The sequence below is a fragment of the Mesoplodon mirus genome, assembly GCF_964341445.2.
Source record: "Mesoplodon mirus genome assembly, chromosome: 9".
In the NCBI taxonomy this organism is placed as follows: Eukaryota; Metazoa; Chordata; class Mammalia; order Artiodactyla; family Ziphiidae; genus Mesoplodon; species Mesoplodon mirus.
In genome coordinates, this window is record NC_138985.1 from 65,399,599 (window position 1) to 65,471,687 (window position 72,089).

Genomic DNA, 72,089 nt, shown 5'->3' on the forward strand with positions numbered 1-72,089 from the left:
ACTTTCCAAACTCCTTGCAACTTCTAAAGACCCATGTTTCGTTAATCATCACCACCCAAGGATCTCTGCCTGTTCATCCGTTTCTACATTCTCATTGGTCTAAGGCAATGTCTGTCACATCAGACAGAACCCCACCCCTTCCCGTGAGTCTCAAGCTGTGTTCAGGCCCCTGTATCTGACAGGGAGGGAAGCAGGAATAGCAGCAGAAACACATTTCTATAAAACCAGATTCTCCATGTGAACAAGTTTTCCACTGGGACACAACCACCATGCCCTCTGTAGGCAGCGGTTGCCCATTCAAAATTTTTAAGTGTAAAGCTTGTCATTAGCACCCCAAACTTTATTTTTTGGTACCTTTGCTTCAAACCCACATGTCGAAGAACCCAGTACCATCTTGCTTCCCCGTATGATAACCTACTCCTAGAAAATCTAGCATCAGGCATATATAACTTAATATAGACTTAGCTGGTATGTTTCCTCTCCCAGGGGAAAGTAGATTCAGAAACCCATATTTACCTAAGAATGAAGATGTTTTCCTGCTAATCATGTTTCAGCCATCAGTGCTCAGATGACAGAAGTAATACTTTAGGTAATAAGACATATTCCTGGTCACCAAAATCACCAGATAAGTGGCTTGCTGCTCCACTGGAGCAAGTAAGGCCTCTCCTAGAAACCTAACATGTCTGTTTAAACCCAAAGCTTCAAACCTGTGTTAAATGATAACACTCCTCGCCTGCCTCTCTTTACTCAAAACCAATATCCTTAGCTGAGTACCTGTCAAATACAAATAAATAACATTTATTCCCACTATTGACTACAGTGCAGAACGACAATGGCCAGAAGCAGACTAACGGCGCAGTCAGGGAAGCCTAAGCCTCAAGGCCTTTCCAAGATCTAGGGAGAGGACCTGGCAATTTTATATTCATAATTTTATATATTTTTAGAGAATGCCACAAAATTATATAAGCTTCAGGTCCCACAAAACCTAGATCTACTCTGTCATGAATTGAACTGTATTCCCTCAAAATGTATATTTTGAAGCCCTTGCCTCCAATGTGACTGTATTTGGACATACAGCCTTTAAAGAGGTAATTAAGGTAAAATGAGACCTTAAAAGTGGGACCCCAATTCAATATAACTATTGCCCTTATAAAAAAAAATAGAGAGACACCAAAGACGCACTCACACAGAGAAAAGGTCATGTGAGGACACAGTGAGAAGACGGCCATCTGCAAGTTGAGGGAGAGAGGCCTCAGGAGAAACCAAGCCTGCCAACACCTTGATCTTGGACTTCTAGCTGCTAGAACTGGGAGAAAATAAATTTCTGTTGGTTAAGCCACCTACATTGTGGTATTTTAGTACGGCAGCCCTAGAAGACTAATAAACTCCCTTAGAAATTAGGAGCCATGTTTTAACTTTTCACTAGCAACTTTTGTTAATGACAACATTCAGTGCTCAGTGACGTGCAATAAAACAGGTAATCTCATCCATAATCAAAACTACGCTGCTGACAGCACATGATTCACCACAACTGTTTGGAAAGCAAGTCTGAAACAAGTATAAGAGGCATAAAAATGGTCATTCTCATTGCCCCAGTTAATTCCTCTTCTGGGAATCTATCTCAACCAAATAACTCAGAATAGTCTTTAAAACATATACACAAAGAAGCTCATTAAAGTATTATTTACAACACTTGCCCATGACTACAAGCTATTCCCTCACCCACCATGAGTCACAAGTTGTATGGCCCTTGGATTTCTGGGAGAATCTCCCAGAGATATTTGCAGATTCCCAAATTTAACCATACATCTATATATGAAATTGTGTTAGTTTATTTACAAAGAATAATTGTTTCCATTCCAGTATGCATGCCCCTTGGCAATGTGATATTGCTTCTCCAACCTTCAAGAGGTAAAATCTATTTATCCATCCTTTGATCTGGGCTTGGCCATATCGCTTGCTTTGGCCTATGGAACATTGGCAAATATGATGGAAGCACATTGAAAAATGACAGAAATACTTGCACGTGAATTTTGCTTTCTCTTTCTGCACTTGAAACCATGAGACCACCATGAAACCAATCTAGCCTGCTGGAAAGGTCCTATGCTGGAAAACTGAGGCACACTGGCCAACAGCCTGCCAACCCCAGTTATGTGCTTGAGCCCCTCCAAGGCCATCCAGCCCCAGCCACGTCATCCCACACCAGAATTCTCCTGGCCATCTCAGCTAACCACAGAACCATGAGCTAAACAATAAATGTTTATTATTTTAAACTTCTAAGTTTTTGGTCATTTGTTATGCAGCAAAAACTAATACAATAATTTCCTCCATAAAACTCAAATGGGACAAATAAAGAATAGACAAACTATGTTAATATCCTGATATTGGGCAATCAGTTCATAGACTGGCTGGCTAGCTCCTGGACTCCAACCTTATGATTCGAATGCCGCCCAGTTCTTCACTGAAATTACTAATTATCACATGCCCTGGGCCTTTGGAATTGCTTAAGCTGAAATCTCAAATGACAAATCTGCAGATGCACATGGTCTGGTTTACTATAAAATCGGAAACCAGGTGAATGCACTACATTACATGGTCTCCCTCAAGTAGGACACTTAAAATTACAGCTATGGGGCTCCCCTGGTGGCTCAGTGGTTGAGAGTCCGCCTGCCGATGCAGGGGACACGGGTTCGTGCCCCGGTCCGGGAAGATCCCACATGCTGTGGAGCGGCTGGGCCCGTGAGCCATGGCCGCTGAGCCTGCACGTCCGGAGCCTGTGCTCCGCAATGGGAGAGGCCACAACAGTGAGAGGCCCGCGTACCGCAAAAAACAAACAAACAAAAAACAAAAATTACAGCTATGAAGAAAATATGGAAACATGAGAAACGTTTTGATGGAACATTAAATGAAAAGCATAAGAATCAAATTTGTCCTTAACTTATGATGACAAATATGTGAAGAAAAATACATAAATAGTTACACTGAGGGAAAAGACAATAAAGAATTTTACCAAAGTACATGAGTAGATGCTTTAGGATGTTGGATTATGAGTAATTTTTTTTCTTTTATATATTTTCTGTAAGATAATTATATTACCTTCGTAAGTTAAAAAATTAATATATAAGGTTTTTTAAGTTGTAATCTGATTAGGGGTAGAACCCATCTGTTTGCTTTATAATTTTTAACCTTGCTAGCCTACAAACTCTCTCTGTTAGTTTGAAACCATAATATCCCAGAAGATGAAAAGGACTATAGTTTTCTGATTTATTTGGATCTTGCTAATATTGCAGTGGAGCTTTGCAATATCAGTTTAAACCTAATTTAAACCACCTTTTGAGACCAGGGCAAGTCTAACCTCACTAAATTATAAATTGTTGAAGCCTCCTTGCTGAGGTCCAGTTTGATTCAGATCTAAGCTGAGTGCAGGGGCAAAAATCATGCTGCCATGTTTTTAGGCCATAGCTGCCTTGAGAGATGGCTCCAAATCCAGTTATCTAGGTTGGAATGAGTAGACCTTAGCTATTTTCTGAGAAAATACAGGCCTGAAGCTTCTGCTAACTAGTGCACAATTACACCCACAGTCAGGAAAGCACTGCAAAAGAAAAAGATAATACAATAAGGCTCAAGTGTTTTTCTGTGGCCCCGCCCCTGCCTTGGGCAATCTCTTCACAGAGCAATTCCTTTGACTTTTGACTTCAGCAAGTTCCTATTTTGAGCCAGTCTTCCCTCATCTCACATCCAATCATTGCAGAATGTGTCCAAATGAGTGAAAACATGTATTTCATCTCCAAGAAATTTTCTTGTGAAACTTAAGCAGAAAAGACTCTGGTCAGTTTGTGCTCCAGCCTCTCTCAAACTATCACCATGGATTTCCCACATCACTCAGTCAGTTTAACATAAATTCTTACTAGAACTGTGTCAGTCTCTATTAATAAACATGGTTCCAACATACAAATTCAATCACTTTATGAAATCTAATATGTCAAATGGCAAAACCATAACATAGAAAGTTTATGTAATTAGAATATTAAACAACTGTCACTCAGTTGTAATACGTTCAATTCCACAGCAGCAAATGGCCCCATTAATATGGAAAGGAGCAAGATTCCATCAGCTTTATTGCTCTGTCCATCAGCCACCCTGGGGTCGTTCTAAGAGCTAAACTTGATTCCAGGGAAAGGTCCGCCCTGAGGAAAAAAAAGCGGGAGGGGGGAGAGCAACCAAGTTTATAAAATTTCAAGCCAGAATTTTAACCATTTGCATGCTGCCAGTTGGCCTTTTTTACTTGCCAGACACTGTACCTCCACCCAGCCGAGTGTCAGGACTGCAAGACTGCAGAGTTGGACTGGAATTTTCCAGAAAACGGTAAGCTTGCACATCAATGTTTATAGCAGCATTATTCCCAATAGCCAAAAGGTGGACACAACCCAAGTACCCATCAACAGATGAATGATAAACAAAATGTGGTAGATACATACAAGGGAATGTTTTTTAACTGTAAAAATAAGTGAAATTCTGATGCATACAACAACATGGATGAAACTTGAAAAGGGTATGCCAAGAGAAATAAGCAGACGCAATAGGACAAATATCGTATGATTTCACTCATGTAAAACACCTAGAGTAGGCAAATTCATAGAGACAGAAGGTTGAACAGAGGTTACCAGAGGCTGAGGGTAGGGGGGAACGTGGAGTTTTTGTTTAATGAGTAGAGTTTCTGTTTGGGATGATGAAAGAGTTCTGGAAGTGGATGGCGGTGATGGCGGCACAACAATATGCAGGTACTTAATGCCACTGAATTCTACACTTAGAAATTATTAAAATGACCAATTTTTTGTATATCTTCTATCACAATAAAAACATTAGAAAACAAAGGCTTGAAAGACCATGTATTTGGATAAAAAGAAAATGAATGCAAATTAGACAATACTGTAGTGCACATTTCCATCCCTCTGCAACACTTTCCCCATCTTTTCAGTCTTCATTAGCAGAATTTCTTCAAGACCCCATGTAGTATCTCTTATCTTGAAGGTGAGAAGACTAAGGAATAACAAATTGTCCCAAGTTAACCCCAAGCGGGGTAGTCAAATGACGGCACCCTCATTTCCATCCTATCTTTTAGCCCAATGGCCTGCATCTCATAACTTCAAGGTTATGGGACACCTCATGCTGCAGAGAAAGAATGTGTCCCTAATTTTTTTTTTTTTTTTTTTTTTTTTTTTGCGGTACGCGGGCCTCTCACTGTTGTGGCCTCTCCCGTTGTGGAGCACAGGCTCCGGACACGCAGGCTCAGTAGCCATGGCTCACGGGCCTAGCCGCTCCGCGGCATGTGGGATCCTCCCGGACCAGGACACGAACCCGTATCCCCTGCATCAGCAGACAGACTCTCAACCACTGCGCCACCAGGGAAGCCCTGTGTCCCTAATTTAAATTTTGTTTCTCTGCTTTCCATATAGCCAAAGCCCACAGAATGACGATAGCCAGCCATGTACATATCACATGCTCAGTAAGCAATTTTTCATCATTAAAAGCAATTTATTATTCACATATCAGATACCAAACTAGCTGCTACGATTAGTGGGTTAAACAGTTCAGTTCTGACTAATGTTGGAATCTGAGAAAAACAAAACTCATACAGAAAGAGACGTAAAACAACCAGGTAGAGATGCTTGATTTTATTATTTGAAGAAATACAAATGAGAATTCCTTAGCAACAGATTATTTAAGGAAAGAAAATGATGGTTGGGGAAGGGGGTGGTTTCTAAAGAGATTACTGATGATCCATCAGGATCAGAAGCCATGAGAACTTAAGGATTATTTTCCAAATCTGTTTTTTACAGCTCTTCAGGGCTGAAGATGTGTTAGCTAATAAAGAGGCATTGGACTTGCTGACATGGGAAGGTTTTAATGTCTGGTTCCCACTCATTGAAACTGAGTTTCAGAACTCTATATACTCCATTCACTCAGACTTTCAAAGGAATGTTTTTTCTAAGGTCAGTTCTAACACCTCAAGATGAATCAGAGAAGCATTTCCCAAAGTGTTCTCTGGGAAATTTGAGATGTACCTCAAGCAAAGGGTTCTGTGGTCAATTGATTTGGGAAATTCTGCTTAAAAACATCTCCTACTTGAAGATTTACTATGCACTTGGGCATTTAAACATCCCCTTCTCTGTAAGAGCATGATCCACTCCTCGCCTTTGCTGTGCTTGCCAGTGGGCAGAATCTACTTCCTGTCCCCCCCTGGGAGCCATGTGACTTGCCTTTGCCAGTGGAATATGAGCAAATATTATGTACACCATATCTAAGCAGAAGCTTTTAACGTGCTTGAATAATTTGGGTCAGCCTCTTTGTTCCTGCCCTCTGCTGTGAGAAGAATGTGTCCCAAATAAGGACTGTTCCTTCAACCTAGATCTTGGAATCAAAAGAAACATGGAACTCAAGCCAAGTCAAGCCAGAGCTGACCTACAGATCCAGAAGCAAAGAGTAATGTTAGGGGAAGATTTCAGGTCTGAAGACAAAAGAGAAATTCCCATAAAGAGCAGTCCAACACTAACTGCCAAAATATTAAACAGTGGTCAGGCAGCTGGTAGTTCAGGGAACCTGCTACTGGAAGGGATTTGAAAGTGAGGAGGAGAGAGGTGGCAGCCTTGAAGAATCATTCTTTCTGGGGGAGAATTAGAAAAATACATAAGGAGCCGTGTGCCTAGGAGATGTAGCAATGGAGGACAGGAAAGATGTAAGAAAGTAAAAAATAAGAAACCTGTAGAAACAAAAAGAAATACAACATCTCAGCCACTTCCAGTCTACCCCACCACCAGCACCACCAATATTATCCATTAAGGATACCGAACTTTACTGCAGAAAATGGTGCAGAATGGTTTTTTGTGGACAGAAAACTTGTCCACAGAATGCCTAGGAATAGGAAAAAATCCAACGAACTGTAAGCAATACCACTGTAAAAAGAAAACAAAACTGCAAAAGATATTTCAGTTAATTAAAACTCTCCCAGAAAAATCCAACCATGAAGCAGAGCTATGTATGACACAGTACTACAGATTGAATTATTTTCAAATAAACACATAAATACATATCTTCAAAAACTAAGACTAAAAATGGACAAGAAAGAGGAAGAAATATAATGAGAGTTCATTTTACTAAGGAAAGAAACAGAAAAGACAAAACCATCTCAGTAACTACAGGATGCCCAAGGGAGAATAGATTCAAATGGAAATTAAACACTCTGTAGAACTGATCAAATGAGTAAATGGGTTGGTGATGTTGATGGTCAGGGTTCTAACTATAAAGAAAAGACATACAACAATGGAATGGGGAACACAAGAAACTGTGGGGTTGAACTGGAATTGGCAGCATCAATATCAACTCATGATATTATTAATAACGTTTTAAATTTTTTAAATTCTAAAATCAGTTACACTCCAGTTAGCTGTGAGCACATCTGGCACCGCAGTCTTGGTCTCTAAATATCATTCCCAACTAAAAGGAACCAGGGCTCACTGAAGAAATGGCTGATTCCAGGGCTGGGGCAGGTAATGTAAAGATGAATCTGGAATTGTTTTTACACAGAAAAGAAGAAAGTACTCACAAAAATGACAGAGATATGTCAAAAAGAAGAACACAGGAGCCAGACTGAAAGAGTTCCTTCCCACTGGCCAAATCTGGGGTGATTTGAGCATCAAAACAAATGGTTTATAATCCATTTAATAAAATAGGAATCTGTGAGTAATGGATAAAAAAAGAGAAAAGGAGGAGAAGGGAAGGCCCTTTCATAAAGCAGAAATGTGAAAGGAGTGAGGATGCCTCCACTCACTCCCTTTATCCAGGCAACTGTGTTCAGGTCACAATCTGCACACCTGTATGCAGGTGGCCCCGGGGAGCAGAAAGAAGCACCTCATTGACCAGAAGTGTCTGAAAGACAGACTTCTCCAGAGAATTCATTACAGTCAGAGGAGCCAAAAAAAATAAATCTGGAAAAGGGGGAAAGAAGTGAAGTAATCAGAAGTAACAGATTACGAGGTGCTGATAAGACCCAGTGACAGGAGTGTGGAGTCTCAGCCCTGCTGACAACAGAAAAGAGAGCTGATAAAGAAACAAAAGACTACTTTGCAACTCAAAAGCCCTTGCAACCACAGAGCAAGGATAAGAATTATGTAGCATGAGCTACATAACTTCCCCTCTTGAATCATCACAGACATCAATCATGCCTCATGGAGCTTTTTCCTACTCCTCCTAGATGCATCCTCAGAATCTTTCTCAACACAACAACCCACTGGTTTTTCATCCAAGGCAAAGGACATCTTTTCTATTCGTGTGAGAGTTTACGAAGCTGGTGGTAGAAAGTGGAAGAAAACAGGAAGGGGAGCCTCTAGTGCTGAGTTTCAATTCAGTGCCCATGTAGGTGACAGACCTAAACTGGGAACTTTCATAGTAAGAGTATAGTACATTTTAGAGAGCTTACAACCCAAACAACTACTAAAATTTTAACATTATAGCAATCTGGTGCTTTAAAGGTCAATCCCTTTCCAGCTATAAAGAAGAATTCTTTCTCTAAGCAGTCCAGAAAAAGTTTGAATTTAAATATAGAATGCCAGAACAAGCATGCCTAACTTTAACTAAATCTACCTGTGGCACTGGGAATTCTTATAGTCATCTAAACCAAATGCCAATCAAAATCTTGTGTTGAACTTTTACATCTCCATTTAAGAAATCAGGAGTTTAAGACTCACAGACATAGAGAACAGACTTGTGGTTGCCAAGGGGGAGGATGGTGGGGGAGGGATGGATTGGGAGCTTGGGATTAGCAGATGCAAACTATGATATATAGGATGAATAAACAACAAGGTCCTACTGAATAGAATAGGGAGCTATATTCAATATCCTGTGATCAACCATAATGGAAAAGAATATGTAAAAGAATGTGCATATACATATAACTGAATCACTTTGCTGTACAGCAGAAATGAACACAACATTGTAAATCAACCGTACTTTGATAAAATAAGTTTTTAAATAAATAAATAGGAAATCAGCAGATTAGACCATGGGGGCTCCAAGGGGCATAAGATTCCACCAGTTGTCCCATGTTCCCTAAACTCATGGGAGGATGGACCTGTTAGCTACAAGCACTAGTATCTTAGGGCAATAGTATCAGAATAATGCAAAAAATTTTTAAAGTTTCCATAATAAGACCAGACTGTAGCCCCATTTCTCTCAAGCCCAGCCTTCTAGTCCTCAAAGCCCATAATTAATCACACGGCTTCTCTAAGATTACAGAACCTCAGTTCAGTGACTTAGTATGAAAATTGTCATTGGGTCTCATATGTTAGAGCAGGAGTCGGCAAACTTTTTCCATAAAGGGCTAGATAGGAAATATTTTCAGCTTTGTAGGTCACACAGTCACTGCCTCAAGTAATCAACTCTGTCCTTATAGAGCAAAAGCAGCCCTAAACAAGATGTAAACAAATGGGCATGACTGTGTTCCAGTAAAACTTTATTAACTGGCATTGGGCTAGATTTGGCCAAAGCCCAGTTTGCTGAGCCCTCATGACTGTTTGCTAAGCCCTCATGACTAAGTGAGGGCTAAGTGTCGAGTCCAGGTGAATGGCTGCCAACTTCCACCCCCGCCCCTGGAATGCGAACTTTCCTTGTGGTGGTTCCTAGCACACCTTTGTTTAATCTCCAAGGGGATGTTCACGTGCTATTGGATACATTACTGCTTCCTGAGCTCTCTTTCACAAAACGTTACGGGAACCACTGAATGTGAGCTTATCAGCAACCTGTCCGCACAAGCAGGACCTGGAGGCTCCATAGAAAACACTCCTAATACACAGTTAAAATGTCATCACTGGAGATGCATTTTTGCACTCAACCTTCCAGCTTGAGTTTGCTGGAAAAGTTCACATTTGCCTTTTCATTCCTCACCCTGTGTGTTATGGTGGCTTTGGGTCTTTAGCAGGGACCATATTTAAATTGTCAGGAGATGTCAACAAGTTGTGAGGGACAGCCTCACACTGGCAGCAATTACTAGAGGGCAGTGATCAATGGGGGTCTTTTGTTAGCATTGCGGGATCACCATTGACTCAGGAAGTAAGTGTCCTGGCAGTTTAGGCGAAAGCTGAAATGGACAAGTAGTTTCACCCTGGCTGCTTGTAAGCCACAAACCTACACTTATGCCATTAATTATTCCTGCCCAAATAACTGGGGTGGGGGGGGCAGTTGTTACCCTCTACCGTCTGCAGTCTACAGAGAAGAGCGGGGGGCCAGTCTCACAGAGGTTCTATTTACGGCGCCAGGAAATGCATCCTTCTTGCTTTCCGGGAAAGGGTGATTGCCTTACTCTGCTGAGATTCCTTCTGTAAACAGGTCAAGACCACGTGGCAGCTATTTGGAAATGAAGGACTTTGAAAGCTTGGTCATGTTTTTCAACTCCAGAGATTATAGTTAACTAGGACGATGACCTGACAAATTACTCCAATGTGAAGAGACGCACTTTATGATCCATAACGCCCATGTTGACTTGTTCTTTTTTCTTGCTTTTTTAATTTTTTCCCACTTTCTTGCTTTAAAGTCACATGGCTTAAGCAAAAGCACCTAAAGTTGGAAGTTGAAAGAACGGTCCATTCTGATCATCGTCCAACCCTAATTTCCATAAAGAATATAAGTGCCTAGAATGATGTTTCCAGGGAACAAAAAGTCAAAGTCTCATTCCCACTTTATTTCATCTTTTCTGGATCTGCCCACAGTATTGACCTAGTTCAGTGCCACCTCCTCCAAGAAGTCTTGCCCGATCTAAAAGCTAGAAACAATCTCTCTTGCCTCTGAGCTTCCGTAAGAATTCTTCTGCATCTCCCCAATACACCTTGTGCAGGCTCACCTTATGCTTCAGTGTGCACGTGCCCATCCTACCCACTGCATCTGTATCCTCCGGAGCAGGATCCAGGTCCCATCCACCTTTGCAGTCTCCGCAGCACCCAGAACAGTGCCTCAAATGAAGTCGGGTCTGAACAAATGTGTCATTAATGAACAAAGCAGCTCCTGCCTCTGTCTCTGGAACTCAGGGGACCAGCATCAGCACAAATATTTGGCCTTATAAGTCATGATGTTGTTGCATAGGGCTTCCCCTCCAATTAAATTTAGAAGAATACAAAAGACCTCTACTTCCTTGATAACAAGAAAATTGCAGACAAAATCAACATCAGACTGTTCTACAGGGCTAATGAAGAGCTGTGGGAACAAGGAAGGCTTGATAAACCAAATTCCAGAGAGTAAAGGTGTCATTGCAAATAGAAAAGCAGAATGTCATTTGCAAAATGATCCTGAATTAGCATCTTGCTGGTACACAATCGGGTCCTGCGTTCAGACAACACTGAAGATACGGGGGAAGCAGAGTGAGTTGGGTAAAGAGGGATTCCTCTGGTCTCCTCCTTGGCAGCTCTACCAGAAACCCCTCTGCCCATGGGGTCAGTTTCTCACCCCCCAGAACGGCCATCTCAGAGAATTCCCACCAAATTCCACAGGATGGAAAGCTGGTGTGCTGCCTCCAGATGAGAAGAGATAATGATGAATGAGGGCCATTTCCAGCGAGGCTTTCATTGAGGAAGTGTGCTTCTGAGCACTGACACCGTCTCCCCGGATCACTGAGTAGCGCTGTCCCACAGGGGCCCCAAGAAATGGAAAGAACATCCAGCCAGAGGAATGTTTCCCATTTAGAAATTGGCTTTGTGGAGCTAATCATGTCCTAAGGTAAATTTTAAGTATAAGAAAGGACAACCATTTCTATACATGAAATTTCGCCATTTAACTTTATAACCATATCTTTCCTCAAGCAGTTAATTTTTAGATGAAGGGCTTAACCGTCTATTTTTACTATGTGGAATTTGGTATTCTGTAACTTTCACAGCTATTGGTCTTCATTTGCACATGGAAAATCATGGAGATGATCAGGAATGTAGTTTCAACCATTCAGCCATATCTACAGGGTCTGCAGATTTATGACGGGAGGAAGACACTTCCTCCCCAAAAGAGTTTGCGGTCAATAGATTCCTGGGGCCACTGGACTGTAGGAAGTCCCCTTTGTGATGTTTTTCTTGGCATATGGGTTTGACATAACCTGAATTGAAAATAACTATTTCTGACTTAGTACCTATAGAGAAACTGTGCCCACCTCTGGCTCAGCTTGCAAATCTGTAAAGTAGAAATAGCAACACTTACTTATGTCACAAGAAAAGCTGAAGCTTAGTGTTGAAATTTGTATTTTATAATTATAAAATGAAGCTAAATGATGAAAAGGTATTATTATTATTGTTGTAATAGGCAAGACACCAAAAGAATGCAAGATGTGGGAAAACAGGCTTTGTTTATGTACAAGACAAATGACTATGCCCTGTGGACTTTATTCGGAGAAAAACCGTGGGGAGATTAAGAAAAAAATTATTTTAACTAGCGGAAGGTGGAAGAAAAACAGCAGTGACATAAAACTTTGCCTGAGTCTTCCTGCTTTGGGGGGATCATAGGAATTTCCCCAGATTGGTCAACCTGACAAATCACACATCTTCGTCTTCCATTTCCAACAAAGTGAGTTTGACTCTGTTAAAGATTTATTCTCAGTGGCTCTAGCAAAGACAGTGGTTCTTGACCTGTTTGGTCCAAAGCTCCCTCTGAAAATCTGATAAAAATCTATGGCACTTACATCCATTTAAAATTCACATAGGTACACCCTAATAACCACAATAATTATAATTATAGCATCTAATATTTAGAGAACACTTTGGGGCTGGGCATAGTATTAAGTGCTTTACATGCACTTTCCCATTTAATCTTCACACTAACCCAGTGAGGTGGGTATTATTTTCCCCCATCTTATGGGTGACTTTAGAAGCTTGGAGAGGTTGAGTAACTTAGCACCCCAGCAAAAAATTTGCTTATGATTATAGAGATTCCCAGACTTTACTAAAGCCCAACCATGGACGACTGAGCAGGCCCCCAGGTTAGGAACCTGTTTTTAGAACAGGTGCACACAAGGGCTCTTCAAGATGTGACAGAGGATGTCCTAAATTCAGAGCTCATTCTAAAACATCAAAAAACAACACCATAGATATGTCTATATACAAGCACACATATATGTTTACCTCTATGTATTTATGTATGAATTACCATGTCTAGGACTCACCCAGTTTTTACTTTTGATGCAGCTCTCTAAAGCTGATTAAAACTGATGGACTGTTTCACTTCTATCCAGCTCTGTTACCTGGTAAGATACTAATATCAAGTGTTTACCATGCCCCCGCCACTACACACACACACACACACACACACACACACACACACACACACTCTCTCTCTCTCTCATCAAACAAAAACTACATTCCAGCCTCCAGAAGCTTCTGCACTGACCCTGGGGAGGTGTCAGATAAAGGGCCCCCAACCAACAGACAGATTCACAGCTCCTCCACCAACATTGATAATGAATAAAATATTACCCTGGGCCTTGAAGTCCCTCTCAGACCCATTACTGATGACCCTCCCTGTCACTGGGCTGCTCTCGGAGCTGGCATTTAATCATAGGCGTGCAATGACATCAGGGGACTAGCGCTGGGCTTTCCAGAAGGTTCTGGGGGAGGGGTGGTTAATGTTAAGTGCCACTCAGGAATCCAGTGAGCCGTTGCCAAGGGACCCGACAGCCCGCATCTTTCAGCAGCCAGCCTCCAGGTGAGCTGGCACCTATCGAGAGGCTGGCCCCGAGCCCCATGTCCACACAGGCTTGCTGAAGAGTCCTCCAGCCTCCCATCAGTCTTCCAAAGGGAGGTGTAACCTGAAAGTCAGCATTACCTGCAGGTTTCCAGGGCATCTGCTCAATGGCAAAGCAGCTTTAGGAAGAGGGTGCTGGCTATTGGGGTGTATTTTTCCCTCTTCCTTCCCAAACAAGAGACTTTGAAGTTTAGGTAGTATGCCAAGGATCCTCTCCGATTATCAGGAGTTGTCAAAAGAAGTTATCGAGTCCTCCTATTGTGGGGATCAGTAACAAGCTGGCTGCCACCCTAAAGGGTGAATTTTCTACTTAACACAGAGTTGAATTCTGTGTCATACCCACGTGCTGATCCCCTACCCAAATTTGGTGGCCTGACTGACCTCTGGCCAAGGGAAAAAAGTGAATGTTTAAAAATCTCAATTAGGAAATATCAGACAGATGGAGCATCATGGAGTTTCTTTAAACTACAGTGAATGAAAAGTGTTTTGGTGCCATTTCATGAAAAAGAAAATATCGACGTAAAGCCAAGATACTTTTCTAAAACACCATCCGGAGTTATTTACCACCCTCCAACTTTCTAAACAAATCAGTTGTTGATTTGTTTATTCATTACAGTACCAGACACATCTGGCTGCTGAAAGCCATCAGATGGTGGTGGGGTGAAAAGAGAATTCAAAAATAAATCGAGCTAAAGAGCAAAACATACTGCAAAAAAGCTCAGGACTCAGACGCACCTTCCAAGCCATGTTATTCTATGCTATTCATACCACTTTCCTTATTTATGTAAAACAATTTTTGTTTTCTTTTCCAGAAAGAATGCTGCCAATCGCCAGAGGCAGACATGTTTATCAAGCTGTGCATCTCGCAGTCTGACATAAAATCTGTGGCCTTTGGTACAGCTGAAAAACACTCTGTCAACACCATGGAGAGAGCAAGCCCGTGGCTCTGGCCTCGACCCAAGGAGTGCAGGGGAAATGGACAAAAACTTGACTCACAGCCAAAAATTACAAGATGAGGGAAAGGCAAACTTGAGGCGAACAAACCTTTTCCATCGAGTCTGTTTAATATCTCGTGTAAGCATCCAAACCACAAATCGGTCAGTGCTTAGGTGAAAAGACAAGTTTTTCTCCCTTTTGGAAAGCTATTTTGCTTAAGCTTCTATGCATACATCAATTATATTAGCCCTGAAAGTGTCTGTCAGTGCGATGTTAAAAGGTCCACTATTTTACAGACTGCCCACTTCAGAAACAAAATACCCTTCAAACTCCTTGCCCTGAATTGCTTGGGCCAAAAAGAGCTCTGGAGGAAAAAAGTGTAAACTCAGCCAGACTGAGAGAGAAAAGAGCCACTGGTTTTAAGTAAACTTGTATTAATATTTGCCAACTTAATAAAATCCCCACAGCTCTTGTGTGCCTTCAGATTCTCCAACAAGTCAGGAAAAAGCTCTTTTGTGACGGAAGGTGTGAGGCCAAAGAGAACGTTGTCAAAAATCTCCTGCCCCCTCCAGCCCAACTGTGCTTGGAAGTTTGGGGAGCTGAGCTTAGCAAGAGAATAGACCGGCCACAGAAATAGGGTCCTGAGCTTTCCTTCAGGGCAAGTCTCTGGATTCCCAGAGAAGACGTCTACAATATCCGGACACCACACTGAACCAGGATTGTGTCAAGAGAAGCAAATGATGGTTGGAGTCAGTCCACAGGCCTTTGCATATAGATAGAAAAGATATATATGATGACAGCTCATAACTGTGCAGCTTCCAATGGACTTTATTATTACCGGGTGATCATCAGCCAATTGCAATCACCCTTGGCTAAACTTCCAGAAGTGGAGCAATCTCAGAGCTGTCCTTTTCATACGTCATGTGTTCTTTCCAGAGCCTGTCTACCCCTGCCTCTTCCAGCCATATCTGTCCCCGATCTCCACCACCCTCTGTTGCTTTCGTTGGCCAACCTGCCTGAAATGGGAGAGTTTGAATCCTTCATGCTATGTGCATAGCCAACATTCCACAAGATTTATGTCATGAAAGGCTGCGAAAATGACAAATGGTGGGAAAGAGGGCCAAAAGGGGAAGCAAAAATAAATCCAACTATGATTTAACCAAAGGTGGCCCAGTACCTATACCCAGTGGGTACTGTGAGATCTTAGGGGGCATGGATTCAACAAGAAAGAAAGAAAATGCTTTATGAGTATCTTCATAATGTTCTTGTTTTCCATTCAAAATCTCTTTGGAAAAATTTACTTTTCACCCTTAAGTCATAATAACTTTTTTGCCATAAAGTTAGTACTTTGTGGCAAAGTACTAACCACACACCTAGATCGATTGGGTGGATGACTGGGCACGAGAAGGGGCAATTCTTTTCTACGATATTTACATCTATTCTCTAAAAACTGATCAGCAGAAGTGGTTGCCTGGGGTGACTACAGTCACGGAAGGCAAGTTCCCCACATGAGGGATGAGGATGCCCACACTTAGGGCAACTACTTTTCCATAAAGTAGTCTATTTGTCCTGGTCACCATTTAATAAGCATACTGTAACACTTACCTTACCAAAAGTCGCCAACTTTAGTAAACAATGGCCACCCAAATGATGGAATACCATCCCAACACTAAAAATTATTCTTACAAAGAGCTTTTAACACCATAGAAAAATGCTCTGAAACAACATTAAAAGAATTAAAAGCAAGATAGACAAGTGCATTTGCAGTATAATCGCAATTATGGGGACAATCTGCCTATATGGACAGCAATACCCCAAACTTTGAATGGTGGTCATCTATGGGTGCTGAGCTTAATGATTTTTATTATTTTCTATACTTTGTGTCATCTAGGTGTTCTATAACAAGTAGGGATTCATTTTATAATTAAAAATAAATATTTTAAAATAAGATAAAATCCCTAAAAAACATCATCTACTTCTTTCAAAAGAAGTGTCCCTTCATTGTTCTCTTGACACAATCCTGGTTCAGCATGGTGTCCCCTCCAGATTTTTCCTTGATTCATGGCTTGGGGCCTAGGATTCTCCTTTTCAAATCTTTTTAAAATGACACTGTTAAAAAGGTATTTCTGTTTTAGAACCTATTTTCTTCAGCCTTTTCCTGATACTTGAAAGTTCTGTTGACCCTAACAGACATGTGGGAGGAAATCTGCTGTTGCAGATCTGCTGTTGCATCTAGACATTCTAGAGCTGGAACTCTCTAGAACTGCACTGTCCAATACAGTAGCCACTAGCCACATGTGGCTCCTGACCTCCTGAAATGTGAATTGAGATGTGCTGTGAGTGTAAAGTACCCACCAGCTATTTGAAGATGTGGGGAGAAAAAGAGAGAGAGAATGTAAAACATCCCAGCCATAACTTTATATGGATTACACATTGAAAGGATATTTTGGAGATATTGAGTTAAATTAAATATATTGAAATAATTTCATCTGTTTCTTTTTAACTTTTTAAAATGTGGCCTCTAGGAAATGAAAAATTACTTATGTAGCTCACATGATATTTCTATTAGACTTAAATGATCTAAAAAGGAAAATTCTGCCGAAGTGTGATTCAATTCTCCATCTACCATCTTTCTCAGATACAGGATGCACATATGCATAGATTGCTTGCCCAAGCCACATCTACAGCCCCCATAACATTTGTATTCCCCTGCCCCTGGTTTAAGTTCTGTTACACTTTCAGTGGTCAGATAACTAGTTATTTCCAAGGGTGGATGAATTGAGGCCAATTCGAGGACAACTGCACTCACCTGCTGCACCTAAAGGAAATCTTGCCTTTCTTCAGACTGACACATATCTCAGAATTCTCTAACTCCCCAACATCTGCACCGACAGCCTCCGTTCCCATGGTTTCGATCACACATCTGTGTAACACTTCCTTCAAAGGGTGCAGTCGCCATTTGGGACGACCTCAAATATTGCCAGGTCCCAAAAAGCCGAGCCAAAGGGACTTCCTCCATGGGGTCCGAGGCCATCTCCCAAAGTGCCCCTGGTGTGAGGAGACTGAAAGTGACTGCTCCTCAAAAGGGCAGGGAAAATATGAAAGGAAGGATTATATCTGCCTGAACTGCCAAACCAAACTCTGAGAAGCAGGTCCTCCAGAGAGTGATTCAAACCCACATCATGTTATACAAGGACGATGTTTTCACGGAGGGGGAGGTGTGTATTCGGCTCTCTGGCCAAAGGCTACCCCAACTTCAACCGCCAGCCCACCTCACAGCAAACGTGGACTTAGGGGGCCTTGTTCTCGCTGCTCAGAGCTGCATACTCTCTCTGCAGCGGTCATTAGAATAAATAAAACCCTGATCGTCAACACGAGGCGCAGAGGACACACTATCTTTGCAATGCTGGGCGGCAGGGGGATGAAGAAAAGGAAAAAGAAACAAAAAGCATGGCCTGTCGGTACAGTCCCCCTCACCCAGAAGCAATGAGTTCTATTCTTCCACAGGGAGGCGTTCTCAGAAAAGGCAAACCTGTGATCCCGTCCCCTCCAGGACAGAAGGAAAGCACATACACGGGTGCACACAAACACATAACTGAATTTTCCACTTGTGAGAGCCTTCTCCCATTAGCTTCTATTGCTGTTTAAAAGAAAAACAAACGGAGAGGAAGAAAGGAGAGACTGGCTTTTGGATGGGGGTGGACCTCAGCTGTTAGTGAGGCGGGACACCCCGGAATCCGCAGACTGCAGTCACTCTACCCAGGCTCATGAGGCTGAACTGAGTTAATGACTCCTGATTATTCCTTCAAAGATGACTAACACGCAGCCCTCGTCTACAGTGTTCATATTTTAAAATAATTTTCCATGGAGTTCTCTTTAATCAACCTCAGCAGACTCAACGTCTTCATAAAACTAAAGTCCCTTTCTTTACAGAGGAAGAGCTTCAACTCAAATTTTCCTCCAGAGATGAGAATCCAAAATTCTAACTCCATCTGCGCCATATTACTGAGCTGTCTTCATTTTTCTCCCTGAAATTTTTTGGCATGGCTTACAAATTAAAACGTTAAAGGAAATAAAACTATAAACATGAAAAGAACAATAAAGATCATGATTTGTTTGATATTTTTACATTCTTATTATTAAGGCATAATTTAGGAAGCCAAAACTACATTTAATTGCTTTAAAATATACCTCCAAAATCACTACATTAAAGGGTGTTATAAAGGGTGACACTGTAAGAACGTTTAATTGACATGATTGGGGGAGAGGGGGCTGGCGGCACACAAGGAAGAATCGAATTTGAAAGAGAATTTGTTAATTTTTAAATGTCATCCAAGTAATTACAGTCATTATACCTCCCCATGTGCAGCAAAGAAGTAAAAATACCAAGCTCTCCCGCCAATTTTCCAATATATATACATACACTGTTAAAACATACACGCGTGCACACAAACACATACAGTGAAACCAGATTTTAGGCTTTAGCTCTGGCTTGCCAAGTTTCACCCTAGAGCAAATATTTACTGCCGAGTTACAAAGTTTCCCTAAAGGAGGACCAAAATGGAAGCGATTACATACGCCGAGAATATTTTATATGTGTAGGGGCCACAAGAAAGATACAGTTTAATAAAAACATTTATGGACTTTGAAAGCAAACACAATCCAAGAGGCTTGCACATGTGGGGAAAGATGCTATTCCAGCCTAACACGTTTTCTCTTGAAGATCCTTTGGCTGTTTGCAGTGAACAAGTCCCAGTTTGCTCTGAGGCCCCGGTAATCCGTATTGTAATACAGTCGCAGCAAACAAATGAAAGAACTATCCGACAGGGCAGTCGCAGACAGGGGCAAGGATGTGGCTCTTCCCTTTTGTACTCAGACAGAAACTTTCCAGAATTTACGAACGTCGCTGCACTGGGTCTCTCTAACCTAAGCAATCCCCACCTCCTCCCCCAGCCTGAGAAGGTCTCTCTCTCAATTGCTTCCTTCTGCATTCTCCCACCCCATCAGCCTACCCCCTACTCAGGATCCCAAAATGAACCCAATGTTTGCAAAAAAAAAAGTTAGGAAAATATCCACTACTGTGTGTCCTCGCTTTTTCAATGCCTTTTGGCCTTTGCCTCCATCACTTTCTCAGAGCCTGCGAGCCCACTAAGTATTCACAGCCTCAGAACCAGAGTTTTGCATTTAAAGTTAGTACTTTGCACGTTCCACTGCATTTTGCTGGGCCGCTGGGTCTTGGGGGTGTACAAGTCTGTTTCTCATTAATGCTTTTGTACTTGATGCCCCATGAATCTCAGACTGCATCCAGAGCTGATGACCAAATGGAATCTTAAAAGAAATAACTCTGCGTCATTTACAAGCCACACAAATAGAAAAAGGAATCAACTCCGAGTTTGATAAACTTTCGGAAAGACCTTGTGGAGCCTTGCTGCTCTATCCTTGGGCTCTATCGCCCCCTGGTGGCATCTCCGAAACAAACATGGCCAAGGGCTCAGCTCCTCAAAGGTTGCAGGGTGCCGCCTTTGGCGGCCGGAGGAGCTCTCTGGGACGCCCTGGTGCCAGCTGGGGTGTCGGGAGGGAGGGGGCTGGAGGAAAAAAAAAAAGTCGGGGGAAAGGGAACTTCTGGAAACCCACCCAGCCAAAAGGGTTCAGGCTTCTCCACCCCCAAACAAAAATTCATTAGAGCTGGACAAAAAAATGCAGGTACTAAAACAGACGGGAACCTGAAGCCCAGAAAGATACTATGACTTGCTCGGGGTTTCTGGTTGCTATGGACTAATCTCCGTAATCCCAGCCACGCTGCTCTTTTGGGGATGACAGCGCTTGGGGGTTCAAGCTGCCGCGAAAGATTGAGGAGAGTAGGCCTTATTCTGTTGGAAGACAAGAGGGAGTGATCAAAGGAGGGGGCTAGCGGCGCGACAGAGTTGTCCTAGGCCTGAATTGTCCCTATTACCGGGTGGGACAAGATAGGGCGGCTTTCAGGCCACCTCGGCCGCTGGTGGGAACGCGCCGCGCCCCCCGGATCCCGCAGCGGCCCGGCCCGGCTTCCCAGGCCCCGGGCAGGCAGGCGGGCGAGACACAAAGCAGGCCCGGCGGGCGGCGCTCCGGGTTTCGGGGAGGGCTGCGTGGGCTGATTGATTGATTCACGGCGTTTAACCCCCGCCGCGGCGCCGGAGGCGGCCGATCCAGCTGCGGCCGCGGGCCTCGGGTGGCTGCGAGCCGGGCCCCGCGCCCCCGCCCCGGCTCCGGAGGGCGGCCGGGGGTGTCGGGGCGGGGGGGTAATTTACAGCCTCGCCGGGAGGGCTCGAGCGAAATCTCTTTGACCGGGGAAACCGACTCCCAAGGCTCAGCCCGGAAGAGGCCCTGAAAGGGGAGAGGCGCTGGCACAGGGGCCAGAGGGACCGCCAGCCTCCACTTCCCGCGCGGGCTGGGCCGCGGAGGCTGCGGCCACGCAGCTTCCCGCCTTCTGCCCACCGTCTCGTCGGGAACTGAGCTCTGGGGAGAGCTGGGCGACCCTCGCCCCCGGGGACCGCTGCCCCGCGCGCCCTTCGCGCAGTCCGCGGGCCTTCTCCATGCGGGTCGGCCCAGCTCCCGAAAGCTGCGGTCCCACCGCACGCGGGGCGCCAAATTAGCACCTTTGGGTCCGCTTTTATTGGGGGGAAGTAAAAGAAACTTAGACACAGAGATTAGGGAGAGGAGCTGTTAGTTCCTGGAGGTCCCCGGAGAATCCTGGAGAGCCCCTAGGCTCCACCTCTGTTTAAACACAATTTGCTCCCTTTTTTGCAGCGCAGAAAATAAGCATTAAGAGAGCAGCGAGACTGTGCTTAGAAACTTAAGGTTCTCTTCTAAATGGCCCGAGAGTTTCGTTGCTGAGTTCTCTGCCTCTACTCATCATTCTTACTACCTCAGAGAAATAAGCACTCCCTAAAAGTTTGGCTTTTCCTTTAGCCTCTGTAAGATGCTCTCTGATCAAACTTCACTTGGGGTGGGGGGCAGGGGGGATGTGCAAATAGTGAAATAAAATAAACGTATGGTTTCAACTTGAACCAAGAAATCCGAAGTGGTAGTTCTAAAGCATTTTATTCAATTTTTGTACGTATACTTGGCTGGGCGTGATGAGCTTTCCTACCGACAGTTTGATCACTAGAAACGGGAGTTGGTGCAGATTCTTGCTCTGCAGACACTAAGGGTATGGTGTTAGGCCAGACAGTTACCCATATTTAGGATGTCAAGGGAGACGTGAGTTCACGTGGGCACCCTAACCATTACTTTCTCCCCAAACAAAAGTCAACAGACAAAGCGCAAGCAACAAACGCAATGAATCCTCCTTTTTGTAAGGTGAGGGCTTAATGTCTATTTTAAGAAAGATTTTCTAAGATAATAAATATGCCAACTTACGATCTACTTTTAACTGCTGATTGCAATTCTAAAATGCAAGATTATGGGGTAGAATGATCGAAAGCAAAAGTACAATTGTCCTGCTTGTATAAATGAGAGAAGAAAACCTGAAGTTTCCCAGGAAGAGAGCATCAACTTGTAAATGGGCTTACTTGGGTATTTTCTTCTTTCCTCCCTTCTCCCCTGTGCACATACCATTAGCTCTAAGTCTGGCCTTGAATTATGGGCAGCACGAACCCCCTCTCTTCCTGATAAACCTAAACAGAAAAACGTATATACTCATAAAGACGAAGGCATGAGAAAGTGGAGGTCAATACTTTCCAGGGTCCCATCCCCAAAGCCACTGCCCTGGTTGGCAAAACAAAAGCGTTGCCTCCGACTACAGTGACATGTGAATGAAAAGAAAGTCTCCATCTGTAATCGGGACCCCAAAAAGAACCCTTCAAAAAAGCCACGCTGCTCTAACAGCAGCTTGATCCAACCTCGGTCGGCCCCACTGGTCTAGCCAAGCTCTGCTACGGGAAGACCACTCGGTAAGAAGTTTAAGTTCATCCTGAATCTCATTTTAATCCCTAAGAAGCCCTGCACACAACACTCCTTACCCTTCTTTTTACCCTTTTTACTCTTACCTCTTTAACTCGCGTAGTGCTGTGCTTCTGGTGCACACTTTGCTTTAAGGAAATGTTTTTGCAAACACTTTCACTGCATGAGTATTTTACTCGCAAACTTTCTTGGGTAAAATCTCAAGAGGAAGTTCCACATTACAGCAACAACCAACGAGGCTTATTTTCATAATATGTAGCTCCTCAAGAGTGCTAGTACCTTCTCACTTCATTTGGCTATAAAATATAAAAGTGTTTGGTTTTCAATTTTTTCTAAATTACTTACGGAGTACAGGGGTGGGGTTGGTACGGAGATTGGAAGGCGATCCTTGTGCCATCTGGCGGTGCCATGCGGAATTTCGCTGAAGGAGCTAAATTTATCGACCATCTGTGCCTGGAAAGGCTTTGTAAATCTCGTCCTTTTGAAATCAAGGGGGAAAACAGCCTCCTTCTCCAAGGATAAATTTAAAGACAGAGATTCCCTGTGTTGGTAAAAATGGAGAGGGAAATTGTGTGCGCTGGAAGTCCGCAGTTACATAGCATAGATTTCTAATCTAAACTATCATATATGTGCACGACAAAACTCTTGGTTTTTTAAGACGGATGATTATATTGCAGTGACATAGAAGTTTGGGAACGGTGAAGGCGAACTGTGGAGTTGAATATTTTGCTGCGTTTATTCACTGTGCAGGCATCTGTGCAATATCCACCACTGAACACGTGAGGGCGCGCTTAAGTCTCCCCGGCAGCTAGTAATCTGATTCCTTCTTTTATTTGCATGAATTGCCTTGATTGGATGTTAGTCTTTTAAAACGTCAACATTACGTCAAATATTTGTCAACCAATCAGCAACCTACTACAGCGTGATTGGTTTCTACCCTACGTGTCAATCATCTGAAATTTGCATACTAGTCTGCCGGTCCGTAGGAGCTTTTCAGTCGACTGTGGCAGCTGAAGGGAAAGAATCGGACGGAGAAGAATGAAAAATCATTTTGTTCTAGCAAAGCGAAAGAAAAGTATTATTTTGCTCTTTATTTCAAAATAAATATAAGTGTATATTTATCTAATAAAACAGACATTCGATTAAACAAAAATAAGCAGCTATCAAAGCCTTGTTTACTAATTTATTTAATGATTGCTGTTTTAAAATACACATAAATAGTAAAAAGCATATTGAAACGCAAAGAGAATATGAGTGCTAATAATTTCGTGTCATAAATAATTTTAAAATTAAAGGTGAACATGGGGCTTCTAAATAAAATTACTGTGAGGATGTAAAAACACTACATTCAATACTTAGGCAGGCTGAAAGCACTGCTTCAAAAGAAAAAAATGCACCAAGGGGGGGATTTAAAAGAACGTTATTTTGCTTTTAACAGTCACATATTTCCACCACTCTGCTTTTTAAATTTATTTACCGTGCACTCACAGGAGAGTACTTGAATGGAGATTTTGTAATACTTGTATTTGTACATTTCTACACACACACACACACGCACCCCAAAATAAAAACAAAAGAAAAAAATCTCAGGGCCCGCGAAGAGGTAATTGCAAGTTTTAAATTTCAGAATTCGTAAAACCGAAGCTTTGATTTGCCAGCTACAAAATTCAGCTAGGGCTAGTGTAATTTAAAATATGTGCAGAGCTATGAGACATTTATTATCTCCCTAAAATATGTGCAAACACGAACCAACGACATAACACCTTGTAATAGGAAAACACTCTCCAGCCTCCTCTCCAGCTCCAGCACGCCGAAGAAACTTCTCCGAAACCAGAATTTGGCAGCAACAGGGCAACGGAGAAACGTTTCTCCTCTCCACTAAGCCAGCCCTCGCCTCTGAAGAATTTTGTACGAGGCGTTAACAACAAGCATTGCAATAAACTGGAGCTGCTTCTACGGCATTGACCGGATTGGGAAATTAATTTCAAATTTTACATTCAATAGCCAATGGGTTTTTCCTTCGCTATCTTTGACACTATTGTTTTACTGGTTGCTACATATTTCTAGTTTTCTTTTCTTCTTCCTTTCTTTACTCCTTTTTTCTGTCTTTCTTCCAGTTAAGGATCACAGTGTTCCGGGTCTTGAAAGTTCGCCCTGGCTTGCTGGTTTGCATAACTACAGGAAGCTAAGACATGCATGTACCCGTGTGCGGAGGGACCAAACCGGTCTGTGTCAATCTGAGAGGAAGTGGGGTGTGCGGTGCATACGAAGGCTCGGCTTTGATATGAAGCATGACTTAGTGTGTGCTTTACAAGGAACGCACAAATCGACAAAGTAGTAAAATTAAATCTCTTCTTGAGGACTTCTGACTATCTTCTTCAGACTCAGTAAAGCATGCATGCCTTCTACTTCTCTTTACTCCTTCCCCAATTAGCCTGCTGCTAGAGACCCTCCTCAGTAAATCGCTTCCAGACGGTCTCCCGAGCCGGTAAGTGCGTGGTCTGTAACTGTCAGCCCTTCTGACTCAGCGGAAAATTCCCGCAAAGAGGACTGCAGCCACCGAACCGGCAGAAGCAGCTTCAATTCGAGCGCTCATCGCCAGCACTAACACCACCATCACCCCACCACCACCACCACCACCACCACCACCACCACCACCACACACACACACACACGCACACGCAATACGCACGCGCGCACATCCCCCTCGCTGTCAATCACACGCTCGCGCCACAAGGTGCATGCGCGCTGATGGACTCCGGCCCCTACCTACCCCACGCCCTTTCCGTGCGTCACCCCGCCTGATGGACCAATAAGAGGGCGGATTTGGGGGCCGGGCTACAAGGAAGCAGCCAATGAGATCGCGGTTGAAAGTCAAGGATTGAGAGGGGTAAATCCTTCCGTGGTCCACGTTCAGCCGCCCCCGCGATGATTTATGCGTCCCTTTTATTATTTGTAACACTTTGGGAAGTTATTAAAAGGAAGATCTACTGCTTCCTCTTTTTTTAGGGTGGAACTGGATGGCAATATTTGTCACTGGCTCGTAGTAGGGAAGAGTGAGGCGCAGTGGAAGGTAGTTGGATGCCGGGTTTGTTTGTGTGGGTCCTGTTTTTTATTGCAAGACAGATTATCCTTTTCATTACAAGCTGTAGACAGGGCCAACTTCGAAGGTCCTCGTGGCCGAATGATCTTCGATCACTCAGGGAGCTGAAACCTGATGCCTTCCACTTTCGTGTCTGTATTCTTGACGTTGGGAAGAGCCTCTCGGTAAGGTGTTGCAAGAGAAAGAAATACGCAAAGTATCCCCCCCCAACCTCCCACCCCCGCCTTAACAAGGAGTAAACCTCGGCCTTTTTCCGCTTGGATGCTCATTAAGAGTTAGTTGACTTTGTAGCGGATGCAATAAAACTTGGATGGTTTCAGGCCCCAAACAATCCTGGTTTCTGTTTTTCTCTCGCCCCAACCACACCCCCAAGGAAATTGCCTTTTCAGCAGGCGCCTGCGGGAAAGAACCGCAGGAGACAGATTCCCCTTGGAAACCTGCAGTTGCGGGGGAGGGGAGTCTGGGAGTATGGAATTGGCCAAGGTAAGAGTGCAGGGCGGCAAGGCACATCTTTCATGATTGTATTTGAATTTTCGGGCCAACTAGGGGAGGAATCTACAAACCCACAATACCTGCAGAACACGCTGAGAAGTTAGCGGTCACCCACGGAGCCGCCGACCACCCCTACAATGGCTGCACTCTTGCTCTGCGGGGGAATACCAGTCCCCAAGGGTAGAATAAGCGGGAAAGAGCAAAGGAAAAAAACGGATACAAATTTGCTACTCCCGACCTCCAAATACAAATGACAGTTTCAAACGTAAAACATGATTCCAAGAAATCAGGGATGTGGGCAGTGTCTCTGATGGCTAGGTCACAGTCAGGAACTAAAGTCGCTGGTCTGGAGATATTTCTACCTGAAATTATGAAAAATCCGTGCAGGAAGAGTTGCTGGGGGATAGGAGTGGGGTGATGAGAGACCCAAGGAGGAGGAGGAGGAGGCGGGTAAAAGGAACCAAGAACTATTTGATCGCAGGGCTGAGTTGAAGCAAAACAAAACCGTGAACTTCAAAGCTCCAGCCTAATCCCCTTCAGGTTAATTTCTGCTTCCTAAAAAGTTGATCAGGGCCATAAATCACCCGCCCCACCCCCGCCGGTCCTGCTCGGTTCCCGAGAGGTTCTCTCCCCACCGCCCGCCGCAGGGGCGCGGGGTGATCCTCCAGCCCGAGGTCGTCGTCGGCCTCCCGGGGCAGAAGGGCTCCTGGGACTGGGTGGGCGGGTGGATGCGCGGGAATCGGCTTACTGGAGGAGGAGATGGTCTCGGGAAGACGCTGGAAAGGGAGCGGGCCCGACCACAGAGGGGACCCCTGAAGTGGCCACTTCCATTCCGCCGAGCCCTAAAATAAAACCCAACCCTCAAGTGTGTCTAGAGCACTGTTAGAAGAAGGTTACAGCGTGTTTAGAGATTTGCAATGCTCTGCCGAGCAGTAAAGATCGGAAAGGCCTGACTCAGATTTATCAAATGACTTCCGGTAGCAGAGCCCCCTTGAAAGCCGAGCGAGTCCTGCAGCCTCTGATCTTGGCTGGTTCGAGGCCTGTAACTCAGCGCTGGACAGCGCGCTAGTGGCACCGCTGGGCCAGGAGCGCCGGGGAAGCGATGAAGGGTCCGCCTCCAGTCCGGAGGGGGCCATCCCGGTGTGATGGTAAAAATCAAGTCGAGGATTTTCTGCCGGCTTTTCCGCGCGGAAAACTCCAGGTGTGGACCAAGCACCTTGCAGTTGACTCTTAGATTGAGGGAAATATCACCTGAATCCACAGGCTAGCCCTCCCTAAATAAAAGCCATCGCGGTGGAGCTAGGGAGCAGACCTGCCCAGGAAGGCCAGGAAGGTCTTCATCACAAGGGCCCACGTTCCCAGCAGTAACAATAAGTAAACAAAATTTTAAGCGTGTCATATCTCAAAACCGACCCCTGGTTTACGTGGAGTTTACAGCTTGGGCTCACCAGGCTAAAATAAACAACTGAAGGAGACTGTTGACCAAGGGGGGGGGGGTGCGGGGAAGGAAAGAAAGAAAACAAAAAAGAAAATAAGAAAGGGTATCTGTTGTTGGACCTAAGCCAGGTCCCTCCACTACACCGGAAGATTTTTTTTAATGTTGTTATTGTCCCTGAATATTAGATACCAAAAAAAGTGTATTCGAAAATGAAAAATCAAGACTAGTAGAATTCATTATCATAGATGAATAATTACTTGGATTCACACATGTAAATGTTCTTTTTTCCGTGGAAGGGAGATTAACATGGTCTGTCTATAATAAGGTACACACACACACACACACACACACACACCAGGATTATATTTCCACTTTTAAAAGCATAAAATAACTCTAAACTTGTTCAGTGATGGATACATTTTTAACGGTTTAAATATTTTATGATCCATGAGTAAAAGCAGGATTAAATTCCAGGAAATAACAGATTGGAGATTTGATCATTTTCCCCATAGTGGGGGCAATAATAGTTTCCCAAAATAAAGTTAAAGGCATAGAGAACCTCAAGAGAGATACAAACCCCCCAAAAAGGGGGGGACTGTGATATGTTGAGGTATGTTTAAAGATTTAAAGATTAAGCGCCAAAATAATAAAATTCAAGGGCAAATTTTAAAAAGGCCTTCAGGGTTTATCTGCGGGGCCATCGCGGCCATGGATGGAGTTGCGACGTCTGTCCCAGATGTCAGACTTCCTTGCAGTGTGCTCCACGCTTTTCAACTTTGGTTTCTGAACACAGCAGCGAGTACCGGGAAGGGAGTGCCTGCAGCCCCAGGGTGCAAGGTGGCCTTCGCCTCTGGGCACGTTTGTGAACTCACCCCAGAAACTATGAATGCGGAGCCCAGGACTCAAAGACACTGTTTCCTAACTCACAAGGAGCGGATGATAAGAACAGCTTTCTCTCTTAGCAGTCCCAGCCCCTCTCTTAGCAATCCCAGCCCCGCGCGGTAAAGGGAAAGCAGATATTCTCTCGACAGCTTCGGAATTAAAATGATTTGCTAATAACCACTGCTCGCACTTTCCGGGGCCCTGGCCTGTCTAAACTCGTAGTATTTACATTCCTAGAGGCCCCGCTGAGGAACTCGCAGAGGTGCTTGTGTCCTCGGTGCTTAGAGCTCTGCACCCGGCCTCCAGGCCCAGGGCAAAATATTTCCAAGACCTGCCTCCCCACCTTCGTGAAGAACTTGGGAGCATTCATCAAGTCTGCAATGCGTTATTTCATTGCTGTACTTCAGAGCTTTCTAAACGAATAGGAACCTATTATTTACATCTGTTTCTTGCACAGATATTTATTATCTGTAGGAATATTTAAGGGTCTGTATTCAGCCGGCCACCTTTGACAGGCGCCGTCACCTCACACTCCCGGGTAATGGACCACACTGTGGCTGCATTTAATTTATTGGGGTGAGAAGTTACTGAGGGGGGTTTCCAAAGGGGGCCTTTGCACGAAGAGAGAGGCCACGGCCCAACCCCTACGTGCTTGGAAGATTATATTTTTGCCTCGGAAAACCACAGTCAAACACAACCCAAAATATGAAAAACATTTCCTTAAGGCATGAATTGCTAACTAGGGCCCACGGATGCTTAGGGATCTGTGAACTGGCCTTAGAACTCCCTCAAATGGAAAGCTAAATTTTGGGTAGCAGTTGTGGGGCTCTTTAACTTCTTGAAAATCAAGTTTTGAAAAAAGTTTGGGACCACCACCCACAAATAAAGGGAAAAAAATCATTAAGAAGCCATAAATTGAAATTTACACCAGGAGCTCCGAAGCCTTATGTTGGGCCTTAATAGATGAAATCTGAGAAGCTGGTATAATTAGCAGCGAACTAGCCACGAGTTTTCGCTTGCTTTAACGCAACATATGAAAACAAGCGATACTGAAATCCTTTAATAACCATGCCATCGTGATAAACTCAAGAGAACTCGGGGAACTGGCAAACGGCTACCTGGTGTTAATATTAATGCGTTTTTAAGCCAAAATATTTCAATGACTCCATTCGCCCTCTAAACTTCAAGGCAACCCAAGATCTCTTAATATTGTCATTACCACGGCCGACAGAAGGAACCCGATCCGATGTGGTTCTAAAACAAAATGGGTTATTAACCGTGTTTGTTTTCACTTTGATCCATAGGAAATGGGTCCTGCGCCCTGTGACCCATTAAACTAATAAGATTATACACATCAGCAGAGCGAGGTTCTAATTGTTTCCATCTGTCCCACATCTTTGCATTTTAAAAACTGATGAAAATGGAACTTGAGTTACAAAAAAGAAAATATATTGAGAGCGCAACAGTGACAAAGCTGAGCCAGTCGGACCACACATGAAATCAATTTCCGAGAAAAAAAAATAGTTGTATATGGTGTGGCGCTTTTGAGGAAGAAAAAAATGCAGCAATCATTTAATTGTTCGGTGAGAGGCAAGCGTGTTTCCAGAAGCTAAAGCTTGAGAAAACCAACCAATCAGAAGCGTTTCCGGGGGACACTCTGCACTTCCCCGCCTCTTCGTGAATATTTAAATGATAGAGTTCTAGATTTCTCATTTAAATATTCAAGAGAATGTGCCTCACAGGCTCTTCTTTCATTGGGTTGCTCCCAACTAGGTGGGGCAAGAGGGAGGAGTCGCGTTTGCCAGGCGCTTTCATTTGCTTAGACTGCCCTCTTTTACGTCATCGTACTGTTAAGCCAATCCGTGAAGTTCACTTTGACAACTCCTCCGCCCCTCCTTCCTCCGCTCGTAGCCAGCTTTAGCCAATAGAGTGGCAGCATGTAAATGAAAGACCGCGAGCGTTCTTCGCTCCGCCTGCTTCCCCGCCTCTTCCCGGGGCGGGGAGAACTAAACTGGATGGGAGGGGCCGATTTAGGGCGGGGCGGAGGGAGGGGATGAGGAAGAGGCGGGGAGAGCCGTAACACGTGGGACTCCGTTTACCTCCTTGCTTCCGCCCCCGCGGCTCCACCTCCTGCGGGGCGGGATGCCGTTTGGTCATTGGCTGGGTTAATGAAGGCAGCACGGGCTTATTTTGCATAAAGGGTGGGAGGGGGGCATCCGCAATTCTCGCTGTAACTCGAGAACGGGTGCCCCGCCCCTCTTCCCAGGGGGTGTGGGCGGGTCGGGGGTGGATCCCGAACAGCCTCGCCCAGCTTTCCGCCAAGAGCTTAGAAAAACAAACGGTTTTCTGGAAAGATTCGTTTTAATTCACCCTTTAAAGGAAATTACGTATTTCTAAATGGGTCTTTTCGTTTATTTTTAGAAGTCATTCAGGGGTGTACCATGAAATAAGTAGACATTACCAATACATCCGAAAAGAAAATTTCCCTTGAATTTGCGTAAGGTCCGCGGCTCCCCGTGGCCTTTCGTGAGGGGGAAAATTTTTTTTGTGATAAATTACTCTTTTACTAGAATTCATTTTTGTCTTTACTATGAATTACCTGTCTCCCCAATTTTCCACTAGTGGAGCTAGAGAAAGCCGAGTTGAAGTGTGTAAAAAGCCAAGAAAGGGTGGAAAATTCTTGCAGGGTAAGCGTTCGTGTATTGCTTGTGAATGATGCAAGTGTTAAAATTGTTTCCAACAGTAATATACCCCAGGGATACTCGGTTGACATTTTTAAAATAAGAGAATTACTCGTGGATTTATTTGTTTTGGGGTTGTGTTTTTTTGTTTTACGAAAATTTCCCTTCTGTTTTATGTCCAACTGAACATAGACTAACCTTTTGAGGACTCATGAAAAAAGATGTCAGGTGGCAAATAATTGAAAGAGCAAAGGACGAACACGGATTCCAGAAACCAGAGTTTTTAAAATACCATCTGTGCGTTTATATTGGATAACATTTCTACATCTATCAGAAAAGTATTGGTTTGGCCAAAAAGTTCGTTCGGGTTTTCCGTAACAGCGAAAACCCGAACAAACTTTTTGGCCAAACCAAATAATTACCATAGTTTGTTGCAAATTAAAATTTGGAGGTGTTTGTTCCTTGATTTAGATTTCTCTCAGCCTATTTCATAAAGTAAAGACGGAAGAAAGGGCTGCTTTCTTTTGGCGGGCTTGCGGGGCTTTATTTAAGCAGAAATTAAAATTTATAGCAATAACGAATATATAGCATCCCGTCCCTAAATTCTGTGTGGATCTCCGTACTAGAAGACAAATGACACGTTTGATTTCTCCAATTCCTAATCCTCCAGCGCAGAAATAAAAGAGGTTTCCAAGTACTACATTAGTAAAATCCTGAGCGATCTCTAAACGGAGAATAATGTTTCCAGGAAAATTAAGATCAAGGGGAAAGGAAAAGTTTTCTTGATAGGTCAATGTGGTCTAATTTTTTTCTTTGAAACACTTTTTGACATGTAATAAAAGTAGAAAACTTTGCTAACTTACTGCCTTCCTGGAGTTCTATCAATGTGTTGATTACATTTAACTCAACTCATATTTAATTTTGTAGTCTTAAAAGTAAATGGCTTGAAACACTATTTTATGCCTCCTTCCTGAAATTATATTCAGAAATATTATTCCATTGCTAACGGGTGATTTAATGTTAAAATACATGTTAATAACTATGATATTCCAAGCAATAAAATAATGCGAATCCATCTTTAAGCCAAGAAACATTACGTCAGTTGATAATTTGTTAAAATTGTTACTTGAAATTGAACTCCAGGTAAGATAGACAAATTAAACATTAGCAGTTTTATACATTCAATTCTTAGTAATTATAAGTGGCCAAATTTACAGCCTAATGGCAAAAAATATTATATGCTCAGGTTTATCAGTTTTAGGAGTTAGCTCCATATGACTTTGTTGGTTCTGTTTTAATAAGCTTTGGGATGATAAATAAAATAACAATTTAACAAATCTAAATGAAAATTTATTTAATCCAAGTTATCAAATTGTTTTTTCTTTCTTTCTTTCTTTTAATGAATCAGGCTTTTCTAGTTCTTAAGTAACATATGTTCCTGAAATTAATCTGAGAAATACTTAAAGGCATAAGGGGAAAAAAAACCCTCAAAATGTACACATATTTGCACAATCAAGAATTAAACATTAAACATTTTCCTGTATTTCCTTTCTAACTTTCGCTATGTATAAGTGCTAGGATTGTTCTTTTGTTTTGTTACAAAATTCAGATTGGACTCTATATTAAGAACTCACTGTTCAAAGTTCAGATTTATACTGCTCTTATTTTCTGCTTGAACTGTAATTTAACTTTGTAAGAATTTATAGTTTTATTACATTCATATTTTTTAAACTTGATTTATTATAAAGAAATATGTTAATAAAATAACCATTTGAACCTACCAAAAAATAGAAATAAAATATAATGATCTGTTCATAAATAATCCCACTGTCACTTGTTTGAATTTTTTTAAAAACACAGTATTATCATTTTTAAACACAGTTAATGGGACCTTTGGGTTAAAAACAAAACAGTACCCCTTAAATTAATTTACCTTTTTGCAGACCTTTAAAAGTTGCATTTTCATATTGTAATCTAGCAAAAGCTAATTTGAGTGTTCTTTATGTTTCGCTTATCTTCTGCAACATATACTAGCAATTCCAATACTGTTCATATAAACATTTTCTCTGAGTTTTACAAAAATTCTTCCTCCCTACACTTTCTACTCCTCTTAAGATGTATTTGTTGATTATTCCTGTTTTAAATCCTGTAAGAATGCATAATCACGGCAAAACAACACATTAAAGACATTAGTCTGTTTTCAAATTGCAAAAATTTCCCTTTAGTCCAATTATGTTCTACTAACAGCATCTGCTTCCAATCTATTTGCACTTTTAGAAATACTGATTTTATTAATAGCACCTGAAAATACCAGCAAGCCACAAAGGACATGTAATTAAGAATATCATCAAGCAAGTATTTAACCAGATGCATGATTAAGCTATGACTAAGCCACTACATTAAGCAAAAGTTTGTATCTCACCATTTCATTTTACAGTCTCTAATGCTATTTACTTCTTCCCCATCTTGATGTTATGATTCCAGTAACAAAGCAAATAACCCTGTTAATCATTAAATCATAAACTCATAACAATACAGTCTTTATAACATATCACATATCCTGTAAGTTTCTAAGCCAAATCGTTTCATTGTGGCAGCAGAAGCTTGCAAAGAGAAATCCGTTTTTGCATCTTGGTTCCCTTCAACTTATGGTAATATCCAACTCTAACGTATTCAAACAAGAGTTCCAATGATAGATTTGAACCTTTTTCTAAACTAAACTGCCAACTGCAAGAAAGTTTAAATCTGTGTCCTGTGCTATTTTGTTTTATTTAAATGTATGAAGTACATGAAGTGGATAATTTCCTCAATTTTCCAGGATGGTTTTATAAGAAAAAGACAAGGAAATTGATATGCTTCATAAAAGAGCAACAGTTAAAGCCACTCTTTTTATGGATGCAAGAATCCAAGAACTGAATAAGAATATACAGTGACATTTTAGAAACTCTCTAAATAAGAACTGATTGACCAATTACATGCTCACAGCTGGAAGGTGCTTGCTTCACATACATTTGAAAAGACTGCATTTGACTTTGTGGGTAAACACCATCCACAAGAAAGAAAATTAAGAACATAGTAGGGGTGTTTGTTTTCTTAGTTTCAGGTTTCTTTCATCATGAGTGTGTTTTTAAATATTTTAACAGCATGAATTCACCATTGAAGATGGGTGTGTGTGTGTATGAAAATTTTTCTTTTGTGGAAACGAGTGTTTTGTGCCCAAAGTGCCATAATTAAGTAATGAAAACAGACTCTTGAAAAAAATGAGTGGCTTTACTAATAATTACCCTATTTAAGGATCCCATATTCTATGGCCATTTCTAAAAAGTGGTGAAGAGATTATAAAATAATTTAACTTTCATTTGCTATAAAAATGCAATATATAGAATAAAAACAAAATAGTGCCAGAATACCAACTTTCCATGGAAAGACAAAATTTATCTGAAGAGAGAAAGAAACATACAGTCTATTTCTAAAATGTAAAATGAACAATTTTTTCGTTTCCTTTTAAACTTGGGTTATGTTGGAAATTGCCTCGATTTTCTCCCTTCATATCATAGAGGAGTTCAAATGGGGTTTCTTTTTTTTCTTAATATTTATTTATTTATTTGGTTGTTGCCGGGTCTTAGTTGCGGCAGTCAAGTGAGGTATCAAAGTAATATTCAGCCTCCCCAAACTAAGCAATCTTACTTATTTAAACTTGGTTGTGAAATGAATTTTGTATAGAAAAAAAAAAATCCAGGATCGCTGATGGATCAGCTTCTCGGTGACAGTGTTATTTGCACATTCTCACGATGGTGAACAACAGAATGCCAGGCAAGATTATACTTCTTTTTAAAATTGTGAAATAGTACTGTAACTTCTAGAGGCGGTAATGCTACATATTTTTGAGGGGAAAACTCCTGGGAAAATAAATGTATGTCATCACTACAGTTTTCTCCCTCTCTTTTTAGTTTATCTTCTGCAACATATGCAAAATGTCACTATTATTCATAAGAATATTTGAAAGGATATTCAAGGCACATGAATGGTATCTTGATGACCAAATTAAAGTATGAAGTTGGCAGATGACTTAATACATCTGGGGTCTGTTTGTCCTGATTTTAAAAAGTCATCGATCATTGAAAATGACTATGTATGGGCTTATGCGTTTTCAAAACTGTATATATATATATATATATATATATATAAAATATCATATTATATAATACATGTATAATAACATATGTGCAATGTAGAAAATTTTAAAAGCACAGAGGCAAGCAAAGTTCACCCCCAGTCATAGAGAATCACTGCTCATATCACTGCTTTTCTGTGTATATATTTTCATTTCAAAAAATTAAACACTGCACATGCTATTTTGTAAACTGTTGAGTTTTTAATTACACTTAATAGGTAATGGAAATCTTCCCATGGTCTAGGATTCTTCTGCAACACTATTTGGATTAACTGACAGGTCTATTTTCAATGATCATAACTGGGTTTATTCAACACATTCCACATTGTGAGCCATTTAAGTTGTGTCAAATTTTCTGGCATCATGAAGAGAGCTGCAGCACACACATGACATTACATCTTTGTCAGCAGCTGTGACTATTTTTGTAGGGTAATTCCTGTGAGAGACATGGCATATTTTCAAAGCTTTTTGTTCATTTTTTTTCTTTTTCTCCTCTTTTCTTCCTCTTTTTTTGGGTGTGTGTGTGTGTGAGTGTGTTTTGGTTTTGGTCTTCAGATTGATTGCTTGTTTTGTTTTTTTATTTTAAAAGTGACCCATAAATACTCTCTTCTTCCTTTGAAAAATCAAAACATTAAAAGTTTAAAAAGGCTAAAGTTCCCATAGACCAGCTTCTTCCTCCTCAGTTTGATGTGTAGCTTTTTATTTCTTTTTGTATACATTTACAGATAACATACATGTACATATAGAAAATATATCACTGCTGTATAGTCTTAAATACGATTACAATAATTCGAATTGCACTCATTCTCAGTGATGATCATACATCACTTAAGAGAGGGAGAGAAATTAAAAGCTTGGTAATCAGGTAAAATGAAAATATAAGCTAAGTTAAAGAAGATAATGACTTCCTTATTTCCTTTCCACGACTGGAGAAGGCAGCTTAGAGTTTTTTAAAAAGTAGTGATCCTTTCTTTACCTAGTGCCAAGTCAGCCCACAGTTTATTCAACCCACAAAGGTGATGAGAAGGCCCTTGGACTGCCAAGCAGAGTCATTCCTAGTCTGGAATCAAATCCCTAGCCGTCCTAGCGTGCAGCTGTGTATTCTGGTGGCACCATCCAATATTACCTTAGGAAATGCCCAAACGATTTGTAGAAAATGAACACCAAGCCTGGACTTTGCTGTCTTAATAAGCCATTTTAGAACTAAGTAGAACAGAATTCCCTCAGTAAGTACCAATGGTGCTCAGAAAGTAGGAACGACAGAAGTGAATCTTGAGTCTTCCACTCCCTTATTCCTAGTTTCGGGGAAGGCAGAGGGAGATCCGGGAGCGTGGGGCTTCTAGCGGAATGGAAGGAGGCCTGTGTGAAGCGGATGCTGCAGTTGAAGGGCTCAGGAAGGAGGGCTTAGCACGTTGAAGTGCTTCTTGCAGGTATAACGCGATCCCCTGAGCAAGGTCGCCTTCCCGGCGCTCCCTGCCCCACTGACCCACACATTCCCGACGCGAAACCAGGGGAGGCAGATGAGTATGCGGACAGTACAGGATACAGCTGTGTCATAGCGGTGCCACCTCGTTCTCCTTCCTCCTGACCTTTACGCAGAGATGAGTCTCCAGCTTCCTTCCTTCCATTGTGAGATCCTCCATCATCCCCAGTGGGATCACTCTTTCCTACCATAAAGGAGGGGTGTAGCGGAGGCAAGGGGGCGGGGGTGGTAATGACGATAAAGAGGGGCAGAGGAAGAGCTATGTAAATAATAAGAATAATCTATAATTCCATTCATTTTTGTTTCTCCTCGAAATTTCTCCCCGTATATAAATCAACAAAATTGAACTGACTTAAAAACAGTGGAACTTAGGAATTGACCAATTACTCCTTTCCTCTTTCTGAGTATCAAACTGTTCCTAAAACGCCATGAAAACAAACTTCCTGTCAGTAAAGGCACAGGCTTCAAACTTATGGAAAATACTTTAGAGGCATACTAGACATCAAATAACTGCTACAAAACATTCTGATACATCAAGCCTGGAAGTATCAGAAACAGATGGGCTCACTTCCTCTCTGTATTTCACACCAACTCCAAAAAAGTTAAGGAAGAGCCTGAAAAAAACAAAAAGAAAGCTTTTCCATTTGCTCATCCCATGTTGGAAAATTTTGAGAACATCCAACCCATTCTAATTATATGGTTTTATTGCACTGGGAAATTAATTATTATTGCTCCATTAGAGGTGCTGACAAACATTTGATCTTTCAGAAACGCCTGGCTTCTCTTTATGTAGTCTCTTTGCAAAGGCATCAAGTCTTTCAGAAAAAAAAATCCCGTAGAACTCCTAGGTTCTGGCATCAGAGTTGGTGCCGTATTGTCCACAAGCAAACTGAATCTTTGCACATGCATCCTTCTTGAGGTTTACCTTCAGAGCACAGAAGAAGGGAGATATTTATTGTCTCTCTAATTAATATGAGCAAAAGTAGTCTCTCCTCAATTTAAGCCACCCAGATTTTTCTAATTTTTTTCAATTTTGTGCATTAACTAGATATTTTCTAAACCTTCATTTCTTTCTGAACTGTAGAAAAATCTAGGAACAATGAGTATCTCTTCACGTGTGTCTATCTAGTTAAATGTCTGTAAGTGTGTCAGAGTGTATGCATTGCTAATATCCAAGTGCCTAGAGTAGTAAAGTAGTTCCTACGTCCATGTGCAAATTTAGTAAAATTCTAGACCGAGGAGGTTGCATTTGTGAGAAATATTTATTCTTAAAGAGCTCTCCCTGTCATTGCCTGTTGCCAGCTTTAATTGATCATTCTGTTCTTTTTTTTCTGGTAAAACCCATCAAGAGTAGGATCAAAGATGGAGACCCCAAACTTAAACCAGCTCCTTCCTTCCATCTTCTGTTTATTAAATCAAGAGTTAAGACCGGGTGTATTCAATTACTCCTTTGAAGACCACATCTTTGTTTTGAAACACAGATCCCTACAAGCAGCATAACTCGAGCATCTGTTCATCTGAACAGTCCAGAAACGTGCCCAGCTTGTGCCAACTTCTAGTTTCAAACACAATCTGGAGTGTAGACCCTAGAGCCAGACTGATTCGCTGCTGGCTCGGCCACTGGCCACCGGTGTGACTCTGGGCCAGTTGTATAGCTTTTTATGTCTCTATTTCCTTCATCAGTACAAAGAGAATAATCCAGTATCCACAACCTCAAGGAACTGGGGTGAAAATTACATTAATATTCATAAAGCTCTTAGTACCTGACACATAGCAAGCAATCAAAAGATTATTTTTTCCTAAGACTACAAGTGTTAGGTAGCCTATTCGACTAAAAAAACTAGAAATTCGCTTTGCCTAGAAAACAGGATATTTAGGCCTCTTTAGGAATTCTCACAAAGGAAATTGGGTCCATATATTGTGGTTAAGTCAGTGTTCCCTGGGGAAATGAGGGCCAGGGGCTTCTTGTTCTTCCATCTTGCTGATGTCACTCACCGTATTTAGACCTGTTTACATGCTTTCTTTTCTCTTTCTTTGTTTCTTCTATTTTTCTTTTTCTTTCTTTGTTTTTTTTTTTGCATAGGATTAGTGCCATGCCTATAACAGGCACCCAATAAATAACTTTATAATAAATGCATGCAGAAAGAATGGACTATGACTTCATTTTTTAATAATGGAGGGGATGGAAGGGGGTCGTGTATGTGAAGAGTTGAGGCATAAGTAAGTACCTCCCTTAGCACCTGCAGGAAGTTGGGATCATCGCCAAGGACAGAAACTGAGAACTCTGAGTCCAGTGACCAAGGAAGTTAGGTTCTAATGACAGAGCCAGTGGCAGCTGACAGAAGCAGAGACAGTTAACCTAAGCGGAAACAACCCCGAGAGTCAGGCAAGTTGCTCCTAAGCTTTGACTCCCCAACACATCGTGTAAGATCTGCGAGCCTTAATACCCCCTCTGGTGAAAATGGGGATAAGAGAGAGGAACTGTCCTCTCAGGGTCCTGAGCCCCACTGTCTACTCTGCTGGGCAAGTCTTGTACCTCCTGAACCTCGGTTACCTTCTCTCTAAAAGGAGGATGCTCTGGCAGCAGCAAATGAGTACGTCTGCGAAAGTGCTACGTCATCTTCATAAAGCAGAATTTAAAAGAAAGTTAAAGGTACGGTCACATCTGAATTAGAAGAGAAATGAGGGTTAACCCTAAGGAAGATGTTCCTAAGAATCTATGACATCATACCAGACCAGTTTTTGAAAGGAGATGGTGGGGGGGATCTTTATTTGGGAGGAACTTGAAGGAAAGGAGAGGAAGGAACATCTGTGGGGAGGGGGAGTGTGTAAAGGGTCCCTGGCGGGGTTTCTGGCTCTCAGATTCCATAATTATAAGGCCTCTAAGAACATGCACTGTGATGCTCAGAGACACTCGTGACTGAGGAGGTGCCACCTCTCCTGTGGCGTCCAGAGGCGCAAGCCAGTACGGCCCACAGGTGCACTGGGATGTGAGAGAGGATGGCATCTGGAAGAAATAGAAAAGCTGCAGACCTGCTGGGTTGGCAAGATCTTGTTTGATGGGTGATCTCTTTTTTAGAGAGAGCAGCCTACCCCTGTGCCACCTCATTTTTAAATACTGCCAACAGGGTTTTGTAGGGCCTGAAGCTCAAACAATTTGGGGGCCCCTCTTTGAGGAAAAGATCAGGAAATTACCAAAAAAAAAAAAAAAAGTCAAAATGAAGTACAGGGTCTTGAAAAGGGCCTGTGCAGATGAGGGTCCTGAGGTCTGAGCTTCATTACTACCAGGTAAGCCATCCTGCCTACAACCATGTAATTATCTTTGCTCTACAGACAGGGAAATGGAGGTTCAGAGAAAGGAAAAAACTTGTCCCAGGGCGTGCAGCTCATGAGTGGCCCGAACTGGAACCAGCTGCCAGTCACCCTTGTTTGTGTGACACCACGGCCCGACTTAGAAGTAGGGTGGAGTTTCTGTTCTCACCTGTGTAAACACAGATCACTGGGGCTTCTACTTTAGGGAGACATGTTTGCTCCTGACTCGAGAGAGTAGCTAAATGCTGAACATCCTCATGCATGAGGCTTCCAGAAAATCTAGAGGTTTGCCAGGCCCTGGACACTTGGAGATTTGATTATGGGAGCCGTAAGTGGGGGCAACTGACAACACTGATGATCTGTGTTAATAAGAAACAATGGTTATGGTTATGATAACAGATATAAGCTCTAGTGTCTATAGCAGAAGTCAAAAACATGGTCACAAGAGTGATCCAAGAAAGATAAAGATACTAGAGATCCGGTCCAGCACCATCTTTCTCCAACTAAAGATGAAAACTGAAGACCAGAGAGGGTAAGTCACTCACTGAAGGTCACACAGCTTCCAGTGGCATAGTTGGAACTAAGAATCTGCTCCTGTAGTTCCAGTTCTTCGTTGCCAGTGTCATCATTGGGGGTTCTAATTCCACAAAGCATTCTATATTTACTTGCTAAACAAGGACAGTAATGGTGGTTTCAAGAGTTGAACAATTAACCTCAATGACAAACAAAACAGTATCCATGTATTTTTTTTCATCCTACAAGATGCTTGGAAAAATCTTCAATCGTGATCTTTGCAAAAAGAAAGAATTTTCCACAACTTTTACATTTGGCTATTTAATTTTTTTTTTTTTTTTTTTTTTTGCCTGTGTTGGGTCTTCATTACTGCATGCAGGCTTCCTCTAGTCGCAGCGAGCTGGGGCTACTCCTCGTTGCAGTGCGAGGGCTTATTGCGGTGGCTTCTCTTGTTGCGAAGCACCAACTCTAGGTGCACGGGCTCAGTAGTTGTGGCTCGCGGGCTCTAGAGCGCAGGCTCAGTAGTTGTGGCACACAGGGCTCAGTAGTTGTGGCTCGCGGGCTCTAGAGCGCAGGCTCAGTAGTTGTGGCACACAGGCTTAGTTGCTCTGCAGCATGTGGGATCTTCCCGGCCCAGGGCTCGAACCCATGTACCCTGCATTGGCAGGTGGATTCTTAACCACTGTGGCACCAAGGAAGTCCCCTGGCTATTTAATTTTATTTCCTGGTGCTTTCTATAGTTGACTAAAGAGTTACCCAGTCGGGGGGTATTGGTGAAAAGAAAGTTACCACGTCCTTTTGCTTTGGTGTCAGTGAAGGATATATTTTCATGTCCTTTTTATTAACTTTTACAAGATCACTGCCAATACAAGACTTAAGATGGTCCGTCTTCAGTAAGCTGGCTACATCATTCCCACGATACCAAACCAAGAGATAACGTTTACTGGTGAGAAAGGCGATTATCCCTCTCATTTCCTACCCACCTCCTCTTTTTCCTACCCTGGCTACCTCCCAGGTTACTGAGAAAATGCTCAGGATAACCCTCTACAGCTGTGCTGTCCAATAGAACTTTTTGCAATGATGGAAATGACCTATATAGATACTGTCCAGTATGGTAGCCGTTAGCCACATGTGGATGTGAAAATTGAAATGTGGTTATTGAGGCTCAGGAACTAAATTTTAAATTTCATTTTATTTTAATTATTTACATAGGCACATGTGGCTAGTGGCTATAATATTGGACAGTGTAGATATAGAACATGTCCAGCATCATAGGAAATTTTATGAGACAACATTGATCTAAAGGGTTTATCCCTGAGCAAGAGCCTTGGGAATCTGTCCCCTGTCTTACCCTGAGCTGGGCTTCATCTTTTGGGCTGAGCTGCAAGAGGGGTCTCCAAGAGGGCCTGGTGAAGACGCCTGGGGCATCAGGAGGAAAGGAGTTGGGGCAGGGTGGACTCACCTCATTGGTTCATACACAGTAAAACCCTAGAATGTGTAACAGAGAAGGGACCTTAGTCCCTGCCCCTCTTTACAGATGAGAGAACTGCGGAGCAATGAATGAATGACTTGGCAAAAGTTAACACAACCAGTGAGTAATGGAGTCATTCTCCTAATTCCCAAGCCAGTCCTCCTCCCTGGGTAGGTGACAGACCTGTTCTGAAAGCCAGGGGAAGTCATTCTTTCTTTCATTCTTTCAACAGACATGTATTTTGTGTTTCCTCTGTGCAAGGATTCTTGTGTGTAGGACAAACACACAAAGGAGAGTTGGTGCCTCTCAGTGGAGGAGGAGGGGTGTCCATCAACTCATCTCAAAGGGCTGTACAGAGGACCAGATAGGTGACAGAGAATCCCAGTTTGCCCAGGACTGATCCAGTGTTAGCACTGAATGTTCCACATCCCAAGAAGCACCCCAGTCCAGGGCAAATCAGGATAGTTGCTCAGTCTAAGACTGATAATAGCATCACTGATCTTCCTGAATCCAGATGAAGCAGAGAATCAAGGCAAGTACTAGCCTTGAGTGGGTGGCTCATGCCTTTACTTTATAGATCTGGAGAAAAAGACGTTTCCTGGGGTAATATCCTGGTATTTTCCCCTTCATCTGCATTCAATTGTTCTTCTCAACCAGCAACCTGCAAGCAGCCCTGCTTTTAAATGGACCATGCCTTCTTACACAACATTACGTCTTAAAACATACCTTTAAAAGACCATAACATGATTTTAAAACAGAGATATGGACTGATTAATCCACAATGTAGAACTGTATTCTGGAGGCTGAGACCAGCTATTACAAGGTGAAAGCATTTACACAGTCATCAGTCATCTGTAACAAAACCCGCTTTAGTGGAGGTCTGGGGATTTCTAATGGCCTCTTTAAGAATGTCCTGTTTCCACTTGAGTCAGTCCTAGACAGAAGCATTATTCAGGTGCCCAGTGAACACCTGGTTATGGCATCAATTATCCAAAGGCCCAGGATGAGGGAGAGAGCAGAACATACCAGAAAGAGTCCAGGGTTAGGAGACAAGAATCTGGGTTCTAGTTTGAATTTTGCCGTTAACTAGCCTGTGTGACCTTGGGAAAGTCGCTTGAAGTCTCTGAGTCTCAGTTGCCTAATCTGCAAAAGAGAGATTCCAATGCCTGCCCGACAGCAACAAATGTGAAAGGGCTTTGAAAAGTACAAAATATTACACAATGACAAGATATATAGTGCAGGGCCTCTGATAAGTGAAGCTGACCTCTGAAAAATGTAACCCTAAGTGGAGATCAGGCACATTTACTGGGCTCTGCGATGAACCTTCACTTAAATCACCTGCCTCCCTGAAGGACAGGAAAGGAGACACATGAAGGCAGGAAAGCTACAGCACAAACAAGCACTAGTCCAGAGAGAATATAGCAAAGGTCTAGGGAAGTCAGAAAAGCCACATTGTCTCATTCTGGCATGTTCTTCTGTGACAAAGACATAACCGCAAAGTGAGTCATTTAAAACAAACCACCAGAACAATGGCAAGATCCCAAAAAGGCAGAAATATGCATAAGACACAAACTCTATTCATGTGTCTTTATGTATTGAGTCTCTAGCCTTGGAATGTATGTCAGTATATTTTTTCTTGCCATTTCTATTTGCGTAAAGGGCATCACAACAATTAGATCATCCTCATCTGAAGCCCAAATCGAACTCCTCTTCTTAAAATATTTTTTACTGATAGTCCCTAAGTATCAATAGTTGGCTTCTGCCACAATAATACTACGTAATAAACAAACACCAAACCTCAGTGTCACACACCAATAAATATTTTTGCTCATGAGCCAAAGGGAAGTCTTGCTGATTTTGGTGGGGTTCATTTATGCACCTGTGGTCAGCCATGGGATAACCTTGGCTGGGCCCTCGTATATGTTTAGGGGTTGGCTGACAAATACAGAATAGAACCATCTGGGATCTCCTCACATGAGTTGACCAATAAAACACAGGACACCAAGTTCAACTAGAATTTCAGATAAATGAAAAATATTTTTTTTAGTATAAGTATGTCCCAAATATCTGCTAAATCTGGTAACCCTACCCGTGTGTCTCTTTTATCGCAATAGCAGGTGACCCTCACATGTTCCCGCAGTGAGCTGGGGAAAGAACAGCAGAAGCACACACAGCTCTTTGGGCTCTGGGCTCAGAAGTGAAGTTTCATTGTGTTCCATTGGCCAAAGCAAGTCACAAGCCCAGCACAGATTCAAGGACTGTAAAGTCATACTGAGAAAGACATAGATACAGAAAAGTTGAAAATTGGGACCATTTTGACAAACCATCTACCACAGTCCCCAATAGCAAAATCACTAGCCAAATACGTGGGTACAATACCTTACAAGAAAATGTACTCACATGGCACTTATCCCTTCTATTCAAATACAGAAGAGGAAGTGTTCAAGGCTGGCAACTACAGGGGAGAAGACCTGGGTTCTAGGCTGGCTTTGTAAATCATCTCCTTTGTTTCCTCGGACAGAACACTTCTTCTCTGGAGCTCAGTTTCTTCATCTATAGAATGGTAAGCTTGCACTCATAGGACCTTGCAGTTCTAAGATTCGATATTCTTGAATATTTTAACTCAAGCAACTTGCCTTCTTCCATCATTTCCCGCCAGCAAACTCTTGCAGCCTCATTGACTTTATGACTGTATTAGCAATGCTATAACTTAAAACCACCCACCATGGTCCTCACTGACTGCTCCTGCATTCAAAGCAAATTTAATCACCAATACATATCCAATAAAAAAAATGGAAATCTCTAGGCCAAGGGGACATCAGCTCCTGGCAAGGAACAAGCCTCTTGAATAAATAAATCTGCTTTGCCTAATACTTCCCCCTCTTGATTTGAAGAGAGACAGTAACACTTTTTTCTGTCATTGAATTAATTTGCTAGAAGTGGCTGTAATTTCTATATAAATCCTGAGATTGTTTCTAATTTACATGTTATATATGAATGTTTATGCATGTGGTGCCTGCCTAATGTTCTCCAGGGATCCTCTTGGAAACTGTATGAATCATGTAAACAAAATTAGACTGAAATAAAAAGAATGTATGATATTTTCTTCACTAGTACTAATTTTTTTCTAAGTTTGGTTTTCTCCATAATGGTCTTCCTGCTGACTTTAATTATATTTATGGCACAATTATCTTGTGCTGGGCACATCCTCACATGCCGGCTGCTCATTTTGCATCTGTCTGTTTTGGGGGATGCCCTGCAGACAGAGGGGTGGTATGGCTTGTTTGCTATTTGTCCTTTTGGGGGCTGCTGAGGAGGGAGGGGCTAAAAGGTGTTACAGTGGCATTTAAGTGGCTTTTCTCCCTTCCCTGTCCCACCTCCCCTCTATGTTATGAGGATGAATTCAGGTCATGGGCAAAACTGAAACGAGGTCCGGGGAACTTCCTCTTTCTGTGGCTTCCCTAGAGTGCTATTTGAAGACCATTACTGCTGCTAATTAATGATTTGCCAGATGTCTGAACTAATTTTATAGCATTTATGTATGCACATGCATTGTACTTTAGTCTGTTTTTCAGACTAAACCAAACACAATAAACATGAAATATGAATTCAAATCTTCGATTTCTGTTTCCAGCAAGAGGCCTGCTTAGCTGAGATGGTTCTGTCTTGTGCAATCACAGGGAGGCTACGCTCACCTCACAGGTTGGCGGGGATATGGCCTCCGAAGCTCTGCTATGCTGGGAGGTCCCTTGAGGAGCAGTGTCAAGAAGGGGGCTGTGCTCCTAGTCACGGCTAACTATCAGCTCAGTAGTCTGGTTGGCAAGGACGCACCTCTGCAGAAAATTAAACCATTCCAAGTCTCCCGATTCTTTGTCAGAAAGAGGTGTCAACATCTTCTCGGGACTCGTTCCTTGTCGTAATCTCATTCCTCTAAATAGTAAATACTGTGTTTGTGATTGTTTTGGACTAACTACTGGGGCTGCTCCTTGTCACAGTTTATCCTAGAGACTGTCGTTCTCAGGAATATGAGAAGTTAACATTGGCTGATCTACAAGGTACCTCTAACCCTGGGATTCAGAATTCAGGAGTGTTCTGTCATGCATAGCTTGGTTTCTATCATTTCTCTAGGACTCTATCATTTCTCTAGGCTAACCCACATCGGACCGGGTCATTCCCATCCAAGCATTTGACTATTCCCTTCCCGAAAAATCAAGGAAAATTATAGCCTGCCTACAATAAAGTAGGGTACAGCAGAGTGGCTTGATTTTTGCAGAACCATTCAACAACAACAACACCCAAAAACATTTTATTTTACACTATGAGGTATAGAAGAAGACACAGCAGAAATGCGACATGGTCCTTAGGAAGAAGGGAGGGGCCACAAATGTTTATGAAGCACATACTATGAGCCAGGCCTTGTGCTCTGTCTTATTTCATCTTCACAACAACACTGCATATATTATCATTTTGTAGATGATGAATCTGAGACTCAAAGAAGTTAAGTTATCTCTAGGGGAGAAGCAACACAACTGAAAAGGGCATACGACTCTTAAGTGCCAGACCAGGCCATCCCTGCCAGAAATGAAGCAGAGGCTGAGAAGAGAGAAAGATGAACAAAAGCTGGGATAGATGGTTTGGGGAAGCACACAGAAGACTTTGGTAAGAGCTGGATAGCTGTAGGTATAGAGAACATTCCAGAAGAGAATCTAAGTGATGAATGAACAGAACACATTCTCAGGGAGCAGTGAGAGCGCTGGCCTGTTTAAGGCCCAGGTTGGAGTGGGAAGAAGCCAGTGGGCTCCAGACTCCACAGTCTAGACATTGGAAGTTGGCTCAATCTGGGCACATTCTGAGCTGTTCCAAGGGGTCAAAGAAGGAAGCATGGTGACCCAATGGTCATATAGTCATGAGGGTCCTTCCACCTCTTGGGTGGTGCCCTTAATGTAGCCAGAGGACCCTTCTAAGCTTACTAAGGCAATTAAATTCAGCATATAAATGTATATGTAAACACTACTACTTCTAAAAGCAATTAGTAAAATGAGTGCCCACAATGTGAGTATAAAAGTTGGACACCTTAGTATTCTGGATGCATGAGAGGAAATGTATTTGATGATGGCATGAAACGTAATCCAACATACCATTACCTTTTGGAAGTTTTCCCTATTTCTAGATTTCTTTAGGACATTGCAATGAATTCTGATATTCTAATATCCTGCACTTACTGTCCTGTTTATTCAACTATCTTTATGAACATGAAGATTTTTGTTAAGGTGAGAAAGACACAAAGTAAATTTGGGGAGATTATAAGGCAGAAATGCTTCTTAAAAAGTTTTCTTTTGATTCAATACTGAATCAATTCAAGAAGAATTCAATCGACAAGGGCAAAGCTAGGTCACATATCCTGACTTCCTCATACCCACAGCTTAATAATCTAAAAATAAAAATCAATTCTTGTCTGAGGGTTGTGAAGGGCTCATAATTGCTTTAGAGTGAAGCTCAAAACGACTGTGCCTTCTCCCGCCTCCCATTTCAATATAATTTTTCAGGTCCAAGGCACTGTCAGTATTAGATTGTGTGGTGACCAAATAGGAAAACCTCTGTTTAAGATGAGATAATCTCATCATTACACTCTTTAGGAGAAAATGAGGCCCCCTTTTTAATGCTGCCTGTAAAGGTGGCAGAGAAGTAATATGAACCAATTGTTGGTTAGAAATCTTTTCCCTTAAAAAAAAATTGGTTCATAATCATTTTCCTTCCTACAATCATGGTAGTATTTTGAATCAAGAACTTGCTTTGGTTTTTATAGAAAACTGGTTGCCCCCTTTCCAGCTACTGAATTTTCTTTCTCTTTAATCCCAAGATCCAGGTGTGTTTGGAACTTCATTACAGCATACACTATAGCTGTGAGCCTGGCTGGGGTGAGTTTCTGGTTTGTTTGCTTTATTAGATTTTGTGCCATTAAATAAAACCTTGGACTTCTAGAATGCTGATGAATTTCCCATCATAGTACACATCCATTTGTATATGTGGATATTTGTAATGGGGACAGCTTTCTGTTTTTATTAGCACCTCCCTTTTTTGTTTTGTTTAAATTTATTTTTATTTTATTGTGTTAAGAACATTTAGTATGAGATTTACACTCAACACTTATTTTTTTATATATACTGCAATTTTATTTCAATCTCACAAAAGAAGTTAGCATGTAGGAAATTTAAATGAAACTGTACAGTAAAAATAGCAGAGAACCAACTAATCTAAAAAGGAATTACACCTAAAGCATGAGGATTCAACATTCATTAGTGTTTCATCTTCTTTTTCTTTTTTTTTTTTTTTTTGTGGTACGCGGGCCTCTCACTGTTGTGGCCTCTCCCGTTGCGGAGCACAGGCTCCGGACGCGCAGGCTCAGCCGCTCCGCGGCATGTGGGATCTTCCCGGACCAGGGCACGAACCTGTGTCCCCTGCATCGGCAGGCGGACTCTCAACCACTGCGCCACCAGGGAAGCCCTCATCTTCATTTTTGATTGACACTTGATGTTTGCAAATTTTGAAACAAACTTTAAGATCATGGTAACTATTCTGAAGAGATTTCAGCACCAGCACTAAGATTTGCACATTCAGTTGGTATTAGCACCTTCTTACAGAAGTATTTAGCCTTCCAACCAGCCAGTGTTTTTAAAAATCAGTTCCTGGAGTTTTCATAAAATTTTAAAGTGTCTATCAAAAGTCTTTTAACCGTAAAGATCAGCCATAAGATGGAAATGGAAGAGTCCATTAAAATCTCATTATAGGAAGAGAAATTCCCTGCCACTTTTTCTTAATTCTACCCCACAGGAAGGTAACTTCCCTTCCTCCCTCAGCTATATCTATATGGCTCCCTATCAGAAGACAAGGGCTGGCGTGGGAGGGGTCAGTGGAGACATGGTACACCGTCCTCAGCCTCAGCCTCGGTGAGGATACGTACGTGCATCCCATCCTTGCCACCCAGCCCTGCTTCATCCACTCTCCACCACCACAGCCTTGGAGAAGCAGAACATGCCTCCTGAGTCTCCCAAACCTTATTTTTAATCGAAGTTTAGACATTTCCACAACCTGATTTCTTTTAGACCAAACCAACATTCTTTTAAGCCTGTTCTGTTCTGTGAGCCCAGCTAATTAGCCTGCCTGTACCAGAAGTACTCACTTTTTATTACCTTTAATAAAACAAAGCCAGGTTTGAGGAAGTGTTGGATGTCAGCTGTCTCCAAAACCTCAGGAAGGAAACCCCACCTTCCAAGCCCCCTCCTCCTCCCCAGTAAGATTTGTGGTCTGGTTAGAAGGACCATTTAGATGATGAAAGGAACCAGTGGACAGCCCCTGATGTATAACCAGTGTGATTTTTTTTTAATATCCACCAAATTAATATTTTTATGTCTGTTCCCCCATCAGGTTGCTTCGGTTTGAATTTCAACGAGGGGAGCCTGCCAAGATCATGTAGTAAAATATGAACTGGATCATAAATCCCAGCAGGGGTGGGAGAATGTAAGACAGATTGCTAACACCTTAAAAAACAACAACAACAAGAACATTTAAACCAAAAAAAGGCAGGAATTTGCTTTAAAGTGTCCCCAGCCCAGCAGGGAGCAGGAGAGACACAAGCCGTCAGAACGTGAAAGCTGGTTTGCCTTCCCTGTATCACTTCTCCGCAGACTCCAACTCAAAGAAAGCCATTCTGGCAGGTAACTCGGGCCCCATGGGCTTTCCCTCCAGTACCAGTGATGTTTCGCTGGGATGTGTGTTAGAGATAAAACAGAAATACTCGCAAATGAGCACCTTCCAGAAAGTCGAGTCTTTCTGCATCCCTCCCTCTGGAATGACCGTTCACACAGCTCATCAAAGTCTCCTTTCATGAGTGCCACGCCGAGGGAAATCAACACAGCTGGTAAGATGGAGTTTGAAGCTGTAAGAAGAAAGCCATGTGTTTCCTTCCTAAGACTAAAATCATTTCCCTACGAGGAATAAAGAGCTTTTACAAACTTTCTGGATGGATATGTCTTGGAGGGGGACAAGTTGATTACTCTCACACCCTCCACTGTGTACCAGAGGGAGAAACAGAAGCCCTGATTTGCTTGGATTTGTAACAGGTTGACTACGCTGGAGCATATATGGAAAAGTAAACGCCCTTATAACCTAGCTTATTATTACACCGATTTGGATAAACCACAGGTCAAATCATGTCAGCTGAAACATAACTGCTACCCACAGGAGAAGCCTGATATAGCTCAGTAGATAGCCCATAAAACAGACGCTAGTCCTGTCTGTCAACACCGGCATTGTAAAGGCGTCTCACTAATCCTCCTCGTGGGTAGCACTAAATCCTGGACGGTTGTTGTCTTTTCATTCTGTCACTTGCCTACCCCTGGGTCTTAGGACACACAATTTGATCATGGGAGCCAGATGACCTGCTCTCAGCAGCTATAAGGTGTGACGTCCCCAGGGTCACAACTTCACCAGGAACTGAGTTTCATGGAAACCCACTTACAGACCAAATTGCCCTTTCTCGTCACACTTTGCCAAAAAACCCCTTCAGACCTTTGTTTTACCCACTCTGGGTTCAGAGGCAAACTCATAGCTGAGACTTTCAGAAATCTTTTGAACAGGCAAAGGTGCAGCCCTGGAGAGGGACCAAACAGATGTGTAAAGAGACTCCCACTAAATGCAAATGCACAGAGAAATCCAGAATCTGGTTTGATTTTTTGGTTCAAGGATATAAAGATTTTGAATTTGTCAGTATGGACATTTCATTGCAACCATAGAAGGAAAATTGTATATATAAATATGTATATATATATGTAATATATATATATATATATATATATGTGAGTAATGTTGAGTTTTTAGTTAAATAGCCTAAAACTTTAGCAAACTCACACAAGTCCCCACAAGTGGGACACAAGTCTCACACAAACCTAAAGTATGTGAAAAAGTTTTTTCTAGAAAGGACATTAGTAGGACAATTACTGAAATTTGGAAAAGGTCTGTTAAGTCAGATATTAATACTGTAGCAATGTTGATTTCCTGGATTTAATAGCTGCACTGTGGTTAAGTAAATGAATTTAGGAAATACACACTGAGGCATTCAGGAATAAAAGGCAGCATGTCTACAACTTCCAAACAATTCAGAAAAGAATTAACACAGAGAGAAACACAGACACACACACACAATGAGAAAGAAAACGAGGTAACTTACTAACATTTGAAGAATCTGAATTTACAGGAATTCTTGTTACTATCTTTGCAACTTTAATGTAGATCTGAAGTTATTTCAAAAGTAAAAGTTTTTTTTTAAAGTCTTCCTATTTAGGCTGCACAGAGTTGCTGTCACTTAACCTTTTTTAATTTTTAAATTACTTATTTTTAACTGAGGTGTAATTGACATAACATTATATTCGTTTCAGGTGTGCAACATAATGATTTGATATTTGTGTACATTGCCACATAATCACCACAATAAGTCTAGTTAACATCCGTCACCGCACATAGTTACAAACTTTTTTGTGATGAAAACTTTTAAGATCTACTCTTAGTAACTTTCAAGTATGCAATATGGTATTGTTAACTATAGTCACCACACTGTACATTACATCCCTGGGACTTGTATTTTATAACTGAAGTTTATATCTTTTGACCACTTTCACCCATTTAGCCCACTCCCCACCTCCCCACTCTCTTATTTAAAATAAAAGCCTGTAAACATAGTTTGAGAGACATTTAAAATAAACAAGATTACCACTCAGTCAAATAAAGTGTAAAGGGAAAAAAATAAAATAAAAGCCCAATAGAGTATATTTGTAAGTTTCTTTATTTGCTTCCCCATATCAATCTAAAAATGATTTGATGTAGGTTCTCACTATTTTGGATATCATTTAGAACCCTTAATCTTGAAAAACAGAGGATGGGGAGCTGGAGACAAGACTGGTAAAACAGTTAAGAGAATGTCCAGAGAAGGGAGATTCTGGAAGAAGACCTGGATTCTCTAGGCCTCTAGAGTTCCAAGCTATGAGACTTTTACTTCCATGTCTCTCAGTTTCCTCATCTTTAAAATGGGCATAAAGGCAGGGCTGTAATGAGGATCAGCTTAGGATGTTTTGTCTTGTGCAGGACCTGTCACCTGCTCAATGATGGGTGTCTAGTCTCAGCACTACCACCTCTCCTGTCCTGTCTGGAGCATTGAGATGGCACCCATGGCATGTGGTAGGGGTCACAGATGGCCCCAAGTTTTCTGAGTGTTGGTGGAAGCCCAGTGGGAAAGGCAGTGATCACCAAGGCTCTGCTTAGGCGCCTGGGGGATTGTCTTCACCCTCTAAGACAAGCCTTACCCTGTATCTCTTCCTTTGGTAACAGAAACATCCCAACTGCACTTGTTCCTGCTCACAAAACCCCATTTGGGCTGAGCACCTGCTGACATTTATTAGCCCAAACCTGTTTTTCAGAACTTCTCCTCACTTTGAGCTAAACATGTGGGGCTAAGCCCTGGACTGAAATGGACATTGTGCTTTCTTCTTTCTCTTTTTGACCAGAAACACCATTCTACTGCCGTCGGAAACTGATGCACCTGAGTACAAAGCGTTTGTTCCCTGCACCCTTGAAACGAATGTGGTCCAGGTTCAACACAAGTACACACGCACGCACACACGCACACGCATCCTCAGCCCGTAAAAGTCAATGACACCTCTGAATATCTGAAACCCACCACTCAGCAAACACTATCTCCTCCCAGGAACTTTCGGGGATGTAGACAACATCCTGTCATGGAACATGTGTGTAGCTTGAACTGCGATAAATCGAGGCCCTAATCTTGATGCACAACAGCATGGGCAGTAATGGGCAAGAACATCTCAGCAGACAACACACATATAAATCACATTTATTTTCATAGCACATTTAAATAATGTTTTGGCTCTGGGGATTTTCCGCCAAGTAATGAAGCATCACCCAAAGAGAGTCTGCAATGTTGCTCCTATCTGTAATGCCCCTTAGAGCAGAGGAATAAAGCCTGTGATTTATATGGATGTCATCAGGGTGGTGTAAGGGCTTCCTTTCCTTTGCACAAAACATTGCTCTGCATCCGGATTAGAAATGAGATTTATCTGCAAAATAAACAAAGAACAGGCCCCGCATGCCCCGTTTTCTCCCTTCATCACACCAGATGAGATCTCAAGCCATCACACGCACACACATGCACTCACTTAACAGCATACGCCCCAGTGCTACACAAACACACACAAAACACAGACACGTTTATTATGAGATAGAAGAGAGAACAATCTTGATAAAGATGATCATTTGTACATTGATGAAGATTTGTTTAGCAACTGTTCTCGCTCGTGGGCTTCTGCTGTCCCTCTGCAGTGCTGCCCTGCCCCTGTCTGCATGGGTGCCTGAGACCATCACACAGTAGAGAGGAATCAAATCTCTCCCACACATTGCAAGGTGGTAGTGCAATGCAAACTCAACTGCCACATTCTATCGTCTTGTTCTGAGGGAAAATATGACCTCATTCTAACAAGATTTTCCTTTGGTTGGTCATATGGGTGGTTGCCCCGGTCACTTAGGATGAATTGCAAACTGTTCTTTTGAAACCAACATGAATTCCTCCTTTCTGCCTTCCTTCCTTCCTCTTTTTTTTTTTCTTCTTTTCTTCCTTACTCTCTTTCCTTGGCAGCCATCTATTCTCTAGAGTTCTCCAGGACTCCATATATGCCTTAACTTAAAGCCATTGCCCACCTTGCTAAGTGTAGGTTGCTTTTGACAGTTATAGGGAAACATGTAAACTACATTTCAGGGAAGCATAACCTTGTGAAAACATGATTTATTGTACACGGATTTGCATAGAAATCTACAGTTCATTCTGTGACTGCCAAAATAGTTCAACTCCATCCAGCAGACAATGAAATGAGAATAATAACTCGTGCTGTTCTGGTGCTTTACAGTTAGCAAAATATGTCCATATACTATGTATTATTTTCACAGTTGGTCTTCACAAAGACCTGGGTGACAGGGCAGTAGGCAGGACATAACCTACATGCTGTCCTTGCACCTGGAAAAATCACTGCTGCTTCAAGGGCCCAAATGTACTTTACTTTTCTGCCCCAGGTTCACGTGTTTCAGGATCATTGGAGAAACCAGAAGCAGAAAGTCTCATACTTTAACACACAAAACCATTCCTTGGCTGGCCAAGAGTAGATAACGGATGGCTGGTGGCAACCTTAAAGGCAGGGATGCTAAGCAGCCAGTTTCACTTGAATCAACCAGGAGTCGAGGTCAGGAAAGCTGGATGCCAACCAGGTATTACTGAGAGTTATTTCCCAGAAAAGTACATTCTCATATTTGCTGATGTATATTCCATTTTCAAGACAAAGGGTGAACTTTTCATTTGTGTGATCTGATTTTTGTGGGATGGACAGAGATTATAAAGCTACTTTGTGCAAAGTTCCCTATGCCTTAGGTGAAGGTGAGTATATTTTCATATTTTGGTCCAGGTCACAAGTTTAGAACAAAAAAACAAATTGCAAGCTCAGATTTCTCCCCACCCTTCGCGGTGGTCACGTCAAAGAAAGTCCCCAACATCCATACATCTGGATGCAAATATATACTTTGCTTCTTGTCATCTTAATCTCTCAAATTTGTTCTGAAGCTGCAACATAGCCATCCATATAGCAAGAGGAAATTTTTAATTTACAAAGATGATTGCCCCAAATTAACATTTAAAAAAAAGACAATTAGGAAAAGCATCATTGCCTAGCAAGACTAATCTGTGACTGTTGGGGAGGGTGGCTCACCCCTAAAAGTAGGGTAACCACCCAAGGTCGTTGGCCTGGGGCAGTTCTGGCTGATGCTGTTGTCCTGGCTCAATTATTAATAGCTTCTCTTTCACTTTCACAATTGTCCCAGTTTGGATGCTAAATTATATAGTCAGCCTACCTAAAAGCTGTAGGAAATCCCAGCTTTTTGAAATAGGTCTTTATTTTTTAACGGCTTTGAAAACACCCTGAAAATGAAACTGGAGGAGTGGGGAGAAAAAGAAAAGAATTTGTGCAGTCAGTTCAATTGTTCAGCCGTAGAAGACTTGGTGAGACTGTATCTGTTTTGTTCATGCAATTCTAATTATGAACCAATAATGTGGAATAGAACTAATTTTATTAAAACCACTAGTCTGCAATAAGGCAAATGCACAAAATAATTTATTGAGTCACGAGGCCCAGATACAGATTAACTCAAGTGCTCATGTGGGCGGAGAGAGGAAGGCCCATCGCTTGACATCTCCACTCACGTGCGGGAGGGAGCTTGTCTGCGCTGTTTGGTTAGCAAATTGCGAGTAGATGGAAATGTCATCCTAATTGGATTCTGGATGGTGTGAGAGCCAGGCCCATGGGGATGACCGAGCAATAGACACAGCACGCCTCCTTGCCTGGCATCACACACGAGGCGCACGCCCCATATGCCTCCTAGGGATAAGCCCTGGCGTTAGGGAAAGGAATGGTGGCATTTTTCAATGATATGGGTTTGGTCTCACTTGAGCAAAACAGAGCTGTGTCTTGTCACTCCTGGTGGCATTTGATGCCCTGTTTAAAGCAGGCATGGGTTTTTTAATCTATCCCCATCGTGACTACCTCAGTGGCAAATGTGGAACCAGCATCCCCCAGTTATAGGCAGAGAACCCAGGTGCATCATCGCCTGGCCAGCTCCATTTTGTCCTCCAGACAAAGGCCTAGAACATTCCAGGAAGCCCTCTCTGATAGCTCCCCTCCTTTATCCACACCCCAACCGGAGTCTCCCCACAATAAGCACTTAGAGCATGTAAAATTGTTGCGCAGAGTTTCCACATCCTGCTGGGGACATTTCTGCCATAGCACTTCACACCCCTCCATGGCAACTGTTTACTCCCCTGTCTCCTCTTCCAGAGCCTTCGATTTTTTTTTTTTTTTTTTTTTGCAGTATGTGGGCCTCTCACTGCTGTGGTCTCTCCCGTCGCGGAACATAGGCTCTGGACGCGCAGGCTCAGTGGCCATGGCTCACGGGCCCAGCCCCTCCGTGGCATGTGGGATCTTCCCGGACCGGGGGATGAACCTGCATCCCCTGCATCAGCAGGCGGACTCTCAACCACTGCGCCACCAGGGAAGCCCCAGAGACTTCAATTTTTGAAGGCAGGGACATTGTTCTTCTCTGGAGCTCCCAGCCTAGCCCAGTGTCTTACATATGGGCACTTGATACTTATTTGTAGGATGAAAGTATGGGCAGGGTGGGACCCACTCCAAAACAAAAATAAATAGTATAATAATAGGGATAGTATATTTATCAAGCGCTCAGTACATGGCATGGGAATGCAGTCAAACTCATCCAGTCTCTCGTTGTTTTCATGTTTGTATAAAAATTTTTTATATTTACATTTCTATATAGAGAAATGCATTAATTTCTTTATTTCATGAAAACACACACACACAAATATATATTCAAAGAATGCTATGTGAAACTTGAAAAGGGCACATGATAAACATTGACTAGTTACAACTATCTACAGCTTTCATCTATACACTGACAAGTTTTGATGTGAATTTAATGATGCAAGAGGAGTTATTGTTTTTAAGATTTCTTTGAAAGGTAAAGCTGAATATAGGATACTTCGTCTCTACTGCAGAGAATAAATGTGGGTACTGCTATTACATGACAGTGAACCAGAACCAGAGATTTTTTTTGTCAGTAAATTCAATAATCAATAATATCAGAGGTGAATGTGTGCTAAGGGTTTTAAATGGATTATCTCATTTAATCCTCAGAAAGATTCTGCTAATAAAGCATGTTATCCCCATTCTGCAGATGAGTAGATGGAGGCTGGGAGAAGTTGGTGATGAGGTTGGAGCTCCAAGCCAGGTCTTCCTGCCCCAGAAGCCAGACCTCTCAGCCACTGCTCTGTCCTCACACTTGGCTACAGTGAGGATGCTGATGCCTCTAATTCAACTGCACTTTCCACCAAAACCAGTTATCAGTCCCAGAATCATAGGGCTATGGGAACTATTGCCCCCCAAATGGAGGGTTCCTTTACCAGCTTTTAGTTTTGTCATCACCCTAGCAAGATGAGATGTTGGCAGAACTGTCCCCAGATATTGTCCTTTGTCCGTCGTTTGACGGCTATTTTTTTTAAGACAATTTTTCTAGAGTAGTTTTAGGTTCACAGCAAAATTTAGAGGATGGTACAGAGATTTCCTATATTTCCCCTGCCCCCAGACAGCCTCTCCCACTATCAACATCCTGCACCAGCGTGGTGCCTTGTTACGATCGATGAACCTATTATACATTGACACATCATTACGACTCTACTTCCATAGTTTATATTAGGTTTCACTCTTGGTGTTGTACATTCTATGAGTTTGGACAAAAGTATAATGACGTGTCCACCATCATAGTATCAGACAGAGCAGTTTCACTGTCTAAAATCCTCTGTGATCCACCCATTCATGTCCCCCACTGCCACCCCCAACCCCTGGCAACAACTGATCTTTTCACTGTGTTCGCAGTCTTGACTTTTCCAGAATGTCATATAATTTGCATCATACAGTACGTATTCTTTTCAGATTGGCTTCTTTCACTTAGCAATGTGCATTTAAGGTTATCCATGTCTTTTTGTGGCCTCATAGCTCATTTCTTTTCAGCACTGATAATATTCCATTGTCTGAATATACCACGGCTTATTCATCCATTCACTTACCGAAGGGAATCTTGATTGCTTCCAAGTCTTGGCAATTATTGATAAAACTGCTATAAACATCCCTGTGTAGGTTTTTGTGCGGACATGACTTCAACTGCTTTGGGTAACTACTAAGGAATGCATTGCTGGATCGTGTAGTAAGAGTATGTTTAGCTTTATAAAGAGCCGCCCAACCGTCTTCCAAAGTGACGACCATTTTGCATTCCCACGAGCACTGAACGAGAGTTTCTGCTGCCCCACATCCCGCCAGCCTTTGGTGTCGTCAGGGTTCTGGATTTTGGTTGACGGCAATTTTTAGTACCTGTGGTGCACCTGAACCATGGTGGCAAAATAGATACAGCCCCTGACCTCATGGGGCTTACAGGCCAGAAGAAGGAGCAGACCTTAATGGTATAATCATATAATTACAGAACCACACACTATGGATGGTTTCAGGATGCTGTGAGAGCGCACAGGGGCCTGGCTTGGTCTGGAGCATTTATGATGTGAATCGTTTTCACTTTAATCAAAGTTAAGTACCATTTACAAAGGACACCTGCAATGTGCCAGCTCCTCTGCCAATCACATCCCAATCCTGTAAAGTAGGTATTATCGTGCCCAATTTACTGGTAAGAAAAACTGAGGCTGAGAGCAGCCAGGAAACCTGCCTGAGGTTCACAGGGGCCAAGTGAGGGTTTGAATGAGGAACAACAACTCCATACATCCTGCTTTTTTCTTTACCCTGAACTCCCTCCTCATATTGCAAGGATCTCTGGTGACTATTCAGAAAGCCCGGAGAGAGAGTTGGAGATGCCACACTGTCATTTCTCTGAAAATCTGTTGTCCGCCTCTGCTGATCCCTCTCCAACCCAGCCTCCAGGGGCTACCAGGCTGCTCATGTCCCTCTCCTGCCAAACCCTCTGGAGCATCCCAGGCCTCGGTTTAGTACAGCATGCTGGGGACCCTCTCAAGGCGTGGTCCTCTTCCCTTTGCACAGGCTTGCTAGACAGAAGTGCTATGCTGGCTCCTTTGCCTGGGCCAGTGTCTATTTCTTATAACACCCTTGACCCTCTTTCCCCCCTGGCTAATTCTTGTCTCCCAAGGTCATGTCCTCCAGGGAAGCATTCCCTGATTCCTCCATCCTTCAAGGCTCAGCCTGCATGCTCCCCCTCTAGCCCAGCATCCATCCCACAGATTGGGAATGGTGGGAATTGCCAGCGTGTCTCCCTCCTGGGCTTGGAGCTCCCGAAGGTCAGGGGCCCCACTATTCCTAGGCCAAGTGCAGTACCTGGCATCCAGAGCTGAACATTAAACATCTGCAAAATGAGGGAATTCCCTGGCCGTCCAGTGGTTAGGACTCCGCGCTTTCACTGCTGAGGATGCGGGTTCAATCCCTGGTCAGGAAAATAAGATCCCACAAGCCGCGCGGCACGGCCAAAAAAGAAAAAAAAATATCTGCAAACTGAATTAAACTGACTTTTGTTGATGGACAGAGTGCAAGAAGAAAAGGCCCTTCGTTTTTCATCATATTTCGTAATTTTGGCTGCAGCATTTAGAGTTAAGCCAGATTCATCCATAGATACCCAATAACCTCAAATTCTTCACAATTACTTTTCACCATTTTCACTTGCTAAATAGGTGTGATTTAACTGGTTTCCCTTTCCTGGGAATATGAATATCCTTATTGCAATAAACTTCAACAACACTTTTTTAATGGCAAAATAGTCTTTTACATTTTGTCCACAATCTTCATTCTCATTTCATAGACTAGCTCTGTATGTCTTTTATTTAAATGAATAGTTCTCAAGAAAAACATAGAGAATGGCTCAATTATTATGTGTGATAATTAATCTCTGAAATTAAAAACTGTCCTCTGTCCAACTGATTTACAAAGAACCTCTTAACGGGCAAAAGAAACTGCTTAATAATCCACCTTCTGACAAATAAAAAAAAGCCAATAATTTTTTGGAGGTGAAAGAGATTTTTTTCAAGATAACACATGGATTCAGTTTTTAAATCTTATACCAATGTTAATGTATTAATTATTTTGACATTGTGGTAGTAACCCATTTGAAAACGTGTTGAAAGAAAGGATTTTCCCAGTCTCCTGTGTATCCCACTGCCCGTCTAAGTAAGCCCGGCCCCCAACGTCCCAGACTCATAAACAAATCAAGAATCAGGCTAATAACTGAAGCCGGGCACAATTACAGGCTTTGGCAGTTCCATAGAATAGACACCAGAGGGCACTACAGGACCACATTTTGTAATTCTAGGCGCCATTTTACCCTTGGACTTGGGAAAATAATTTCTTGAAAAAAATATTAACCTTCTGAGCCCCGGACGTCGTTTTATTTATTACTTTCAATATGCCATTGCCACTCATCTTAACTAACCGGGCTTGGAAGGTTATTTTAAAGGACAGTGCCATAAAAAGAAAACACAATCAGGCTTCTTGGCTTTACCTCCCTGTAGAATGTTGCCGTGTGTGTGTGTGTGTGTGTGTGTGTGTGTGTGTGTGTGTGTGTGTGTGTCCAAAACTACAATGTAGGGAGTTCCCCGCCAAATCGTGATGTTTCAGGCAAATGGGTTGTTCTCATTATTACCTGTCTTCATTCATTTATTAATTCAATATCAACAAATATTTATTAAGCCCGTAATGTGCCGGCCCTGGGCATGCCATGAGACTTGAGCCACGTCCCTCCCCCCAGGGTATTAACCAGGGTGAGAAAGCAGTTCTCTTCCCTCCTGGGAGCCAGATTTGTTCTTAGAGCATCAAAATCCCTAAGTGAAAGGTGACACTGCTGTTTTAGATCATTTCTCTTTTCACTGCTCTCCAGAAATTTATTTTTCCCAAAAGAAAATAGTTAAATCATTGCTCTCTAGATGTGACAGTCTCAGCCTGAGCATGAGAGCTTACAATTCTCATGCAGGAGCTACATGCTAAGTGACTGAATTTTTATTAATCAAATAAAATAGATGCTTGTGAGTTATTGCTTTTATTTTCCTTTCAAAGTCCTATGTCAATTAGAATGAATTATGTTGAAATTTAGCAAAAGACACAAGAACATGCCACCACTCTTGGCATCTGATGAGGCATGCTTTCTGGACTCAGCTGGGCCCCGCTTGGCAGTCCTGGCACAGGGTTGGTCAAAATAAGATGTAGTCAGTCTGTTTCCTCCTCCTCCCCCCTCCATCTAGCCCCAATGGTTTGTAAAATCAATGTGAGAGTGTACCATTGACATAGACATTTTACAGCCATTAACATTTCATCCTCACAGTGACCCCACAAGCTGCCCCCATTTCCCAGCTGAGCAAACTGAGACTGGAAGAGGTTAATTCTTTGCCCAAGGACACACAACCAGTATCCAAAACCAAGTCCATCTACCTGCAAAGATCACATGCCCTCTGCTGCTCAACATAAACCTCCCAAAGCCTGAAAATGACGGTGCTGTGTGCTTGCCCAGACCCATCCCATCTTCTTCCTGGGCACACAGCTGGGCTACATTTCCCAGCTTCCCTTGCAGGAAGGCGGCCTTGTAAGTGGCTTCCAGCCAGTGGAATGTGAGGTACCCACTTCCAGGCCTGCCCATCTCCTATACAATCTTTCACTCCCCCTCTCTGCCTGTCTCAGTCCAACAACTAACTTCGAGGCCCTTGGGGATGGGGGAGCCACGGAACAAAAGATGTTTGCATCCCTAAATCACTGCACAGAAGGTACCCACCAGACACTGACTTTAAATGATTCCACAAGCAAGATGTAACTTCTGTTGTGTTAAGCCACTCTGATTTGGGGTTGTGTGTTAGTTAATCTTCAAAACAAAATAATAGACAAGGAAAGATGATGTCATCCGTGAAGGCTTCCATTCACCCACCCAGGGGCCTGGGGGCCTTGCTCTAATTCTCTGATCATGAACTTGTCACAACCTTCCTGGGTGTCAGTAAAAAAAGAGCATGGCCACGCCCCACGGCTTGCAGGGTCTTAGTTCCCAGACCAGGGATCAAACGCATGCCCCCTGCAGTGGAGTGTGGACTCCTAACCACTGGACCGCCAGAGAATTCCTGAACCAAATGATCTTTAAGGTCCTTCCGTGATCTGAGAAAGTCCTGTAGTTGTGTGGTGCCCCTCCTTCACGTACTGCAGCCCCTACCCAGCCCCAACTATGCATCCTTATATGCAGGAGCAAAGTTGCCTGGACCAGGAAGGACTTGGCCCAAACTCTTACCCACCCAGGTTTCCTTTTCCTGTGACACCTTTCCTCCATCTGCTGGGCACCCCCTCAGGTGTGCCGGCCACATGAGATGTAAGATGTACCGTCAGTAGGATGGGTGTCTTCGAATGGCTCACGCTGGGCACTTCATAACCTCCCACTCCTGCCTCCTCCATGGTCTGCATGGGACAGAAGCATCTTCCTGCAAGAGTAGGGCTGACTGTAGACCAAGACCTTGAAAACGGTTGGGGATCAGAATAAAAAGAAGGAATTCTGCTCCTTGAAAGCACTGATTCTTCAAATAGTGTCACTTTGACATCTCTAAAACACTATACTTAAGATATTTAATAAGAGTATCTTCAGTGGCTCCTGTGATATTGCTTTCTGTCACTGAATACGATGTGTGCAAAATGAAGATAATGCTAATAGAGAGAAAGGCAGAACCGAGGATTTTAACCGCACAGACTCCAGGCCAAATCAAGAGTGTGTTGCTCGCTGCACCTGTGATTCCAGCTGGGTCCCCTATGTTGAGATGAATCTCGCCCTCTTCTGGCCTCACTTGGCACTTCCAGAGACAGGACGTGAACACTTGCAAATCATTCCTGCCGCTGCCTACCTGCTTCACGAGTTCCGCGCCTAAGGGCAGGGAGCTCAGCCTCCCTGGGGCTCACAGTGCCCACGGCAGGGTGTCTTGAATTGGATACCACTGGGGTTTCTCGAAAAACCAGTGAGGTTTGAAACCTGAGTTTTTGAGAGTTGTGATAAATGGGGGGCTGCAGATGTAAAAATCCAGGACTCATATGCTGGGGGTACTTGCTGTCTGGATATGTCAGAAAAGAAAGGAGCAAAAAAAAAAAAAAAAAACAGAGCAGAGGAAGGAAAGTTGTCAGATCAGCAGGGACACAGTAGATGCTCTTAATATTGGAACGTTAAATATTAACCTAAATCTGACTAACAATTATGGTGGACACTGTTTTAGGGCTGGCCACTGATTTTCCTCCTTCCCCTCTGTCTATAACAGATTCTATCTCTGATCTCAGGAGGAAGTGGCGTAGACAGAAGGGGGATGTCTGACCCAGGTTTGGCCATTCAGAATCTCTCCTCCCCCACCAAAATCACTGGCCAAATAAAATCCATCCTTGGGGATTTTCTGCTGAAACATGCCCCCCACTGCTTCTACCCTTCCACGCTCTATCTCTGTCCCCTGTAAACTCAAGCTATTGACAGGACCCACAATATGTGTTGTTCTAATGCACTAGCACCTGACTCAACCCAAATTACAAATTACCATAATTACCAAGGGTAAAATCCAAGGTTAATGATGAAACAAATTAATGCATACTTAAAATATATAAACGTGTTCTATAACTACTACGAGATGAAATAAGGTTAATTAAGGCAATTTTCAAAATATTAACAGAACCATAGTTCCAGCGAGTGCAGGAACATTATCAGCACATTTGAATCATTAAAGAATTTAAACAATTTATAGAGCCATGGAGGGAGCACTTATATTTGTGAAGGTCAAAAAAAGGATGAACTCTTCAGCTTTCTTTTGTTGTGTGTGAGCCTATTTTGGTTTTCACATACCGTGACATTATTATGTAGAAGATTTAAACTGCTCTAATATTACTTGTAGATTTCTATTTACGAAAGAGGTTATCTTGCTTATAGGAAAAATAATTAAGTTTAACCATTCACAAATGGACAGTTATTTGTAGGTACTTAAACATGAAGATGTATCCATGCATGATAATTTGTCATTTTTAGTGCTTATTTGACTGCCTATAAGCGCACAATTGAGTACAAAATGGCGATGGTTTCTGCGGTGCTGCTGCTGCTTTGATTGATAATGAGAAGATACAGCCACCATTTTTAATTTTTAAAATGCAAGATTATTCTGGAGTAAATTAACCTAATCACACAGCGCAAGTAAATTAATGTCAGTTCATTACTTAATAGCAAAAATAATATTAACCTAAAGAATCTAAATCCACTTCTGACACATTCAATTTTTATAACGTTACGTTGACAGTTTTTTCTGGATTATATGTGGTGGTTTTCAGCATTAGCTGCTCTGCTAATTGGAAATGCTGGGAGTGAGAACACGAATATTCCTGTGGTGTGGAAAAAGGTTGCTTCAGGAATTGATTCAGCTGTATCACAGCTCAGACACCACTTCACTAAAACACCATTGGGTATTTTGCACGGCCAGCCTACCATAAATTCAGCGAGAAAGTCTCAGGGCTTTCGCTCCTGTGGCATAAGTGGATTTTCTTTCCTAAGCAGCCCAGCAGCTCTCATTTGGAGAATTCAGGTTCTCCGGCCCTCGATTCCCCCAACACTGTCTGCCCCAGGAGAGTCCAACAGTGCCTGCGCCATCTCTCCCAGCACCCTGAGGGCTGGGGCCTAGATCTTCCCCAAACGGGGCTCCACGTGGGTCACACAGACTGGAGGAAAGGCCCTGAACTCTCAGAATGTCTCCTCAGCCTTAACAGCTTGTGAAGTTGGGAAATTTATGTTGCAACCTTGAGAAAGGCAAAGTAAATACAGAGCATGCCAGCTATTTGTTTTCCTGTTGATGAATTCTCCAGGCTCAGACTGGAAGCCCTCCAAGGACTAAAGTCTCCTCCAAAAGTGGAATGTTAACCCTGAGTCCTTTGGCTGCTTTTCCCTCCGGGTCTCTACTTCTTTCTCTCCCACCTAGAAAGTTCCAAAATATCTCTGGTTTTTGCTTGCTGTGGATGCTGCTCAGGGATGAGTCTGCTTCTCTCGATCCCACAGAACAAGCCAGGGCCAAAGACAGTGAAGGAAGAAGCCAAATGACTACGTGGTAGAGGAACTTTCAAGAACTTCTTGTAGCAAGGCTTCCTAGAGCCCAGCTCCTGCACATTTAGTGAAACTGGCTTGGCTCATGGAAGAGAGTCAACTGTTTAGAGCCAAATTTCTCTAGCTTTAAACATTTGCCACATGCTCTGTTGCAAATCTTATATTATAAATCCATCATCTTCACCTTGGAAACATAACAAATTAGCCCTACATTTGTTAGATTTTCTCTTTACATGAGACATACATAGTTAATAGACCAGTCTAGGTAAGATGATGCTTTTCAATCCCTTAATCACTATTGATTTTTAGCGTTTACTCTGTTTTTACCATGTTTAAAAAGTTAAATATAATCTTTTCCTAACCATAAGATTACTACATTCTCTATAGGGAACATGAGAAATGAGTATAAAATTTTTAAAATATTATTTGTAATTTCATCATCCACAGTTAAGTGTTGTTAACATTTCCATATATTCTTTTTTTCCTCTGGTAGCTACACTGTCTGGATGCTGACTTTTTTCATTCCATCTTATATCATAAATATCTTCTCAATATTTATTTACTATCAATAATCTTCAAAAATGAGATTTTTAATGACTTCGATACTATTCCATCATTGGAATGTATCATAATGTTTTTAACTGATCTCCTATTGTTGGATATTATAAGTAGCATTCCAGTAATCATATTTCTATGTAAATCTTTGGCCACATATCCCAAGTATTAATTCCTTAGGATAGATTCCTAGAAGTAAAATTACTGGGTCAAAGTGTAGGAGCAGTGTTAATACATTTTGCCAAACTCTTTTTTCCAAGGAATGCTTATCCATTTGTGCTTCCACCAGCAGTGACTGAGATGCCCCATTTAGCCATGTCCTCATCCACGTGGAGCATTGCTGTTTTCCTACCTTGGTCAATACAATAGATACTTCTGGTGTTGAAACAGGTGGTGTGGCCCAGGGGTGAGGAGGGCTGTAGGCTGGGAGTCAGGAGACCTGGGCTTGAATTTAGGCTCTTCCATTAGTTAGCTCTGCAACTCTGTGGAAAACCCTTAGCAGGAAGGATGAAAAGTTGGAACAGTAATGACTGCCCATGTGAGATAATGAATATGAAAATGCTTTGTAAATGTAAAACGTAAGGTTTTTTTAATTACTTACTGCAAGGCATCTACCCACTGCTAATAGTACCTAAGAAAAATTAGGACTTGAGTATACAAATTATAAATAAAAGATGAAATACTGATTTAAGGTTCCTTTTTAAAACTAGAGAAGGTGACTTTGTTAGCATAATTTCTCACATCTCTTTCTGAGCTCACACATACACACAAAAATTAGGCGGTATCTGAAATCTCAGATGAGCCTACTGTAATGTATGAAGTCAAGTTGGGGGCTTCGCTGGTGGCGCAGTGGTTGAGAGTCTGCCTGCCGATGCAGGGGACACAGGTTCGTGCCCCGGTCCGGGAAGATCCCACATGCCGTGGAGTGGCTGGGCCCGTGAGAGGCCACAACAGTGAGAGGCCCGCGTACCGGGAAAAAAAAAAAAAAAAAAAAAAAAAAAAAGTTGGAATTGCCTTGGATTATGCAAACTAAACCAATAGTTAACACTTTCATGGAAAGTGGATTCAAATGTAATTGCCATTTAGTTGGAGGTGGCAGAAACTCAAGGAATTTTTCAATGGTCATTGCCGCAACACAGCTGAAAGCCATCCGTCTGATCAGGCTGCTCTGTTCCCATTATTCCAACGCAGGACCCTCCGTCCATATTCTTTCCTCCTCCCCATCCATCTGTAGCTGTATTTCCTTTAAGGTTTACCCAGGACCACCTTTCTCCTGAAGTCTTTCCCAGGTGCCCCAGAGTGAAAGCTTACCCTTCGCAGGTTTCCTACCTGTGAACCCCACAAGCCAGCTCTGGATTACCCACTGCTTTGTGAGGTCCTTTCAACATTTCTAGTGTGTAAATATTTCCTCCCCAGATACGCCTTAAACGATTTGAGGAGAGAGATTCTTCCTCTGCATTTGCAGCTCTGTGCGCACTCTCGGCCCTAAATTAACTTGCCCCTGAGGTTGATAAAGAGAGAAGCTTTTAACCAGGGCCAAGGAGTCACTTTCCCAGTAACTCCACTGGGGAAACTTTCTCTAGATTTTTGTCCCTCTTGGCGTGAGGTGGATGGAGGGCAGGTCAGTACCTCCTGCCACGTTTCTTCTGGGGATTATCTTTCCCTCATTAATTGCACCGACAAGATAAGAATAGCTCACAGCCCAGAGGCAAAGGCTAATGTGGACACTTTTGTTCTTTCATTTTTCCCTCACCCTATTCTTCCTGAGTCACCCTCCACCTTCCTTGCTAAATATATATCTCCTTTCTGATTAAACGTCACTTTTTTTTTCTTTTTAAACAAAACTAAAGAAAAGGCTGTATTTCGGTATAATCATTATGATTCCCAAAGAAATATTAATGTTCTGAGGACAACAATATCCTCCTCACATTTTGGAGAGATGAAACTTGATGATGTTTTATTGACAATTCTAGATACATTCCAATTTCCAGAGGCTTAGTTAAGCAATGTGTGATTGCAAGAAACAGAAAGCTACCCAAATTATTCAAGTCAAAAGACAGAATGGAGGTAAGGGAGCTGTACCAGCCTTTCCAGCACATCAAGCTTGAAATCTTGTGTGAGTTACAAGAGAGAATACTGGTTTTCAAAGCATCGAAAAGGACTGTACAGAAGCTGGTGTTGTTACCATAATAGAGAAGTAAAATTCTTCGCCTCCCATCAAGCAAAGGGTGGAGTTCAGAAAACCTTTCTAGTTATTGAGAAGTGAGGGAGGAAGCTGGTGATGCCTGGTTGCAGCTCTAATGGAATATAAAGATTGCAACCATGTACGTCTACAATTGGGGCATTAGGTCTTGGGCAATGACCCAAGACAACTTTCCTCAGACTTTACAACACAGTTACAAAAAGAGCTGTTGGCAACTGTCCAGAGAGGGGTTCTGAGAAAGAGCTCCGCCACCCAGCCAAATATAATCGTCTCCCAAAATTAGGTCAAAATTGTCAACGTTAGTGGAGGGCCTAGACGCTAAAGTCAGAATACTGACCAGCCAGTCTGTAAACAAATTCATTATTGACCTTCTTCAGAAACCAGTCCATGGGCTCTATCTGCTCTACTGGCAATAATGTTCTTAGAAAACATATTAGGAGCAAAAGTTGAACTCTAAGTTTGCCCTCACCACTGCCAGAGGAAATCATTCCACAACCCAGAACTTTCAATTACTTGTGTAATTGTGTACATGCCATTTCACACTTCATTTCCATTTTAGCTCTCTCTCTTTTTTTTTGCGGTACGCGGGCCTCTCACTGTTGTGGCCTCTCCCATTGCGGAGCACAGGCTCCGGACGCGCAGGCTCAGCGGCCATGGCTCACAAGCCCAGCCGCTCCGCGGCATGTGGGATCTTCCCGGACTGGGGCACGAACCCGTGTCCCCTGCATCGACAGGCAGACTCTCAACCACTGCGCCACCAGGGAAGCCCATTTTAGCTCTCTTTTAATTTTAGAATCACCTCAGAACTTTTTGTCATAATTACTGAAACAGAGATACTAGGTAAGTCTGTAAACAGCTTCCAAGCCCTGGCTTTGCACGGTTCGGGGAACAGTGTACAATTACCCTGGCTCCCAGCCTCAGTTGCACCATCCCATCCCTCCACCTCCCTCCAGGTCCTTCCTCTGATCGTCTCAGCTTCCACAGACACAAGCTGGATGAGGCTGAGCCCGTCACGCATGTCACTAATAGTGAACAAAAGACGAGGTAACAGTCTACCAAGATTTAGTTCTAGTCATGAAAGAAGTACTGCTTCTGACTATAATCCTGTGTGATAGACCAGTTCCAGAGCTTGAGCTAACAAGATACAGCCTCCGTAAGCTTGTAGACATTGCTTCCCAGGTACAACAGTTGTTGAACCTGAGAAAATGGAAAGGAAGTCCAGCAGTCCCCTTGACTGTCAGAAATTCTGCTGCAATCAAATGAGATGAAACATGGGAAAGGACTTTGAAAGTGATAAAGTGTGAGAAAATGAGAGGCCATAAAAGAAGTATTGCAAGAAGTGTCATGTCACTGATTTCGGGCAAAAGTTGAATAAATGCTATCACTAACATTTTGAATTCAAAGTTCAAAAGAGAGAATTAGAATCCAATCAAAATCAGTCTGCAAAAGAGGCATTAGTGCTCTGCAAATGGTCCATGTGCTCCCCGACATTTCCAGCCTCTGTTGCTGTTAGCAGGGGCTGTGTGACTGCCTCTGACCAAAAGACTACAAGCAGAAGGGCTGATGGACTGTGTTGCACTTTGGTCCAGAGTACTTAGGAACAGAAATGAGTCCCCCGACATTTGCCTATTTCCTGCTTCAGTGACCCTGGAAACCAGGCATTGAGATGGAGGGAGCCTGGATCCCTGAGTCACTTGATGAAGGAGTGCCCTCCAACCTGGAAGGCAAACATTAATATAAGGGCTAAGTCACAAAGAGTCCAATGTTCACTTAATGCCAGAGCATAATAAAGCCTATCTTTTAAAATACACTGATTTTTTTTTCTTTTTAATTAAATCTCTTCCAGAACATAGCGTCAGTGCTCTTCAGAGATGCTCATGATGGAAGGAAGTGATTGTAAATGGAGTGATTCTTGCACAAGGACTACATCATCGATGATCTAGGTATTAAAGAAAAAACAGTCAACCCCAAATCAGATAATGCTTTATACAGTGAATAAACTTCTAACAGAATGGTTTAGTGGATTAAATAAAACAGCTGACTTTGGCACTCAGAGGTTTCATTCTGATCCAGTCATTTTTTTCTCTCTCAGACCCTAAGTAATTTAATCTCTTCTCTCTGCTTTGGCTTAAGTAGAGAAGGACCTTCCTCAGAGGGTTTTGGTGAGCAATAAAAATAACCGTAAAGCACTCTTCCAGCACAAAGTGCTGCATAAATGCTTAATGATTTCCCTTAATGATATCATGGACAGGGACACTACACTTTTAGGTGAAATATTTTCATTTGAATCATAGCGTGCAATACTCTAGATGTCAAGGCCTGGTGGATGACTGAAATAAAGATCTTTTGTTTTTCTGGAGTCTGGATAATTTAATCATTTTTCCTTCATCTCCAAAAATTAAATCTAATTAGACACATCGGGATTCGGATCCAACAGAGGCTAATTATGGCCTATTTAAAAAGAGGGACCATGAATGATACAGCCTTCAGGCCATCAGTTTTGCTCATGAATTCTGCTTTACAGGAAAAACACTCCGTTGGGCTTCTTTTTTTGGTACGCAGGCCTCTCACTGTTGTGGCCTCTCCCGTTGCGGAGCACAAGCTCCGGGCACGCAGGCCCAGCGGCCATGGCTCACAGGCCCAGCCGCTCCGCAGCATGTGGGATCTTCCCGGACCGGGGCACGAACCCGTGTCCCCTGCATTGGCAGGCGGACTCTCAACCACTGTGCCCCCAGGGAAGCCTGGCTTCTTTTTCTTTTTTCTTTCTTCCTTTCCTTTTGTCTTTTTTTTTTTTTTTTTTTTTTTTTTTGCTGTACGCGGGCCTCTCACTGTTGTGGCCTCTCCCGTTGCAGAGCACAGGCTCCAGACGCGCAGGCTCAGCGGCCACGGCTCACGGGCCCAGCCGCTCCGCGGCATATGGGATCCTCCCAGACCGGGGCACGAACCCGCATCCCCTGCATCGGCAGGCGGACTCTCAACCACTGCGCCACCAGGGAGGCCCCCTTTTGTCTTTTTTTAATAACTTACTTTGCCTTAGAAAATCATAGCCTTATATTACCGAGCCCAGGTCAGAGTCTCAAGGGGCATGTATTCACTTTCCAATGCAGACAGGCATTTTGTTCTCTAGGGCAGGAGAGAGAGCCTTCAGTCACATATATCCACCCACCATGGAGAGGCCACATTCTTCTCCATAATTATGATGTAAGAAGGGAAAAAGCAGTGGCAATTTTTTGTTTTTACAAAAATGTAGTTATAGAACTCTTCTGTCATTTTCTATGTATGTCATAAAATAAATGCGTTTGAGAAACTCTGCCCTGCAGGTCAGTTTGCAACCCCCTCAAACTCTATTCACAAGAGGCTCCCACCTCTGAGTTATTTCACTTCTCAAAAGCCAGGTATGCCCTCTTTCCTTCCCATGCGTCCTCTCACACAGCTACCATTTACCCAATGCTCCCTTTGTGCCAGATTCTGTACAGTGCAGTGAGCATCATCTCCTATAATCCATACGATACAATCCTGTAAGGCAGGAAGTATTCATCCTATTTTCCAGATGAGGAAAAGATGCTCAGCAAAGTTAACTAATTTACCCCAAGTCATACAGCTGGTAGGAAGGGGATCCTGGATTCAAACCTGGTCCAGCGACTCCAGCACTAATATGTCTTTTTTTAATAGCCTCATCCTTTAGCTGGTGAGGAAGGGAACGGGAAAGATGGAAGAAGGCAGGAAAGGGAAGTGAACAAAAGCTACTGCTGCTTCTTTTTCTTAGAAAGAAAGAATGTTTAGAGCTGGAAACAACTCTCCAGATTTTCCAGCTACTTTCCACACTTTTTAGAAAAGGAAAGAGATACTCAGACAAGTGAAATGGCATTCACAATGTTATGTAGTACCCTGAATAAGTAAAAACCAAACACGGTATGTTGGGACTGGAATATGTATCCAGGATTTCGAACTCCCAATCTACCTCTTCCACCATAACATCCCCCTACCCTACCCCACCCCTCATTTTAAAAAATAACTCACATTAGTGAAGTTACCTCTTAGTAAAAAAAAAAAATAGGTAAATGGTTTCAATTGTTTCAATGATCTAGAATAGCAGTCCGTCATATACCTTTGTGTGGGTGGAAAGGCCAAGCCCTAAATTCATTCATTGTTCGTTCAACTCACAATTTGGAGCAGCTACCAAGTGCAGAACTCAAGGTCAGGGTCAGAATACAGTGCCAGACTGGGCTGATTGGTCCCTGCCTACACGAACAGTTTTCAGCCTGATGAATCTAAAATTTGATGAATTTGACTCTTTTATCATACACCATGGGTGAAGAGAAAAAAAAGTGAAGTTGATTCAAACTGTTGATTTCTATAATAGTACCCTTTCAATACTTGAAT